This window comes from Arabidopsis lyrata (assembly GCF_000004255.2).
Source record: "Arabidopsis lyrata subsp. lyrata unplaced genomic scaffold ARALYscaffold_4, whole genome shotgun sequence".
Classification (NCBI taxonomy): Eukaryota; Viridiplantae; Streptophyta; class Magnoliopsida; order Brassicales; family Brassicaceae; genus Arabidopsis; species Arabidopsis lyrata.
Window position 1 is genome coordinate 10,908,311 of NW_003302552.1, and position 70,822 is coordinate 10,979,132.

The 70,822-nt window shown below is 34.9% G+C and overlaps 8 protein-coding genes and 1 long non-coding RNA gene across 16 annotated transcripts in view; 7 read left to right on the forward strand and 2 right to left on the reverse strand.

The window, feature by feature from the left end:
* Nucleotides 1-7,767: 7,767 nt before the first annotated feature.
* On the reverse strand, nt 7,768-10,440 carry LOC110229406. 4 transcript variants are annotated; one of them, XM_021029484.1, is made up of 6 exons: nt 10,401-10,440; nt 10,197-10,247; nt 9,250-10,103; nt 9,034-9,168; nt 8,553-8,944; nt 7,768-8,476 (listed from the first exon to the last, which is right to left on the reverse strand). In XM_021029484.1, the coding sequence occupies exons 3-6, from the start codon at nt 9,917-9,919 to the stop codon at nt 8,450-8,452; spliced, it is 1,224 nt and encodes a 407-aa protein (XP_020885143.1). In that variant the 5' UTR covers nt 9,920-10,103; nt 10,197-10,247; nt 10,401-10,440; the 3' UTR covers nt 7,768-8,449. The 4 variants fall into 4 exon arrangements, with proteins under 4 accessions (XP_020885143.1, XP_020885144.1, XP_020885142.1 ...); XM_021029485.1 differs by lacking the exon at nt 10,401-10,440 and having other exon boundaries at nt 9,250-9,879; nt 10,022-10,103; nt 10,197-10,394; XM_021029483.1 differs by lacking the exon at nt 10,401-10,440 and having other exon boundaries at nt 9,250-9,941; nt 10,022-10,103; nt 10,197-10,394.
* A 2,307-nt stretch (nt 10,441-12,747) lies between these two features.
* LOC110229469 lies at nt 12,748-13,797 on the forward strand. 2 transcript variants are annotated; one of them, XR_002332861.1, is made up of 3 exons: nt 12,748-13,063; nt 13,276-13,323; nt 13,487-13,797. It is a non-coding gene; the product is annotated as an uncharacterized LOC110229469 (long non-coding RNA). The 2 variants fall into 2 exon arrangements; XR_002332862.1 differs by lacking the exon at nt 13,276-13,323.
* Nucleotides 13,798-15,122: 1,325 nt separating this feature from the next.
* On the forward strand, nt 15,123-16,109 carry LOC9316944. The gene is made up of 4 exons (XM_021029007.1): nt 15,123-15,470; nt 15,609-15,751; nt 15,836-15,920; nt 16,022-16,109. Exons 1-4 carry the CDS (start codon nt 15,397-15,399, stop codon nt 16,107-16,109), a joined length of 390 nt encoding a protein of 129 aa, XP_020884666.1. The 5' UTR covers nt 15,123-15,396.
* A 7,865-nt stretch (nt 16,110-23,974) lies between these two features.
* LOC9315115 lies at nt 23,975-25,064 on the forward strand. Its single transcript, XM_002879002.2, has 5 exons — nt 23,975-24,118; nt 24,231-24,495; nt 24,575-24,671; nt 24,751-24,875; nt 24,949-25,064. The coding sequence occupies exons 1-5, from the start codon at nt 23,975-23,977 to the stop codon at nt 25,062-25,064; spliced, it is 747 nt and encodes a 248-aa protein (XP_002879048.1).
* An 853-nt stretch (nt 25,065-25,917) lies between these two features.
* On the forward strand, nt 25,918-27,124 carry LOC9315116. The gene is made up of 6 exons (XM_002879003.1): nt 25,918-26,049; nt 26,137-26,404; nt 26,487-26,589; nt 26,670-26,794; nt 26,917-27,001; nt 27,085-27,124. Exons 1-6 carry the CDS (start codon nt 25,918-25,920, stop codon nt 27,122-27,124), a joined length of 753 nt encoding a protein of 250 aa, XP_002879049.1.
* Nucleotides 27,125-32,535: 5,411 nt separating this feature from the next.
* LOC9315119 (replication protein A 70 kDa DNA-binding subunit E) lies at nt 32,536-34,921 on the forward strand. Its single transcript, XM_002879006.2, has 10 exons — nt 32,536-32,694; nt 32,802-33,069; nt 33,161-33,257; nt 33,339-33,460; nt 33,532-33,616; nt 33,702-33,837; nt 33,958-34,142; nt 34,271-34,394; nt 34,494-34,667; nt 34,781-34,921. Exons 1-10 carry the CDS (start codon nt 32,536-32,538, stop codon nt 34,919-34,921), a joined length of 1,491 nt encoding a protein of 496 aa, XP_002879052.1.
* A 21,639-nt stretch (nt 34,922-56,560) lies between these two features.
* Nucleotides 56,561-57,471, forward strand: LOC9315124 (NDR1/HIN1-like protein 13; the record flags this gene model as incomplete). The annotated part of the gene is given in 1 exon segment (XM_021030046.1): nt 56,561-57,471. A coding segment is annotated over 1 exon segment (675 nt), but the record flags the coding sequence as incomplete, so codon positions are not given.
* Nucleotides 57,472-63,537: 6,066 nt separating this feature from the next.
* LOC9315125 (UPF0481 protein At3g47200) lies at nt 63,538-66,071 on the forward strand. Its single transcript, XM_021029008.1, has 3 exons — nt 63,538-64,124; nt 64,764-65,492; nt 65,568-66,071. The coding sequence occupies exons 1-3, from the start codon at nt 63,791-63,793 to the stop codon at nt 65,840-65,842; spliced, it is 1,338 nt and encodes a 445-aa protein (XP_020884667.1). The 5' UTR covers nt 63,538-63,790; the 3' UTR covers nt 65,843-66,071.
* Nucleotides 66,072-67,503: 1,432 nt separating this feature from the next.
* The window catches only part of LOC9315126, a 4,495-nt gene continuing 1,176 nt past the window's right edge, over nt 67,504-70,822 (reverse strand). For 2 of the 4 annotated variants that reach the window (XM_021028600.1, XM_021028602.1), the window contains exons 2-6: nt 69,285-70,340; nt 69,054-69,125; nt 68,759-68,973; nt 68,447-68,670; nt 67,504-68,362 (exon numbers count right to left, since the gene is read on the reverse strand). In XM_021028600.1, the coding sequence (XP_020884259.1) occupies nt 67,687-68,362; nt 68,447-68,670; nt 68,759-68,973; nt 69,054-69,125; nt 69,285-70,332 (2,235 nt within the window). In that variant the 5' untranslated portion in view covers nt 70,333-70,340 and the 3' untranslated portion in view covers nt 67,504-67,686. Of the gene's footprint in view, nt 68,363-68,446; nt 68,671-68,758; nt 68,974-69,053; nt 69,126-69,284; nt 70,385-70,475 lie in introns of all 4 variants that reach the window. The other 2 variants (XM_021028601.1, XM_021028603.1) reach the window with 2 other exon arrangements.

Here is a 70,822-nt window from a genome sequence, read left to right on the forward strand (position 1 = left end):
ACCTTAAACTATTTTACAATAATCAACTCATGTTTTTTTTCATAATCAACTCATTGTTTTTTTTTCCTTGGAACAAAAATCAACTCATTGTTTGGTTTGAAGATTTTAGTACGGGATAGCTAGGAGATAAATATTTTCAATTTTTTCAAATTAGTTATAACCGCAGTGAGGCTTTAAATGACAAAAGGTATCCATATTTTACAAATTTTCATACTTATATATATAAAAAAAAATTGTAACTATTCTATAATATATACATCTGTTTTTCCCTACAAAGCATAATCTTAACGAATTACATATATGATATATGTTTATGGTCTAGTTGAAAGATTTATTATGAAACTAGAAGACCTATGTTCGAATCTCCACGCTACAATTTCAACTATAATTGACTATTATGAATATCATAATAGCAAAATTATTCGATTTTCATAAACTCATCTGTATTTCTTTATATATGTATAAGATTTATTTTATTTTTTAAAACAGTAATAACTATTTTATAATATAGATCTTAATAATCACACAAATCTTTTTTATAAGTAATAAAATGAAACAGTCTGCAAAACTACACCATATCCTATACTAATATTTGGGGAGTACAATTTTAAGTTGTAACATTAAAAGTGTAAGATTTGTATTATTTTTTTGTTACAAAAGTTATAACCATAATATTTAATCCACTAACTAAATTTGCAGGCCCACATATTATATAACGGGTCAGATTATTATTCATTAAGATTTCGTAATCAATGAGATAAACTGATTAGGTAATAGAAAATATTTTTTCATCATCATTTCTATATTCATATAGATGTAAAATACTAATATAAACAATTTAATTAATTTAATTTAATTATAAAAACGAAAATACATAACTATTTTCAAAAAAGGAATAAACAATCAAAATTAACATAAAAGATTTGATATCTAACTTATCATATTAGTTTTGTTATTAATTATCATACTATATCTCTCATCTCTATATGATTCTATTGTGGTGAAACAAATAAATCATCATATCATATACATAATAATAAAAAAATATTTTTCTGCATATGTTGTTGGGTATAATTTTATTCATGTATTTGAATAAGGCCCAGCACGACTTAAATCTAGTTAAGCAGAGAAAATATGAGAACATTCTAGAAAAGTCTTGAAAGGGTCAATAGAGTCTTGCTTGCGGAGCACGACACACAAATAACACGACGAAAATTTAGCAAACCGACTTGGTCCGAATATTTGGGGGATTAATCTTATCCGATATATCGGGGTCGACCTTATCAAGTAAAGATCGAAATATTTAACTCTGATTCCCACGAGGATTAGGAGAGGACGATTTTCTCTATAAAAAGGGGAGACTACCTCAACGTAAAGGACACGAAATCGAAAGCAAACACAAGAGACTACAAAAAACGGCGAGACACACGACTCAACTCTAAAACACGACTAGGGTTTATAAATTAATTCGTTGTGCCTTGATTCTTGTACTTTGCAATCGATACTTTGATCAATAAAGAGATTATATTAGACTATTTTTCTTGTTTTTCGTAGACTCTCACGAATCGATTACTTTTGCCAAAACAATTGGCGCTAGAAGGAGGGGCAAGAGTAAAAACTACGTGAGATGACAGGACTTGAACATACGACAAACACCGAAGCGAATCGTGACGTTGCGGCTCAGCTTGAAGCTTTGAACGCTAAACTACTTGAGACAACACAGAAGCTTGCACAGATCGAGGCAGATAACCACAAGCTGAGGGAGGAGAACGCTTCGCTGGTGACAGCGGGGAGAGTTTTGACAGAGGCTAGTTCCAGGTATCGTGGTGTGCACGTTAATCCAATGCAAGACCTTAACGCGACGCCTAGGTCAGAACACGTGACACCAGGAACGGTGAATGGACGACCACAGACTCTTCGTCACGGGCATGACGTAACAAATCATGACACGAGGGAAACCCATGACGATCTTGGCAGAGAAGACAATTTAACCCTACCGGCGGCCAGGAACACAGCACACTTTGTAGGAGCTGAGTCCGAACCGATCGTTAAGTCAGCAGAAACTGCTTATCTTGAAGCACTGTTCTCAAAACGCCTTGGAGAAGTAGAAGCGATGATTGGACGACTGCCTGGGGTACCAGCACCAATACGCAAGAGTACCCTACATTCGTTCGCTGATACGCCATTCTCTGACGAAATCGCACTCACTGAGATGCCGAGGAAATTCACGTTTCCAGCCATGAAGATGTATGATGGAACATCCGACCCGGATAACCATGTCGCGCAATACAAGCAACGAATGTTTACGACAACTATCCAAAGAGAATGCCAAGAAGCTACCATGTGCAAGGGTTTTGGTTCAAGTCTCACGGGGGCTACCCTTCAATGGTTTATCAACTTACCAAATGGTTCAATAGACTCGTTTGCGTCGCTGACTGACCTTTTTGTTAAGCAATTCGCAAGCAGTAGAAATTTGGAGAAGACAGCTGATGACCTTTACGAAGTACGACAGAAGCGTGATGAATCGTTACGTGCCTATGTGGGACGCTTTAACAAAGAGAAGGTGTCGATCCCTAGTTGTAACATGTCTACCGCTATCTCGGCGTTCAAGAGAGGATTACTCCCTGATGGTGACTTATACAAAGAACTTACGAAGTATCAGTGCAGAACGATGGAAGACGTGCTCTCTCGTGCGTGGGCCCAAATAAAATGGGAAGAAAACTCAGCTCATCGTTGTCGAAATTCACCACAATCTGATTCTCGTGTAGTGAGGAACGAAAGAACGACCAAGGATAATAAACCTTACCAAAGGCCTCGAAGCGAAAACACCAGGAGTGACAGTCGAAACACCCATCGACCGTTGAGCAGAGAAGACGGCGAGAAACGTGTATCATCGACGTGGCCGGACATCGGTAACCTCTCTATCTCTCATGCGCACTTGGTTGGTGTATTGAAAGAGATGGGTGGAACCGTAACATGGCCTCAAAAAATGAAGACACCTGACGATAAAAGAGATACCTCAAAGTGGTGTGAATTCCACAATGATCATGGTCACATGACTGAGGATTGCATCACGCTGAGAATGGAAGTAAACGAGCTGCTAAAAAAAGGTCACTTGAGAGAATACCTATCTGATAGAGCTCGAAATCGAATGGATAATCGAAACGACCAACAAGCGGTCATCAAAACCGCCCCTATGTCACCTCCGAAACATGATCGAGTTATCAATGTTATTTCAGAAGGTTCAGAAGTGAGTGGAATAACCCACTCTGCTGCTAAAAGGAATACCCGAGCTGTCAAGAACCTTCACAGCAAGGAAACAAATATGCAAGACGATATACCAACATGCACCATAAGCTTCTCAACAGGTGGATGCAACATGACAACCCCGCATCATGATGCGTTAGTCATATCTTTGACGGTTGCTAACTGTTTGATGAAAAGAATCCTGGTCGACAATGGAAGCTCTACGAATATCCTCTTTATTCAAGCTTACAAAGAGTTGGGTTTGGATGAAGCCGGATTAACACGCAAATCCACGCCCCTCGTGGGATTCAGCGGTGAGGTAAAGTATACCATAGGCGAAGTCACACTACCAGTATATACAGAGGGAATTAATAAGCACACAAAATTTATGGTAGTAGACTGCGCCTCAGCTTACAACGCGATTATGGGACGTTCTTGGATCCACGACATGGAAGCAATACCGTCAACTCTCCACCAAGTTATCAAATTTCCTACCCCATGGGGAGTGAAAGAGATAGTTGGAGATCAGGAGAACTCACGATCATGTTATCAAACTACCTTGAAAGGTAAAAGCCAACAATTATAGCAACTGCAGAGCCCACCACCGGCCACCCACAATGAAGAACCGGAGGTAGAACAACTTGATGAGGTGCCTTTACTCGAAGATGATCCTGACAAGAGAGTGAACGTGGGTTCAAAGCTTCCCGTTGATATAAGAAGAAGACTTATCGACTTTCTGAGATCAAACGCTGATTGCTTTGCTTGGTCACACGCTGACATGCCCGGAATTAATCCAGACGTTATCATGCATCATCTACAGGTCGACCCAGACTACCAACCTGTCAGACAGAAACGAAGAAAGTTTGCTGTTGAACGTGACGCGATAATCAACAAAGAAGTTCAAAATCTGTTGGATGCTGGATTCATTCGTGAAGTACAGTACCCGGATTGGCTAGCCAATGTGGTAGTGGTTCGGAAAAAGAATGGAAAGTGGAGGGTTTGCATAGATTTTACGGATCTTAATAAGGCATGTCCTAAAGATCCATTCCCATTGCCCCACATTGACAAGCTAGTAGACGCGACAGCTGGTCATCAATTGATGAGTTTCATGGATGCCTTCAGCGGCTACAACAAAATCCTAATGCATCCAGAAGACCAGGAGAAAACGTCGTTCATGACATCACGAGGCATATATTGCTACAAAGTGATGCCGTTCGGTTTAAAAAACGCTGGATCCACCTATCAAAGACTCGTGAACATGATGTTCGCAGAACAAATTGGCCAAACTATGGAAGTCTATATTGACGACATGTTGGTCAAATCACTAGAGGCAGAAGACCACATCTTGCACCTGCATCAAGCTTTTACCATACTTCGAAAGTACAACATGAAGTTAAACCCTTCAAAATGTTCATTTGGTGTCAGTTCGGGCAAGTTTCTTGGGTATATCGTCACATTTCGAGGAATAGAAGCCAATCTAGATCAAATAAGAGCAATCCAAGGCATCGCTCCTCCGAGAAACATAAATGAGGTACAGAAACTTACCGGAAGGATGGCTGCGCTCAGTAGATTCATCTCAAGACTTTCCGACAGATCACACCCGTTTTTTGCAACTTTAAGAAAGCCAAGGCCAGAAGACTTTGTGTGGGACGACATGTGTGAGGAAGCACTAAAACAATTGAAACAGTACCTCACTTCACCTCCAGTTTTGTCAAAGCCTAAGAACGGAGAAGTATTATTGTAGTATCTTGCCGTTTTAGAGCACGCTGTTAGTGGACTCCTTGTACGCGAGGAAGGAAATAAGCAATACCCGGTATACTACGTAAGTAAATCTCTATTGGAAGCAGAAACAAGGTATAGTCACTTGGAGAAGCTGGCGCTTGTGTTGGTAACTGCTGCGAGGAAGCTGCGTCCTTACTTTCAAGCCCATCCAATTGTGTTAGTCACCTCATCCCCAATAAAAGCATTTCTCCATAAGCCAGAAATGTCGGGAAGACTAGCAAAGTGGGCTGTCGAATTGGGAGAATATGACATTATATATAGGCCATCTACAGCCATCAAATCACAAGTGTTAGCTGATTTCGTGGCAGAATTTGCGCCTGGCATGACCGTGGAAGTGGAAGAAGAGGTAAAAACACTTCACGAAGGAGCCAACAATGGTGAATGGAAGTTGTATGTTGATGGTTCTAGCAACATTCGAGGAATCGGTCTTGGTTTAGTTCTCATAAATCCAATAGGCGTGATAGCGTCAAGGGCAATTAGATGCAACTTTCGGGCTACCAATAACGAAGCTGAATACGAGGCACTTATCGCCGGTTTAACGTTGGCACACGAACTCGGGGCTCAAATCTGGAAGTTTATAGCGACTCACAACTAGTCGTGAATCAAACTCAAGGAGATTATCAAGCTAAGGATTCTAGTATGGCGAGATACTTGAATGTTACGAAGGAGCTTCTCAAAACATTCGAGAGTTATAAAATCTGCCAAATTCCGAGGGAAGAAAATAGTCATGCAGATGCACTCGCCAATCTAGGATCAACGCTCAAAACTGAGACGCCGATCGATGTACCACTACTAATTTTGCAATGGCCAGCCACTAACAAAGACATGCACGAATCTTGTGTCACGACAGCAAGCGACACGCCGAACTGGATGACGCCAATCCTCAATTATCTCCGAGATGGAGTGTTACCAATGGATCGTGCCGAATGTAGAAAGATCAAGCAACAAGCTGCACGTTACGCTCTCGACAGAGGACATTTGTATCGCCGATCATTTTCCGGTCCATACTTGAAATGTATCACGGCCGCCGAAGCTAAGACAGTCTTAGTGGAATTACATTCAGGGGAGTGCGGAAACCATTCTGGCGCACGAAACCTAGTGTTAAGAGCCAAGAGGGTTGGGTATTACTGGCCGACAATGCACGATGATGCTGTGAGATTCGTCCGTCATTGCGAAAAATGTCAAAGGTATGCTACTATTTCAAAACTTCCACCAGAAAATCTAAAAACCATTAGCTCGCCGTGGCCATTCATGAAGTGGGGGATGGACATAGTGGGGAAGCTGCCCACGGCACCTGCCCAAAAGGTTTTTCTACTAGTGGTAACCGACTATTTCTCAAAGTGGGTGGAAGCGGAAGCATTCAGCCAAATCAGAGAGAAAGAAGTTAGTAGCTTTATATGGAAAAATGTTATATGCATGTTCGGAGTCCCTCACGAGATTGTCACTGACAACGGACCTCAGTTTGCAAGTAATAACTTCAAAGATTTCTGCAACGATTGGGGGATAAAGTTAAGCTTTGCAACGCCTAGACACCTGCAGTCTAATGGCCAAGCAGAAGCTTCAAACAAGACTATCGTGAAGATGTTGAAAAAACGTCTAGAGAAGTCTAAAGGCAAATGGGTGGAGGAGCTCCCAGGTGTTTTGTGGGCATACCGTACCACGACCAAGTCATCGACCGGTGAAACACCATTCTCTCTAGTATATGGGATGGAAGCAGTCGTACCATGTGAAGTCAATGTAAAATCGGCACGAACCGAGCATCCTAACGTGCAAGGAAACGAAGAGATGATGAATCTCGAACTCGATCTATTGGACGAGAAAAGAGAAGCGGCGAAACTTCGAAATTGGTGTTACCAACAAGAAGTCGCCAGAAGCTACAACAAAAGTGTAAGGACGAGAACATTTCAAGTAGGCGAATGGGTGCTCAGGCGTACTTTTCAGAATACAGTGGAACACGGCGCTGGAAAGCTCGGACCCAATTGGGAAGGCCCTTACAAGATCGTCGAGGTACGAGGATCAGGAGCTTACAAGCTGCAAGACGAAAGAGGAAAAACCCTCTCTAACAGCTGGAACGCCCTGCATCTCAAAAAATATTATTTTTAATCGGCTTTGGTTTTGAGCTTTGGATTTGATATGGATTTTTTCGCGTTTTTCTGATTATGCATGTCCCAAGTTATGGACGACAACTTCAATAAAATTTGTTTTAAGGAACACATTCTATTATGAAGGGCACGACCCAAACAAATACGGGATAAAGCATTTTATACACAGATACGTGAAGTACCTGTGTAGAACATGTTCTCCATTAAAAGTCGGGTAGACAAAATTGCAGCTCGAACACAAAGGTTTACCAGCGAAATACTCGCTACAAACCGCTTATTAGCGAGACATCGCTACAAAACGTGAATGACTTCCGTGTTAACACGAGGATTGAAAACAAAATATGTCAACTTGACAGCAAAAGAATTGCTAACAAGAATCCTATAATAAAAGTCGTGCTCACAATAGAGAAAGTCGAGCACGGTTTCAAAAAAAAAAAAAAAAAAAAAAAAGAAGAAAGTCGTGCTCACAATAGAGAAAGTCGAGCACGGTTTCAAAAAAAAAAAAAAAAAAAAAGTCATGCTCACAATAGTGGAAGTCGAGCACGGTTTCACAAAAAAAAAAAAAAAAAAAAATGGTTGTGTCATGATCAGTGTGTCACGATCAGTGGCAAAATCAACTGCGATAGAGTGGCATGACTTCGAAAACAAATAAAGCTGTACTAAAATGGAAAATTTTGAACAGCACGACTCTAAGTCAAGCACGACGAGAAAAAGTTTTAACATGAAAATCAAGCATTTTCTAATGCTATCTAATTTCGTTAACTAACTTCAAAAGAAGAAAGGGTCTATCGTCCCAAAGACCAGAATAAGGTAATCTAAAATCCATCTGGTTACAACAAAAGATAAGTGTTTTCATGCCAACGTGACACTTGCAACCGCAAGAAGCGCTCCACACTCACATTTAGCAGCTGCAAAAAGAAATAACCTAACCACTAAACGTAAGGGTCAAGACGACTCATGGAACAATGGACGGAGCCTCAGATGTGTCATGCTCTGAAGCAGGTGGCTCTCTAGCCTCAATAGCAACAAGAGACTCTTCGAAAACTGGAGGGGAAATTCCTTCGAACTGTGCTTGAATACGCATAACGTGCTTATACTGTGCGTCCAAGTCATCTAACTTCCACTTCTTGTTATCACCTAGCAAGCATTCTCGCGCAGCCTCCCAACGGGCAATGATAGCCGCTCCACTCAAATACAGGTCGAGCTCATGTTTCATGACATCATTCCGCTTCTTGAGGGCCGCAATCTCCTTCTCAAAGGAGTCTTTTGTTTTCTCAAAGCTTTCGGCCTCAGCTTGTAGTCCAAGGATGGACGAGTCACTACCTAAAAGGAAATGTAGACATTACCTAAAAGGAAAAAGGAGGAAAGCAAGTTAGAGGGTCAGGAGTTACAAAGTAAAATAATAAAAATCGTAGGAAGTACCTTGAGGAGGTCAGCGTAAGCTTCATCACTACTAGTGGAAGCGTCAGTGACTAAAGATGCAAGATTATGAGAAAGAATCTTTGATTTCAATTCCTCGGCGGCTAACGCAGCTTCCGTGCACGTCAAATTCCCGACCTGAGAAGTCGTCGTCACCACAGTTGTGTCACGATGGCTGAATTTAGGACGCCTAGCTGCAGAGGATGTCGCAGTATTTCCGTCGGCTTTGCGTTTGACCACAGAAGGAACCTCTATACACTGCAACTCATCTCCAGAATCGGGTAAGGTGTGAACTGATATTGATGGGTTGGCCTCTAATAGTTTCCCAGATGCTGCAAGGAATTCCGAATAAGCATCAGTAACAGAACGCCAGTGACTGTTTGACATGTCAAACCCTGCAAAAAATGCAAAAAGAATAATGTATTAAGATAACTGCATGTGGTCGTCAACTGAAAAGGAACATGACATTGAATGAGAGCCAAACCCCAAATTGTGCTGCCCTCCAAACCAAATCGACTAGTTAAAAACTCAACGAAACGGTATTGAAGTGGACGCGCTAAAATTTTAGAAGCTCCAGCCCTTCCAACTGTTCCTTCTGTTTTGCTCTTGGCACGCACGTCTGCACATAGGAAAAGAACAGACATGAGGAAAAGAGTTAGTGAAATCTGAAGTTCAAATCTTATTTCAGACATACACCTACCAGCACGACGCCAAGTAGTAGGAAAACCCATACTATGACCAACTGTCATAAACATATACTTTTTTCGCCATTGATCCTTGCTTAGGTCTTTACTATCCATGTGAATATCAATCACTAAAGGACAATTGCGCCGTGGGTGCAAAGAGTATCGGTCAATGTCCCCAGGAAGTTTCATGAAATAGTACCCATACAAAACCTCTTTGACGCCTATGTTGATCCTGTAGAATTCTGCAAAATTCTGAGTAGCCATCAACACTCTCCATACAGTTGGTGATAATTGACCAGGTGAAATAGAAAAGTGTGTCGCCATTGTAGCAATAAGAGTGGGGACACATTCTCGTAATCCTGAAGCAAAAAGTGATTCATAAACGACGATCTCGCCGCAACGAGCATCTGTTGGCCGCTCAGTGGCTAGAGGCGCCCTTAGAACCACTGAAGATAGGTTGTAGGCTCGCTGGATTCTAACGACATCACATTCTTTCAGGACCGATGGTGGGTTTTTCATGAGCTCATTCTCACTAAAAGTGTTATCCAAGCTAGCAGGAGGAAATTCATCTTGTGAAACAGACATCCTCCGAGCACAGTGACGACCCAAGTTGGACTCACGACGCAGCCTTAACCTACTACTCACTGTAGATGTGTCAAGTGGGGATTTTTGAGGGTTTTTCATGGGCTCAGCATCGTTTGGCAAGCTGAGCACGCTCAGGCAGACAATAAGCTCTTATGGGTAAAAATCAACTAATAAGCTAACGAGAAGAGACATGTAAGCTACCTTCAGTCTCGTAGTGGCTAGAACCGAGGAAGAAATGAAATGAGAAAAAGCTCTAACAACGACCGCTAATACTACTACCAATCTGCAACAAAAATGAGGCAAAAAGACTCAAGAAATTAGTAGAAAACTGCAGAGCTAAGTAAGGAATACAATCACAACCTAAATTTCGACTTACTCAAGCTTGATTTACAACCAGAAACTGGGAGAAGGCTGTTCATTTTTGGATCTGTAAAAATGAAAAAAAGGGGAAAGCAAGTGCAAAACAGGTCACCATCTTCATCCCACAATGATAGAAAATAACGGCAAAACAAAGCTATCAAAAATAGTTAATTTTCTGGTAGCTATGAAGAGAAATCTACAGAAGCAGTGGCTTTCTCACCTTGAAGAGAAGCTGTGGCTAGGGTTGCAAACGAGTGAACAAAGAGATAAACGTCTCCTAAATTTGGTGGGCCTATGAAGTTAAAAGCCCATGTGGGCAAAACTATGACCCATATTTTTGGTCAGAGAAAAATAAGATGTTGGGCTTAAAGGGCCCAAAATATCTCAAACGTTGGTTATTAAGGTACGTAGTGTGTTTATATTAATTTGTACAATTGGAAATAGAGTGGAAATATGTATATATACAGCAAAATAGCATTTACGGTCCTCACTACTCTCCATATTCTTACAAAGAAAATAGAGAGTGGGGGGCAAACTGTTGGGTATAATTTTATTCATGTATTTGAATAAGGCCCAGCACGACTTAAATCTAGTTAAGCAGAGAAAATATGAGAACATTCTAGAAAAGTCTTGAAAGGGTCAATAGAGTCTTGCTTGCGGAGCACGACACACAAATAACACGACGAAAATTTAGCAAACCGACTTGGTCCGAATATTTGGGGGATTAATCTTATCCGATATATCGGGGTCGACCTTATCAAGTAAAGATCGAAATATTTAACTCCGATTCCCACGAGGATTAGGAGAGGACGATTTTCTCTATAAAAAGGGGAGACTACCTCAACGTAAAGGACACGAAATCGAAAGCAAACACAAGTGACTACAAAAAACGGCGAGACACACGACTCAACTCTAAAACACGACTAGGGTTTATAAATTGATTCGTTGTGCCTTGATTCTTGTACTTTGCAATCGATACTTTGATCAATAAAGAGATTATATTCGACTATTTTTCTTGTTTTCCGTAGACTCTCACGAATCGATTACTTTTGCCAAAACATATGTCATGATTTGAATTTTTCAAAACAAATACAAACTGTTCAATCTATGAATAAAACAATTGGAATGAGTGAAAAATCTAGACTTGAGTATAGGTAATAGAAAATATACATTAATCATCATCTCTATATTAATTATAAAAACAAAAATATATTACTATTTTCCAAAAAAGGAATAACCAATCAAAATTAACATAAAAGATTTCATATCTAACTTCCCATATCCTAAACTATTATTTGGGAAGTACGTAGCATTGAGAAGTGTAAAAAATTACATTAGCATGTCACTACAAAAATGTAATCAAAGACGAAATTAATACACGTCATTAAAAACATATTTACAAATAACTCAATTATTAATCTCACAAAACCATGAGTCATCAAACGTGTTTTCAAAGATTACATAAACAATAACATCAACTAATTAGGTAAGTGAGTATTTAGGAAGATTTTGTGAACAATAAGATCAAATATACATTTACCTAAAAATTTATTTGTTACCTAAAATAATTTATGCAATTTGATTAATATAATTAAATTATTAAAAACAAAAAATACATTATTAATTTTTTTAAAATGAACAATCAAAATGACATATAATATTTGATATCTAATTTACCATATTAATTTATTATTAATCATTATTTTTGACTTCTCATCTTTATAGGATCATTTTTTAAAAAACAAATAAATCATTATATCATGTATATAATAATAAAAAATAGATTTATTTCAGCATATTTCATGATTTGAGTTTTTTTAAAACAAATATTAATTGTTCAATCTATAAAAAGAAATTTAACGTGTCAACAATTCAAAACTTGAGTAATATATATATATATATATATATATATATTATAAATAAAATAAATTTAACAAAAATTCTTACTAAATAACGGGTCCAAATTTAAATATTTCAATTCAGTTTCATCTTTCTTTTTTATGAAATATATAATTTTATATACTACCATAAACTTTTATAATATTTAGTTTAGAACATCTCTACAATAATTATTTGAGAAGTAGAAACACACCATATTGAAAGTTAGGGCATTGGAGACCTGTGGTTAAAAGTTAGAATGATTTGTCCTAAACACCCTTAATGAATTGTTCTTCTCGAAATTTCTCCTTCTTCGTAATTAGGGGTATATAAGTCTAATCGTGTGTTGATCTCTATTATAATGTCCTAAACACCCTCAATTCGAAAATTTTTGTTCTTAGTTGTTAAGGGTATATAAGTCTAATCGTGTTTTGTGATGATTAGTCTTAATCACCCTTATTTTTTTTTATTTTATAGTATGATCGTTGGGGATATGGAGGTCATAATATCTCGACTTTAATGATTATGGAATCTTAGCTTAAATTTATTTGTTAATTTTTTAGATAATTCTATAACTTGGCAGTTAAAATTCGTTTTTGTTAGTTTTCTGATTTTGTTTCTAATTAAAAAGTTAAATTTCTTAAGATAATGATTGATGTTTGCCCTAATCTTAAAGCTATATATATTGTTGATCGGCTAGAGGATTAGGTATTATTTTTCTGTGGCCATTAGATAGTTTTCACCGTTATGGTTTTTTTATATAGCTACTACGATTCTGATGAATCGAGTTGTTTGTCATGCAAATATTGTTTTCATGGACCTTTAAAGGTCGTGTGCATATTGTTTGTGTTGTTTGTTTTATTTTTTTGCATTATTCGATGATTTATTGTTTTGCTAATTTGGTGTTTTTGGTGTGTGTTTCAGTTTTGTATAACGTGGGAGGTTCCATCGACAAAGCTCTCTGACGAAGGTGGTGTTGACGAGCAAAGAGCGAGGTTTGGGGAGGTACTTCTATAGTTTTAATTTGTATATTTTTATATTTATTTACCCATATACATTTATGTGTTTCTTCCTGTTATCGTATATACTTTTATATGCGATTTTATTGCGTTTTATTTTTTAGTATTGATTTATAATTAAATTGTCAAATAGTTTTGAGTTTATGTGCAAGGTTTGACATGTTATTGTTTGATTTTCATCTTACCGTGATTTTGAAGGTACTCGATGAACTCATATCTCGGTTTGTGTCGGTTTATTGGAAACAGGTATTTCTCTTATTTGTATCTAATATGTTGGTTATTGTGGATCGGTTTTAGTTTGATATTAATTTTCTAACTTTTAAATGATGATTTGGCTTTTGTTTTTTGTATATATATTTCGCGATAATCAAATGTTACGGGTTATTCTTATTTCGTACCGTTGGCTTAGGTAACCGCTGGTGTTTCCTTCTCCCGAAGATGCACGAATGATATGTTTTATTTTAATAAGGTATTTTGTCGAATATTGTGTATTTATTATGTAACGTAATAATCGTTTTATGTTTAATTTATATATTTGTTTCTCTGATGTTTTAGACCACACGGAATTGGCGTAGAAGATTTGTTGCTCCGTCGTGTTTTACGGATCGCGTGGGCTTTTGTAAGCATGTATGTTTATTCTCTTATTGTCTTATGTGTCATGACTTGTATATATAGACATCAGAATATCTTACCATTCTATAAGGTATGATTTTAATTGTTTCGTTTGTTTGTAAAGGTTTTGAGTGGGCTGAAGTATTCATTACGACCAAATATTTTGAAAGAGGTATGTTGTGTGTAGTTTACGTATTTGTTAGATCCTATGTCCTATTATTATAGATGTCTTCGTGTTTTCTAAATTATTTGTTTGTTTTCTATTGTCTACTTATTTTTTGGTTTTTTTTTTTTTTTTTTTTTTTTTATGTAGAGGACTGAGATTGGAAGCAAAGCTAGGAGTTACAGCAGTATCTATTTGTTGTTTAGTTATATTGCTAAGGGTAGTGATGTATCTGTTGATAAATACGGATCATACCCTTTGGTGTTTGGTATTGATCAAACCGTACCAAATTTTGGATCGGGGCCTATATTTGAAGACTCTGATGATGAGTAATTATTTTATTTGAATTTGTTGCTATTTATTTTGGCTTCTATATATTTTATTTAGTTAATGATTAATATTCTGTTTTAAAAATTTATGTCGATCTAACTCATTATATCATATTAGCGATGGTTCGAATTATTCTTATTGGCGTTATCTATCTTAATATGGTGTGAGTTTTGTTTTATGTATAATCTAGAGATTCACATAGTCATTAATATTATTTTGTTGCTATTCTTATGTTTTAAATAGTTATTAGGAAAAAGATATTCTTTAAATTTAAAATTTTGTGGCTATGACTGCTTAGTTCAATTTCCACCGTGTATGTGCACTGTAAACAATTGGTTCATTTATTTCGAGATTTTCTATCTCTCTCTGATTCCTAAAAGAAAACTGAGGGTCTTGGGCGGTGGTTTCGTTCAAAGATGTCCGAGCAAATCTACCTTTCTAATCTTGCTCGAGGTAGGACGGTTAAGTACGTTCGGGTGAAGATTCTGAGTCTTTGGAGGGTTCGCATCTACGGATTTAGGTGTAAAACAGAAATGCTTCTTGCCGACGAGCAGGTGCGTGTGTCTTTGTCGTTTTTTCTTTTGATCGGTTAGTTTGTTGATTTTGGGTGGATCTACTAGATTATTTTTATAGTTTTGCTTATTTTATTATAAATCTTTAAGGATTATTTGTCTTTGGTTTGTGATTTGTTGTTTAGTTGTGTTAAGAAATATTTGATTTTTGTTGTTTTGCATGTACCTAGGGGACAAAAATTGAGGGTACAATCGGTTGTGGTCCTTTCCATAACGTTGATATGAGGGAGTTAAGGGAAGATGCGTGGTATACTATTTCTGACTTTGTTGTTTCTATTCCGATCCGGAGGACCCCGAACACACTTCACCCTTTCCATATCAAGTTCCACAGTGATACAAAGATGACATTGATTTATAATCTATACTCGCCCAATTTTTTTGAGTTTGCAAAATATTCTGTCATTAAGAGGAGGCTTTTGGAGGCAAATCGTCCCTTTGGTGTGTCACATTCTTTTTATTAGCTAATCTCATTTTTGGTTTCTATTATTGTTTGAAGTATCTTTAGTTTTTTATTTGTTAGATGTTCTGTGTTGTTAGAAACCTCTTATGTCTCTATTGGTATGATTTGTAGTGATATGTGTTCTTTTTGTGAGTTTGCTAGATTTATGTGGAGTTGTGGTCTATGTGTCCGAAATTAAAAGGATGACTTATGTTCCCGGAGAGTATGATGCAAGTACTGCATGCAATTATCTATATTTCCGTCTCATGGATCAGAAGTAAGTCTATGAATTTGATTTTGTTTTGGTGCTATATTTAGTCCATGGTTATTCTTGGTTTTTTTTGTGATTATGTAGAGTTTATTTAAAGACTGTCACTGATCTTAAGTGTTTTTGAAACGGTGATTAATAAAACAGAGGTAGGGAGCTGCCATGTTTTGCGCTTGGTCATTATGCTGCTGATTTTATGAATGTGTGGACAAGCCGAGGCTACCAGGCTTCATTCCGTTATCAACCTGTTTTCTGTGTGTTGCGTTTCTGGAAAGTCGATGAGTTCATGGGTATGCATTTGGTGTATTGATGTCGAATCTATTATAGATAATATATATAAAGGGCTTATTCAAATTGTGTTGATGTGGCTATAGGTGAACCTTCTATCTCCACCAGAATTGGTTGTTCTAAGATATATCTTGAGCCAACATTACCGGAGATCAAGGACTTGAGGATGATGTAAATGATTATTGTGATTTTTTAGTGTTTATATATGTAGTTTGATTTTGTTATGGATTCAAATTTATTATTTTGTTTAATTTAATAAATTTAATTCTCAGGTCTGTTTTCATAGCTAGGATAACATGGGCTATTGAAGAAGGTGAGGATTGTGATGACGACGGTGAAGTTGTTGATCAGAATTCTTAATGTTCTTGGTGTAAATCAAGGATTGTATCCCTATTTCCGTAGTGTGCATAAACATGGATACCCTCTTCTGTTGGTTTAATTTCTTTTTGTAAAAATCTCTTCTTCTTGTGTTATGTTATTATGTCATGTTGAGATATTTATTTGGGCTTTGTAACAATTATCTTTTGTGTTCGAGTTTTGAATATGTCTTTATCTTTAGATTCGTTGAGGTTATCTAAACTACTTTGTAGATTTTCTAATTATTTTATATTGTAGATTAGCTTGTGGTAGAGATTATGTCAGATTTTTGATGTATGACTTGTGTTGTCATATCTTGCATGGTTTGTAATAATTACACAGCAACATTTTTTATTTAATTATTGATTATACAGTAATCGATGTTACGTTAGATTGATTTCTATATTAGTTGTAATATACTTCCAATTCCACTCATTAATTCACGCTGCTAGTTCTAAAAAAAAAAAACAGAGAAAAAAAAAACTCTTCGGTTTCTTGGTTCGTCTTTTCGGATTATCGAGATTTCTTATTGAAGTATCTATAACCAGTTATCAATTTTAGTTGTTTCCTTCACCATGGCTTACTTCCATGATGTTTCGATTTTGCGCCCTTGTATTACGGGTTGGCACATACGAGTGAAGGTTCTGCGCATGATTACTGTTTGCATAAATCCTCGGAATGCTCTCCGTTTGGTTCTGGTGGATGATAAGGTACTTTGGTTTTGTTCTGTATAGATTTGATTTTAAAATGCTAATTCGTGTTAGTTACTAAACAGACTATGTCGTGTGTCTAGGGTTTTAAGATCGATTGTTGGATTAATAGTGAATATGCGAAACATTATGCTGAGTTTTTGGAGGAAGATCGATGGTTTTCTTTTACGGAGTTTCGTGTTCTTGAGAACTCTGATAGGGTCAGGCTTACCAATCATAATTTCAGAATGTCTGTCTTTGGAACGACTGTCGTTCTTCCCGCCGATCCACCGTCGACTGAACCCCGTGACTCCTTTACTCCGTTCAGTTCGATAATTGACGGAACGGTTGACGAGAGTGTCTTGATTGGTAAGTTATATATAATGCTCATTTTGTTTGTTGTGTTTGGAAATACCTGTCTGAATTATAGTTGTGTCTGTTTCTTAACTAGATTTGATCGGGGTTTTGTCTGATGTTGGTGAATTGGTGAATGTCGGGACAAATCCATCAGATCTCACTGGCTTCAGACTGAGCTTTCGGATTCGTGGGCCTTGGTTAGTAAATAGATGTTTTCTCCCTTTGTGAATTTTGTCTGGGTATTGTCCTGTTTGGTGTTAAATGTTAATTATATCATTTTTATTTTTGTTGTTTTGTTTGTGTTTTCTTGAATAAATATAAAGCGGGAATGCTATCGATGGTTTGGTGTCGGGACGCTCAGCGATGGAGTTCCGAAAGCACTATGACTTGTGTGTTTCGAAGCCTTTGGTCTGTATTATGCGTCTGTGGAAGGTAGACAGATATTTCGATGGACCAAAGAATGTTAGGATTGTTAACCAGGGGCTGATTTCTAAGGTTTTGCCATATCCTGATGTTCCTGAGGCTGCTGAATTTTGCACTATGTCGGTAGTCATTTCCTATATTCATTATTATTTTATTTTTTATTTTTTTGTTTTTATATCTGATTTTTTGTTTGGCTGCTTTGTCTTAGGTCTTGATGTGTTGGTGAGACAAGTGATTCGAACTACGACATTAACGGTGGATGTGTAGTGTGATTCGTCTGGACGTTGCCCGTGTGACTCTTTTGTGAATATCGGAAATGTTAACTGTTTGTTTTTGGTTTTGTACTCGGATCATCTTGGTTTGTATGAATATGAACTTAGAATAATATTCTCCTTTATGCGGTATTGATATATTATCGTATTGACATATGATAATCTTCTGTTTTTATGAATGATGGTATGTTTTGTAATTAGTTTCAACCATGGTCGCTAGATTTAAACGGTCATATATATAGATAGATTACATATATATATAGATAGATTACATATATATATATATATATATATATTTTTTAAAAATATATATAGATAAAAGGTTGAATTTATTTTCGATAATATTTGATAGTTTTCCGTTTTAGTGAATATTTTATTTATGATAGATTCTGTTTTAGTGGAGATTTATCTTATCATAAGTAAATTGTTTTGATAAAAAAAAAGTAAATTGTTTTATTTAGTATGTTAATATTGTTCAATTTCTATATTTTATATTTGTGAATCTTCCTAAACTAAATACTCGCGTGTATATATTATACTTGATATATATATATATATATGTATAATAAATAATATTCTCGCACTTTTCTTTATTCCGCAAAATTTGTTTCTATTATGGCTCATCTTCTCTCTAATGCCATCAGGAACTCGATTCGTAAAAGAGAATGTTTTTTTAGTGTTTCTGATTTGAATCCCTTTGTTCATGAGTGGAAGATTAAAGTTAAAATACTAAGAAAGTTTTATTTGTATGAGACGTTGGAACTAATATTGGTGGATGAAAAGGTAAACTAATGTATATTGGGCTTTGTCTTGATCTGTATCCAATCTAATGTTTCTTCGTAATTTTCTGGTAATCTATTATTTATCGATTGACATGCCTTTTTTCATTTTTTCGTCTTAGGGTCAAAAGATTCATGCTGTAATAAACAAAGAGTATGAGGATCGGCGCACTTCGAAAATTGTTGAGGACAATTGGATAAGTATAACTAATTTTGATTTGGTTCCTGTTACAGGAGCTTTTAGACCGGTTCCCCATCGTTTTAAGATTGTATGGAACTCAGGCACAACGATTAAGGACATTCGACCGTTGTGTTCCGCTGATTTCTTTTCGTTTGTCGCTTTCGAGGATATCAAAAGTGGTTCTTTGGACCCTACTTTATGTGTTGGTAATATCAAATTTTCTTATTGTTAATGTGTTTAGTGTAATTAATAATATTTTATCATGTGTTGATGTAGGAGATTGTTTTGCTTTTCGTTTTAATATTATCGTGTGCAATTTGATATGTAGATCTAATTGGACGTGTCGTGAGGGTTGGTAATGGAAGAGAGTCCGGCCCACCTGCTTTTGATTGGAACGAGTTATTTTTGGAACTGGAAAACGAAGAGTGAGTTTCTTTGTTGTTAAATGTTTTTTTTTACTGTTATTGTGTGTTTTGTTGTGGATATATTTATTTATATATATTAATATATAAATATTTATATCACTCTGGTCTCAAGGGGAGAGCGTTTGCAGTGTCGTTTACCAAATGAATACTCGAATGCGTTCTTTAACGAATGGAGGAATTGTCTTGATAACATCATCATATGTGTATTGAGGTTCGCGAGGCTAGAAGTTACTCGAGGTAATTCGATTGACATTTCCTGCATGTGATTTTTATTTTTCTGTCGTGTGTTGGATTTAAATATATTATTTATTTGTGTTCAATTTATTTAATGCGTTATTGTTTTTTTGTTTATTCTTTGTTTGGTTATTAGATTTCTGGAGAGCTACCACTGTATACACATGTACCAGGATTTTGCTAAATTATCGATGTGTTGAAGTTACAAGAATGAGGGATGTGTTTTACGATAGAATGGAAGCGGACGATTAGTTTTCAAAATGGATTTTGTATGCTTTTGGCTTCACATTTATTACTAATGATTTCTTATTCTGGCTTTGGCATTTTATTCGAACGATTTGGTTTAAGTTCTTAATGTTAGTAGTTGGTGTATTCTTTTATGCAAACGAATTAATCGTCATACTTTATCATAAAGTTAGTTAGTAAATTGATTTCTCTCTCTCTCTCTCTCTCTTTTCGGCCCGTTATCACGCATGTGGTCCTAATAAAGTGGATTTGGAAGATGCAAATATATATGACTAATTCAAAATTTATATAGTGTTCGTGGTAAGATTTGTATATTTTTTTTTTTTTTGGGTTAGTAATTGTGTACCACCTACTTTTTTTTTGCTTACCTTCTTTTGTTCTTTTTATAGATGTTGTTGGTAAGGTCGAGAACGTGAGTGAATTATATTTTGTTCCTTTAGTCGGCTCCTCCGGAGGATGTTTTGAAATCTTATTTGATCTGCGTAATCCAGAGTATGGTGTATTGTTTCTATTCGCATTTTTTAAAAAATGGGATAGTAACAAATCAACGATTTCGATAAACCTTAACTTTATACGATTGACATTATAGTACAGCAGCAATATTGCCCAGTGATGATATTGGTTTGGAATCTAGCATTCCTACAGTAAGCAATATATTCTGATAACAGAAAAAGATAGAATATCGAATCTATTATATTCTGATTAATCCAATAAAGTAAGATTTTTATATTATAAGATACTGTTATGAGATTTTTAAAATAAAATATAAGATTGTTTAGGCCGATGAAAGTATAAGATTAGGGATATTAACAATATCAATTTATGCGGAAAAATAAGTTGCCTTTTTTAAAATGTGATAGTAACAAATCAACTGTTTCGATAAACCTTAACTTTATATGATTTACATAATGGTAAAAATAGCAGTTTTGTCCAGCGACGATATCGTGTGGCTATCTAGCGTTTCCATGGTGAGCAATATATTCTGATAGCATAAAAGGATATTATATCGAATTTATTGTATTCGTTTGAATCTAATTAGGTAAAATTCCAATGTTATAAGATATTGTTATGGCATTTTTTAAATATAATGTTAATTTGCGTAGATCGTGAGACCAATGAATATTCCTAACATTATTCATTAATTATTAACCTCCTTATTTGGGTATAAATAAAGGTGCGCGTGTCCCCTAAACGATCACCTCTTGATCGATTGGATAGCATTCTCCCTGTTTCTTCAGTCGTAAAATGTCTCAAAATTCCCCACACGATATCACAAGTGACGTAGACCAACCGGATGTTTGTGTTGATTTTGCTGACTTAGGCCCCGGCATGGTTACTACGAGGGTTAAGGTGAGAATTATTAGGAGGTTCGTGTGTCCTGCGTATGGCGCTAGGTTCGTGGAATTCGTACTGGAAGATCCAAAGGTACATAATTATATACTATCATCAAAACGTTTATACTGTATGTATACTAATTAGTCCTTTATTTGTTTCATTAGGGTCAAAAGATACATGCTGTAATTGGTGGGGACGTCGCGCAACGGTTCTCATCTATCCTCATAGAAGGCAATTGCATATCCGACTTTGTTGTACGAATGGCTCTCGGAAGGTTTAGACCGTCTTCGCATAGATTTCGACTTGGTTCAAACGCTCTCACTTCGGTCAATTTAATAAGGCCTTTCTCTCAAAGTGATAATTTCCATTTCGCGAAGTTTAGTGATATCAAAGAAGGACACCTAAATCCTTGCTTCTGTGTTGGTAAGTGTTGTGCGTTACATCGTTTAAAGTATTTTTAATTTGGATTGTTTATCACCCTCTGTATATTGAAACGCACAGATTTGATTGGGCGCCTTCTGGTTACTTTTGATTTCCGACGATCGGAGTCGAATCGTGTTAACCATCGCTTTTTTTTCCAGATGAAAGACCGAAGGTATGAATTAAATTCTTTATAATAATATTAAAACGGAACGGATGTGACTCATTTTCTTTTTTCGTGCTTAAGTGGTGTACGTCTAATTTTTCGATTGCCGGATGTCTTTGTTGATTCGTTTATGAATGAACGGAAGAAATGGATTGGTGATTTCCAAATTCTCATCGTCAGATTCGCTAAATTGGAAGTCGTCGAAGGTCCTACCATTGCATTGTTACAAATAATATTTATATAGATTTCCCTGTTTGTGTTAAACTCGAGTTATTTTATTTTATAGGCAACGTCACTGCTACTACAGCTTGCACGTGCACTCAATTCTTCTTCGATCATGAATGTCCTGAGTTTTTGGTGATGCGGAGGTTCTTTACCCGTAAGTGAGAACCGCTGATAGTATTGGTTACGGAGCTAATGTGCTGGTTTTATTTTTTATGCATTGATACTTGCATGTGTTTTAATTTTTACTTGGTTTTTTATTTTTATACAAGTTTTGTAGGCAGAAATGCCAAGATTTTAAATATTCCAGTGACGCAATTTATATATTTTATGTTGCCATTTTATATCTAAACGTAAGTGATTTATTTTAGTCAACCGTCCCGATGTGGGATTATATCGTACCATCGTTAGATATTTGAACGTCAACCTCATCTATCGTCGTTTTTGTTCACTCATGACAGACATAAATTATACATGATATTGATAAATATATGTGCATGCGTACAAGTATATGCATTAAAAATATTGATATATATACATATCGTAATTAATATAATGCTACTACTGTATACGTATTAAAACGTAAATACACTTGATAAATGAAAGTTATAACCATATAATGACGTCCTTAATATGATATTTATGATCAATATTATTGTTATAAATCTATTCTCAATATAAGTTTGGTATGATTATAGAGATATATGTAATATATTCCTTTTTAATTTGGATTTCGTTAAAATATGTTAAAAGTTGAATATATCTAAAATGTAAGCTTACTTTGTTTTGATCTTTCCAAAAAATAGATTACCATTATAAAGTAGCCCTAATTACTATTTGCTTTCGAACTCAAAATAGTATAAATTGCTGCGTCGATAGAAATTACGCTTCACGGTGTCTATACTATGGCGAGGATAAACTTATTTCATGACATGACGCGTTAAATTCTTGCAAGTATGACTGGACTCTCCACATATAAACAAATACCAAAAAAGAAGTCCGTAATTCATATAAAATGTTTTATATATTATAATAGTAAACTTTATATAGAGATACATAGATTCGTAATAATAATTGTTTCTTCACTCTTCTAATATCCCATGTGCCCGACAAGCTTCTTCGTATGTTGGGTAAACAATACCTCCGTGAGTCCTGACTTCTTCGTCACATGTAGGTCCTCTTAACATTCCTGCGAGCCTTTTCAAGTGACGATTGTTGTTAATCTTACGCGAAACATACATTACTCCACCTCTGGGGGGTCCTCTTTTCCTTGGCCTAAATTGTTTTTTGGTCCTATCCCACGTGAAATGATTTGGTATTTCGTTGAATGTTAATTGTCTAGCCATCGAGTTGATTTTATTTAGATTCAACCATGCCTTGAACACTTGATCTTCGTCGTGATTATCACCCATGATTCGGTGCCTTATGATTTGATGTATAGGTTTTGTTATATATATAAATATGCTATAGGTTTAGGTTAGATGTCACGCCGACGTGGTGTTATATATAGGGCTCCTTAAAATATAAAATCGATAACATTTAAATATAAAATATTTTAGATAATATTAAACTTTATATATATGGTTTCCATTGTGAATATAAATTTTATATTTTTCCATTTGGCAATTATCTATAAAATTAGTTGATCGGAATGTATATATATTCCTTTATGGTATTTTTTGATTAAATAGTTATATGTTAACATGCCTTCATTTTGATAAGTTTATATCTTATTGTATCTTTCCGATTGTCAACTACAAAAAATATAAAATATTCTTAAGGTAAGTTTAAATTTTGATCAAATATACTGTCGTTCTATTGTGGATGTAAATTTTCTGTTTTTCGTTTGGCAATGTTATAGAAAAGTTAATGGAAATATCTATTTTGTTTAATAAAAAAATATTTTATTCTATTGTTAAATGTTAATATTCCTTTACTGTGATAAGTTCATATCTTATTGTATCTTCCCGAACAATATCTACCAAATTTAACGATGGGGATTCGTTTTGAAATTTAACGATGGGGATTCGTTTTGTTTTTATATATATATATATATATATATATATATATATAGTTTTGCGGTTGGTTCTGTTATACTAAAGTGTTTCCTTGCCTTCAGATGGCTCGTCCCCGAAGTTCCATCTGTGTATCTGATCTAATTCCTTCTATGAATGAAAGAATGATGGGAAGATTCATAATAATTAGAAGATTTCGTTGCTCTTCACGTTTGGACACGTTGGAGCTAATACTAGCCGATGAAAAGGTACCTCGAGGCTATATATTAAAAGCATGCAAAATCTATAAACGATTCTGATTCGTTACTACATGTTCTATCTGAGTTTTGATTTTTTAACCGTTCATTCGGTTGTTTCTAGGGTGACAGGATACAAGCTTCAATTGGTTTGGATTGTTTGGCTTATGATTCGAGTAGACTTGTCGAAGGAACGTGGATATTTATAAAAGATTTTGGCTTGGTCGACGCTGTTGGGTCTGTTAGGCCAACTAGGCATGCCTATAAAATTCTTTGGAATCTATCGACTTCTTTTCAGAGAACTGTGGTTACTGCTTCTGTTGACTATTTTAAGTTTGTACGTTTTGAAGATGTTCTTGCTGGTTTAGTCGATCCAAGTGTTTGTGTTGGTAAGTTTAACTCTTTTGTTTGGTATGTTCAGTAAATATTGCATGTGAACGTGATATTGTCGTCGTTTGTTTTGTGTAGATTTGATTGGTCGTCTCATGTGTGTTGGAAATTATGACGAGGATGAGGGAATGAATAGTACGTGGGAGCAGATATATTTGGAGTTAGAGAATGTTAGGTGAGTTCTAAACTTGGTTTATATATCTTGGCTGTGAGGGGATTTTGTGTAGTTGATTATAATGCTTTAAATATACCAGGGGTATTCGTATTCGCTGTCGCTTGCCGAAGGGGTATGCCACGAAATTTTTTTCTGGTCTGAAGACTTGTGCTGATAATACCATCCTGTGTGTGATGCGATTTGCTAGACTAGAGCTTTCTCGAGGTACTTATTTAAACACTAATACATGGTGTACGTTTTTATTCGTTTAGTCATGATTTGTCTATTGATATATTAGGTGATATGAGGGCTACTACTATGTGTACCTGCACAGAACTTTTATTCAATCCTTCGTGTGATGAAGCTTCGAGGATGCGTCTTGCTTTTGCTTCTGTGGAGAGAAAACTATTTTGAACCCTTGATTTCTTATAATACTTAGTTGGTGTTTGGTTTTTTTTTTTTTGTTTTTTTCTGATTCAAAAATATCCGTTATTCGACAGTTGAGTTTTTTTAAAATATCACGGTTTGCATCTTATTCCTTGACTATTTAATCGATTTTATATATATGTGCTTATTGTCTAAATATCCAGTGAGCGTCAAATATACATACCAATTAATTGTTTTATGTTGTGTCTTCGGAAAAATTTTGACATTCAAAATTACATCCGAATATTATCTTCTAGATAACTACAATATATACAAGATGCAATATTCGTGAAACGCGCATAATTTAAAAAATAGTATATTTTTGTTTTGATCGGATTATACGGAATATATATTGACATATTTTTTTACTCATTACTTTGATATGAAATATTAATCTTCAAATCTATGGGATATTGCTATATCTTATTTTATATTATCTCCAATTTCCGACATTATTACACAAGGGAGAGTATTATGGTCTAAATTATTCAAGCGAACAAAACAAAGTGCCCCGTAGTGGTGGAATTGGTCAATGGGAAATTATTGCCTGATTCTTTGCAGGCTAAAAGATGCCCTGTTGGTTTGGATTGATGGTACTCGATCGGTCTTGTATTTCTAAGCATGGTCAAAATCTATGCGTGTCTCGATAATGTTTTTATCAGTTTTTGTGGTTTTTCCGATGCAATGCATTGTAACGATAAATAAACAATGTAATTGTGCTTGCGTTTTAATTTGAAAATATGTATTTAAAAAAAAAAACGTTCTTGTCTTTATATGATTGGGAATTTTTTGGTTCATATTTGCAGCACATGAAAAAAATCTCAGTCACAAAAAAAAAAAAATGGATGAGCATGTCGACGATTTAAAACCGATTAAGCTTTGTTGGTCTATCCAAGTTAAGGTTCTTAACAAATGGCGTGAGAGATCTGAAGCCAGTTATCGAACTTTACGCATGATTTTGTGTGATAAAAGGGTAATAGCATTTGTTTAAGATTATCGATGTTTATCGTATGTTGATGTTATGTTCTTATATACATTTGGCGTTCTGTTTTTATCATAGGGTTCTATGATTGAGGCTAAAATCAATTCCGAACTCATTACTGAGTATGATTCCGAGTTCAAAGATGGTGACTGGATATCTCTTCACCATTTTGAATTAGATTTGGTAACTGGGGATATGAGAACTACACGTCATGCTTATCGGATCAATTTTCTTCCTTCGACAATTTTGAATCTGATACCTGACAAAGACGATCTTCACTATACACTATATCCATCCTCTTTCCTTGACGTTTTGGATGATAAACTCATAAGAACTTACCTGATAAGTAAGTATATATAATATTCTTTGATTTTGTTCATGTATTCTGCTTTTTAATTTTTATGTTTCTTCTCTCTTTTTACCACTAGATTTGATTGGATATGTGGTTGATATCGAAGACATAAAATACTCTGACCCAAGTAAACGAAGCGCTGGTTATGCGATGACGTCTTTCAAAATTAAGGACGCAAAGTGAGACTTATTAATTCCACCTATATTCGTATCATTGCTACGTGTATAGGGGGGCTAATGTTTATATTTGTTTGTTGTAGCAATTATGTACTGCCGTGTGTTGCTATCGGAGATCTTGCTGAGCATTTTCACGATGAGTGGAAAAGGACTAGGAGTTCGCGGGTTGTTTGTGTTTTGCGGTGGTGGGGAGTCTATAAAGTTTCCGGTTTGTATCTAATTTATGTTTTGTTTATTTATAACGGCCGTTTGTCTGTATAGCTCCCGTAAAATGTTTTAAGCTGTACAATTCTGATAATTTAATAAGCTCGATGTAACGTGTTAATTCAGGACATATGGTTATCCAATCGGTTGGTAGATGCAGTCGTTTGGATCTTGATCCTGATATGCCTGAGGTTGCTGATTTCCGAGTAAAGTAAGAAATTTGATGTTAATTTTAGGTAATTCAGCATTTGGAGTTGTTTAGGTATGGTAATTGATTTATTATTTCCGTTGTAGGTCGTCTGCTTCGACAGGCTCTTCGCGGTATAGAGCCTGAGAGGAAGTTCATGTGTTCTGGAGAAGTGCTTGAAGGGGATGAACTTTGGATCTCCTGTTTAACTTAAATGTTTGTTGTTTTTAATTTCTATCTTTGTTGTTTCCAATTTTCTAAAAACGATCGGATTTGGATAATGGAAATATTGTATGAAAATTAGGCTTTATCACTATAGCGTCATTCTTGACTCTGACTTTCTTACTGTTCTGTTGTGTGTAGTGCAAAATTCACAAGCCAGTTTTAAAAAAAAAAAAGGCTGGTTCGGAGAGTGAATATGAGATTGACTGGGGGATACCAATTCAGCGTAATTGGTAGATGTTTATCGAAACATCGTGTCATCCATCTGTGCTATTACTTTCGCTAATATAATTGTAATAATCTATGGAACTGCGAACTGGAAGGAAACTATGTGGTTTCTTTCTGTCTGATTTAGGATTTGAAATCGTACTGTTATCTTCCGTAGTTGGGCTTTGGCCCATGAACGTAAGATTCAGTAAAATGTTAATTTTTCACATGTATAAAATCTATACATTATAATGCTGAGATATCAATTTCACAAATAAACCGGATATTTATCAACAATAAGTACATTAATATGTAGTAATATGGTCGTATTCTTATAGTAAACTAGCTCACATGTTGATTTCTGTACGCACATCCTGATTTCCCTTTTTAGTAACTATAAAATGGTAACTACCTTAACCGGTTTTGTATATTTTCTATAATACTTTCGATTTGTCGTCGACGATATGGCAAATTATCATTCTTATAGTAAACTAGCTCACATGTTGATTTCTGTACGCACATCCTGATTTCCCTTTTTAGTAACTATAAAATGGTAACTACCTTAACAGGTTTTGTATATTTTCTATAATACTTTCGATTTGTCGTCGACGATATGGCAAATTATCATTTCGTTATTGGGCTCCGGCCCATGCATTTAGGGTTCTGTAAAATGTCAACTAATCACATATGTAAAAACAGATCTATATAACACCGTAGAGTTAGATTTCATCTTTCGGGATATTAGTTTATAAAATATTTAATAATCTGTAGCGATAAAGTCGTATTCCTTATTTCGTAAAAATACGAATGTTAATTCCCTTTTTTTTAGAACCCTAATATGATAACTACCTTTAACTTATTATATAGAGATAAAATCGAATAAGTTTTTAATAATATTTGTTAACATTTATTCACGGTTTGTGATATATATATGCATGTATTTCCGGGTGGAGATATCACGGAAAAAGTATATAAATACTGGCATCGTTTTCTTTTCTTTTATCATCCAAGTTATAATATATCTTCGCTCTGCTTTGAATTAGGGATTTTGTATTTTTACGGATGGAGCCGTATCCTCTTTCGAAGCTGAATCCTGATACCAGCGAGTGGCGTATTCGCGCAAAGGTTCTTGCTATTTGGCAAGAGTACTACGATCATTATTCGACGGTTGACGTCGTGTTGGCCGATGATAAGGTATAACTCATGTTCTGTGGATTGTTGTTTTTAGTATAGTTTGCATGTATAAGTCGTAGTGTAATTATGTGTTGTGTATATCGTATCTCAGGGTGGGAAAATCCATGGTATCATACCTATGGAGCTTATGCCACAGTTTTCGTCGAGAATCGTTGAGAAACGATGGATAGTGATAACAGATTTTATTTTGAGACCTGTCGTGGATGCGTTGAAGCCTGTTGCTCATAGATTTGAGCTGGTATTTCATAAAAAAACATTATGCGATACTCTGCAGAAGAGATCGGGTGATGGTTTCTATGATTTCGTGGATTTTGGGAGAATCCTAAATGGGGCGCATGATACGTCCATTTGTGTTGGTATGGTTTTTATCAGTTGATTATTTTTTTTTTATAAATTAGTGTTACGCTTTTTTATTTCGACCGACGCTTTGATTCATGCAGATATCATCGGAAAGGCCATTAACGTTAGTAAAATAACCTCTTTTGGTTGTCACGTGTATGAGGATCAGGTGGAACATATAGTCTTTGATCTCCAGGATACAAGGTACATTATGCCACTTTGATACACAGAAGAAGTTGATCATTTATCGATCTGATTTATTTAAACTATATAACGCAGTGAAAGAGTTTTGAGATGTGTTTTAAGCATTACGGATGCTTTACCTCTTTATCGTTTGTGGATGACTGATCCGTCCGATGTTATCATATGTGTACTGCGATTTGTCCGTGTCGAGTTTAGGGAAGGTACGTAGCATAGAAGAAATAATTTATAAACATTGATTAATAATGGTTAACGTGTGGTTTCAATTTAATATGTAGGCATGTGGATATGCTCAGGGGTGCGCTGTTCGAAACTGCTGTTGAATCCTTCGATACCGGGTGTAAAAAAAATGAAATCAGTGTAAGTTATATATTTGTTTGAGGTTTACTCATTTGCTTAAGATGCTGATGGGCATCGCTTTTTTCCTGCTGATACATGTTTTATTCGATTGTTTGTTTGCTTTTTGTAGCTTCTCGATCAAGCACGGTCCGGTTGCGAAGAAACAGAAGATTAAAGATTGAACGTGACAATAGATCTATATTTTAGTTTATCTCCTTATAGCTGTTGTTACGTTATGTTATCGTCTCGGTCTATCGGTCATACAAATTATTTTATTTTGGATATTTATCTTATACAAATTATTTTATTTTGGATATTTATCTTATACGTTATTAAAATAAAACAGATTTAATTAAAAAAAAAATGTATAGTGTCGCTAAAATTATACTGTGTCTGGTGTTTATTCTTGGGATATTGAGATTAGAATTGCTTTTGCAATGAACAATCTTAATGAGGTATATATATATATATATATATATATATATATATATATATATATATAATCATTAAATTAATAACGATATGCGTTGTTAGCAATATTTATTTAGTTAAATTTATACCTAAATAGAAAATCCCCGGAAACCTTATCGAGTTATTTATAAAATTCATATATAAGTATATATTCGAGTTATTCGTGGATTAGGTATTTTTGGTTTCATTCATAGCATATAAATATATAGTCCCTTACGCGTCTATTCGTGTTATAATCGTCGTCATGTTTACCTCCAAAACATATGATAGTGTTTGGCGATTGAATCCTTCCAAGTACGAGTGGGTTGTCGAAACCAAGGTTCTTTGTTCGTGGACACGGCGTCTAGAAAACAGTGGCAGGCGTTTAGAGTTTGTTCTCGCGGATCGTGAGGTTTGTTTATATTATACTGTTTTATTTTTTTATAAGATAATGCTCTTGGATCTTATTTTTATGGATTTGTTCGTTGTAGGGTAACAAGATACAGTGTTCTCTATGGGGAGAGGTTTACGATAAATTTGTGTCTGTAATAGTTAGCGGTAGTTGGTTTCGGATTAAGGACTTTAAAGTTGTTCATCAGACTGGGGATTGCAGAGCAACCTTGCACCGCTATAAGATGATTCTTTTGAAAAACACTACGATTGTCAAGATACCTGGTATCGATAACAATCAGTTTTTTGATTTTGTTGATTTTGGAAGTATCTTGGACCGAAGATATTCTGACGACTTTTTGGTTGGTAAGATTTGTGGTTCTAATTGTATCTAAACATGTTATCTGTTATAATTGAAACCAATGGAACGAAATTACGTGAGGGTTCCGTTGTTTTTAATGATAAGGGCGTCCCTTTATCTGATGAAGTTATACCAGACTATGATTATTTACTAGATAGGTCGAAGAGATACAACGAGGGTAGATTAGTCGTAGAAAATAAGGAACCTACTCGCTCCTTGAAGCATAGTAACGAGGATGTGTATGGATTTTCATCCACAAAACGTTTTCGTCCTCTTACTGGTGGTTATAAAGAATTACTCGAAGAAGTAGGAGGAATAAACGATCAAGGCCATGGAAGACTAGGATCCGAATTTGGTGAAGATGACGAAGAGGACGATGATGAAGAAGAAGAAGAAGACACCGAAGGAGACGAAGAAGTTGAAGAAGATGTAGATGCCGATGAAGGAGAAGGGGAATACGAAGAGGAAGAGACGTATGGGGAATTTGGTTATGATGGGGATGATAGCATATATCGCACAGTTTCTTTCTATCTACGTGACAGACGGTACATTCATTATGTTTATAATAGTTAGAGGATAAATACTAATTAATATCCTTACACATGTACTTTTTTACGTGTGAAGGAATGCTATGGTGAGATGTCGCCTGTTTGGTAAAGTCGCTTTGACTTTCTACGACACATTTAAAGAGCAAGCTGATGGTGCTGTTATTTGTGTTATAAGATGGGGACTTATTCGTTGTTATGGAGGTTTGTTTTGCCTGCTTAGTATATAAGATGGTCGGGTTTGTTATAGATGTATGCATGTTAAATAGTTAGTTTGATCGAGTGCAGGTGATGTGGCCATACATGCTACAGATTGCACGCGTATTGAGATTAATCCAGATATCCGTGGAGTGGAATGCTTTGATGAATTGTAAGTTTAGTTTTCCGTATAATTAGATTTATGATGTTGGGTGTCTGGACTATAATATTGTTAATTCTTACGCTTCGGTGTTAATGTGAAGGGTCAAGAAAAACATGTAGTTGGGTATCTTGAAGAAGAAGGAAGGATTTATAGTCTCCGGTGGTGGATGTTAAAGTTATTATGTTTCAATTTCCGTTACGTTTTAACAGAGTTGTTTCAGCGATACCTCTATTATGCGGATCACTATTATCCCTTAGTTTTGTTTATTTTTTATTCTATAGTTTCGTTCTTATTATGGATCATATATTTACGGTGATACGTTCGTCAGCGAGAACATTTAAATTTACATCGAATTTGTTATTGCGTTGGGGCTTAAAATAATATTTTATATATATGTTAAATTGACCATTTCGTTGAGGCTGCGGACAATATTGAAGGATTCTTTTCTTTAGTCATAGGCTTCAAAGTGTATGCGTTATATAAAACTGGAAAGTGAAGGAGGACTTACACCTTCGTTAGTTTAAATTAATAACATAATACATAAATATTTTTGTAATTGGATTCCATTGAAAGTTTACTCTTATCGACTTTGTTTACAGAAAATAAAAATATAGATTTGTCACAAAAATGTAAACATGCTTAATCTATGATTTAGCGAGACGATAAAAGTAAATATTGCGGTTTTTATCTATGCATTCGATTCGAAAATATCTATAATAACTATTTGGTAAAGCTATAATATTTTCAGAAAATTTTATATGCTAATATCGAAGATTTACATTTATCTCTTAATTCGATTTTGTTAATATCCATAATTATTAAATTTTATTCTATATTAGTCGAAAAGGTCGGTTAAACCCTAAACATTTTATGGCTATATATAGGATCTACTACTCGCTTTCAACATTAACGAAATCTATTAAGATATTATACTTTTGTGCGTTAAAAAATGTCGTCAAGCAGAAAAAGCAAAAATTCACTAACTTTCATCGATGATATCAATCCTATTCACGATCAGAATAAGATTAAGGTGTTAATCTTGAGGCTGTGGAAGGCGTATCAGAGAGATGCGGGCAATACAATCGAGATGGTTTTGGTGGATGAAAAGGTTATGATTTGATTATTATTTGAGATTATGTCTTCTATATCATGTGTTTGCTTTGTTTTTGTATCGTATAAGTATGCTAAGCATATTCTCTTTTTGGTTTTAAGTAGGGTTCAAGAATCCATGCAACTGTTGAAGACAAAAATATCAAAAAGTTCGACAGTGTCCTGAAAGAAGGTGATGTCGTTACCTTGAATCCTTTCAAGCTCATCAAGTACTCTGGCGATTATAAGAGCAACAGTCTTTCTTTTAAGATTTTGTTTTACCGAACAACCCAGGTCAAACCATGTGATGATTTTCCAAAGGAAGTCCCTGAGAAGTATTTTGTGGAATTTGGTGATGTTTTAAATGGTTCACGAGACACGCGTGTTTTCGTTGGTAGGTCTGGTTTAAACAAAATATCTTAATTAGTTTGATATTTGTTTATCTTTATCGCTGTCAAACTAAATAACGATACGTATTGTTGTAGATGTTATTGGTCAGATTGTCAACGTTGGACCGATAGAGGATATAAAAATCAGAGGAAAGAGTACTCCAAAGCTCGACGTCGAGTTGCGTGATCGTGGGTATGTTAATTATGATTAGTCATTATAAGAGTTTGGTTTTCTGTATGCTTTGTTTTTTTGACGTGTTTATCACGTAAATAGGAACGTATGGTTAATATGTACTCTATGGGCGGATTTTGCTAAGCAAGTTAAGGTTTATACTGAAGCAAATCCAGCGGCTGTTGTTTGTGTGATTAGGTGTGCTCAGGTTAAGGAGTGGAAAGGTATATATGTTGGTCGAATAAACTTCAAATATTCCGATGACTGTTCTAATTTTAATTGTTAACATATTTAGGTAATTGGACTATATCTAATGCTATGGGCGCAACACGTGTATTACTCGATCCTCCAGGCGTTTTTGTTGATGAGTTCAGATCAGGGTAATAGACATAATATTGTTTATTTATTATGTTTTGTGTTATTGTATATGTCTGTATAGATATTAATATAGAATTTTTTTTGTAGGCTACCAAACGATGGTGTGGTCTTGACTAATCTTGATAATAGTGAATTGTTTGCTGGATCAACTGTATCGATACGTGATCAATTCTTGGTGAAGAATCATAAACGAACTGTCCGAGATATAGTCGAGGCGTTAGAGGTAGACACCATAAATTTATGCGTTGTTCTTTATATTCATGCGTTTTAAAGGATAAAAAAAAAAATTTGTTTGTTAATTAGAACTGGTTGGTATTTTAAGTCTGACCTCTAAAATCTATAGGAGGGTATGTGTGTGACCATGGTCACTGTTGGATCCGTCGAGCGAACGTCGAAATGGTATTACGTTTCGTGTAAGATGTGTAATAAGAGTGTCGAGCCTTATCCAGAAAATTCTGGTGATGATGGAAAACCACCTCTTTACTATTGCGGCATTTGTGACAAGGATGTATCTGCGGTAGTGTTCAGGTGATCGTGTCTTTTGAATGCATTGTTTATGCCGTCTTGTGCATGTTAATACCGTCATACTATGTTGGTGTGTGTAGTTTTAGAGCTCGGTTGTTCATTATTTGTTCTGGAATAACTGTTTGTTTTAGGTACCGATTGGTTCTGGAGGTTTCTGATGCAACTAACTACAAGGCAAGGTTTTTGTTGTTTGATGCAATGGGTAGTACCCTCCTCCGTAGAACTGCACAGGAGCTCTATAATGCAGTTTCTGAGGTAATGGATTCGCTTTTGCTATTGTTTGTTATGTTGTTTTTTATATTTTTAACGATTATTTGTTCGTATGTTTAATCTATTTGCATGGTTTAATGATAGAATGACCCCTCTATACTTCCTTCGGAGATTGGGGCATTGGTCGGGAGGCGGTTTCTTTTTAAAGTGAGTATAGGTGGCGATAATCTGAAATCGGATCGGTCGCATTACGTGGTACAATTATTTTCTGATGATGATGAGCTGATTAAAGACTATTCTGATGGTCTAGACTCCGAGGTTCGTGTTTTGTAGCTTGGGTTGTTCTGTTTATATGAAACTGTATATATGTGTTAAGTTTACTAAATATTTGGTGTTTTGCTTTATATATACTTAATATTGGTGTTTCTAAGGTTTTGGTGCCTTTGCCCGTAACGCCTATTACAAAGGAGGCCAGTGTTCGCCGTGGCGGTGTATCCGTCGAGAATCCGAAACCTCCTGCGAAGAAAATCAAAATCGAGGGCAAGAAAGAAGAGAGTTTTGCCACAACTTAAAGAAGAATTTGGTTTTATATATATCTAGATTTAGCGGTTTTATTTATATTTAAATATCATAGCAGACTTTACAATACATTATGCGACTTTATGTTCGTTTTTGTTGCGACTGAATCTGGATGTTATTTGGTGTTTTCGTTATTTGTTTTTTTGTTTTTTTTATACCTTCCCGAATGTCATATTTAGATATTGTTCGTTTTTCGTTTTCTATGATCGGTCTGACGTTGTTTGGCAAACGACAAGCGCGACGTTTCTGCTTATACACGTGCAAGTGTTTTCGCTAGGGCTGAATATATTCTATACGCAACTAATACATGCATTTTTTGTTATACTAATGATATGTGTTAGGTGTTATTGTTTGACGCCAATGTATTCACTTAGAAATATTGTTATAGATTAAGAGTCGCATGTAGGTAACATGTGTTTAGCAAGACGTGGATATTATTATATATGTATTATTATAAAATATTGGATTTCGTTTTATGTCGTATATAACAGTTTCACGTTATTTGTGATATATTTGGTATCTGATTTAGCATGCTGATTTATAATTAGTTAGGGTTATGTGAGCATTCACGAGCTCTATATATTTGCACGTTTCATATTATGCTTATATGGTCTACTAACGTAGGTTGATATCCCGGCCGTTTCTCTGAGCAACGCATAAATTGGTAGTTCTGTTGTATTGAGATATGTAACATTAACAATTCTAAAATATTAAATATTCGACGGAATTAGAATGTTTCTTTTTAAGTTTACTGTTTGTGTAACAATATGTTAGAGTTAACATTTTAGGTATTGATAGATTTGATCATATCTCCTATTAATATAGTGGTATGTTTGTTATTATCCATAATAGAAAATATTATTTTCCTTGGTTTTAAGTCGCTCAATATTTTACGTAAAAATAAAGGTCTTATTGGGTACCCTAATACCTAGCTTATATATACGTCTATAAATAATACATGCATTCTTGTGTTAATCATTGCGAACGCTCGTGTTGAAAAGATGGAGGTAGTCGTTAGTATTTTTACTTGATGTTGGTCTGATATAGTTTATTGGTTCTGCGTTAAGTTGGCTTTCTCTTTCCGAAAATAACAATGATGTTTATTGATTATTAATACGTGAATGTTTTGATCGGACAGGTTAACAAGCAAAACACTAACTCAACCCATATTAGCCAGACGGATGAATGCATCGTAGCTATCCAACAAGCGGCTTCGTGGGTGTTGTCGGTCGATAGATTGCGTGGTTTATTTGTTATGCTGATGGGTGTTTTCTGCGAGGCAGATCCGTTGTCGGTCTGGGATGCTACCTGGGATGTATTGTTTAAAGATGTGTTGTTTCCACAACAAATTATTTTTAACGATCATGGTAAATGTACACCGTTAGTTTTTGCCAATATTTACAAATATCGTCAGATGGATAATGTTTTATTATTTTGTTCTAGAGCCGGAGTATGCCTACAATGAAATCCAAAACTTTGAGACATTTATGCGTAAGGAAAACTCTACGTTCAATGTCTATGCGGAATTACGGAAGAGAGTCGCTTTAGCTGGTGGTCCTACATGTGATCCTTCGTTGGAATATAAGATGCGTGATCAGTTTAACAATCTTAAGATAGATTAGATTGTTTTCATCGTTTTGATTTATTTCTGTTTATTTTAGGGTTTTATAAACTATGTTTCTGCTTGGTTCTCTCTATACTATTAGATTTGTTTCGGCAAAATAATAGAATATTTTTTTATAGACGGTGTTTTGAACTATTAACGCTGCAATGAAGATTTTATTTTATTATTCCTGTATTGCGTTCTCTTAACATTTTTTTTTTTATTGACGGTGTGTCTTTATAATTACGCAATGAGTTTTAAGCACCATAAAACGCGATAGTTAAAACACATGGTTTCTTCTTCGTTGACCGTCAAACAACTTATGCTAGATGAAACAACGTCCTATAATGTGAGATGCATGATAGCTGATGTATGTTGAGTAGCTTCTTTAATTTGCTATATGGTTTCTTATGATTTTATACAGATCTCACGGTTATGTTATCTATTCATTTTATCTCCAAGTGATATTTCATTTTATCTCCAAGTGATATTTTATGACCATAATTATGAGGTTTAACAAGCCATGGAAAATTAACTTTCTGTCATTATAACTTGTATTTATGAGTTGAGATTAATTTAAAAAGTAAAATTCGTTGTGCTCGAATCACATATATGATTAATACTATATAACATATCATTAAAATATAATATTTCCAGTTTTCAGTTTACCTTTTATATTTATTTCCGTGAGATTTTCATCTTCTCTCAAAGTTATGTATGGGTATTACCAAATGCGTTTGCTGTTAAAGTAAATATTTTATAAAATTCCTTCTTTTTTTTGGATACAATCAGAATAAAAAGTAAAATTTGAATATATCTAGAAAATATATTGATTAGTAATATATATCGCAATATTAAAATATAATATTTCCAGTTGTTCTATTAAAGAATACCATAGTAGATTATTGTTATATATAATTTTCCGTTAGTTTCCTCTGTGTTCACGATCTTCTAGGTTTTGGAGACAATGAAACGTGGTAGAGGTCAGAAATAAGATCGCAGAGCTTGCATACGTTATATATTTTATATTGTCGTATAACCATAATCCTTTTTTATAAAACATTCTTGTCTATCACTCTGATTTGTTTTCATTATGCCCGTCCAAAGGTGATCATCGACGTATACATCGCCGTGTTTATAATAACAACTTCGACTATTTGCTCGATGTACCCAAGGATGGTGCGAAAAAGGCAAGAAATTATCGTATGGAAAAACTCAGAGCACGAAGGACTGCCTTCCGTAATAGATTATCGGGTTAAGTCTATTATCTTTAAAAAATTTATTAATTTAATTAATAAAAACGCCCACACACGCGTAATTAAGTTGTAGTGACATATTATATTTTCCGTTGTGATTAATATATATTCATAATTTCTAGGCATGGAGTCGATTAATCGAACACGTGTTATCGCGGCATATGAAAACATGATATCTGATGAATTACGTGCGTTATTGAATTCACGACCTCCTAAGGATGTTTGTTGTCGTGCGAGAGCGCGCCGTGTAGCAATACTTAAATCAAGACGGATAAAAGCGAGGACAAGACCACCAGAAACCGGTACGATAGCCTTTTATATTAAGTTTTTATTCTCGAAATTGTACGTTTGATTAACAAATAAAAAAAATGTTATATATAAGGGTTGGTGTTGCCGATTTACGAAGATGATTACGTGCATTTCCTCGCAACCGATTCGGATTCTGATCATGGTGATAGGGAGGACCAAACAGACGACGATAATGCAATGGATTATGATTTTGTTGAACATCTCGATAACGCCGATGAGTGTATTATGGAACAGGAAGGGTTTGGATCCATACCGATCATAAATGTGAAACCTGGATTAACAGAAAACGGTACTTACTATGGTTGTTTTTTTTATAATCTTTTAAAAAATATAATTGATATTATTGTGTACATGAGTGCTTCTTGTGTCAGGTTATTTTGATGATGGAGATCCGTTTTACACCTGTCAAAATTGCGGTGCTTATATGTGGTTTGGCGAGCGTATTAACAAACGTGGAGCTAAAAATAGGCCTATATTTTCTATGTGTTGCATGAAGGGTAAAGTGGAGCTGCCTAAACTAAAAAATCCTCCACCGGTGCTTATGTCGATGTTGTATGGCAAGGATGAGACAAGCAAAAATTTCCGTGCTTTAATTAGAGCATACAATATGATGTTCTCATTCACGTCGCTTGGTGGTCAAATTGATAATTCCGTGAACCATGGGAATGCACCGTATGTGTTTCGCATGCAGGGTCAAAATTATCATCGCATCGGTGAACTTTTGCCTGGCCCTTCCAAAAGTCTTGCTTTCTCGCAGCTCTATATTCATGATACCGTAAACGAAGTCTCGAATAGGATGGGTGTTATGGGGTGAGTTTTTTATTGTAATATATTTTTTATATTATGTCCACGAATTAATTTCCGTTTTTTGTTGTTTTTAATTGTTTTAGCGAGAAAGGACCGGGTAAGCAAATAAAGAAGAGTATCGTTAAGACTTTGAAGGATATGTTAGATGCTAACAACCCACACGTCATCGCGTTTAGATCAGCTAGAGATAGATTAGCACAATGTGAAGATACCAGCGGCTTTAAGTTGATTTTGAAAAATCATCGAGATAGTGACGGTAGAGTCCAAAATATACCTACGACTGACGAGGTTGCTGGGCTTATCGTGGGAGATATAAACCCTAAACCGCGTGATGTAGTGCTTCAGGCTAATTCTGGAGGGTTTCAGCGTATAAGTGAGCTGCACCCATCCTACCTCCCTCTACAGTATCCTTTGCTTTTTCCTTACGGCGAGGATGGATTTAGGTTAGGTATCGACATTGGATTCATCGATAAAGGCGGTCTAAAAAGAACAAAAGTGACGATGAGAGAATTCTTTGCGTATCGCATTCAATCGAGACGAGGTGAATCTCCTACTATTGTTATGTCCAGGAGATTATATCAGCAGTTCCTGGTTGATGCGTATACGATGATCGAAAGCAACAGGCTTCGTTATTTGTTTTTTAACCAGAAAAATCTCCGCTGTGAAAGCTATTCGCAGATTCTTAAAGTTTCTAAGAAAGGAAATAAAAATCTTTCCAGAGAAGGTAATAAAGTTATGATACCATCTTCTTTCACCGGAGGGCCTAGGTACAAGACGCAGCATTATCTTGATGCGATGGCTACTTGCAAGTATTATGGCTTTCCTGATCTATTTATCACTATAACTTGTAATCCTGCGTGGCCCGAGATTACTAGGTATCTGGAAAAATACAACTTAAAACCCGAGGATAGGCCCGACATCTGTTGTAGGCTTTTTAAGCTGAAACTCGATAATCTCATTCATGATCTTACCCATAATAAGAAGCTGGGAACTGTCTCTTCTGGTAAGATTGACCAAACTTTTATAGCGATATTTGTGTCTCGCATAAATTATGTGTTATTATTATATATATAGAATTTTAGAATCTTAAATTTTTAACCTCTTATTCTGTAATTTCTTGTATATTTTACAGTTTTATACACGATTGAGTTCCAGAAAAGGGGTCTACCACACGCACATATGGTCCTGTTCCTAGCTCCTGGATCAAAACTTCCAACTACTGATGATATTGATAAACACATTAGTGCAGAAATTCCTGATCCAGAGTTAGAGCCGTTTTTGTATGAAGTTGTAGCAGATATGATGGTGCATGGTCCGTGCGGAGTTGTTAATCCCGGCTGTCCGTGTATGCAAAAAGGCAGATGCACCAAATACTACCCTAGGCCTTACAGTGATCAGACTAAGGTTGATGACGAGGGGTATCCTATTTATAGACGGCGAGCGGATGGCAAATTCATCGTGAAGCAAAAATTTAATGTCGATAATAGGTACATCGTTCCATATAACGCTTATTTATCGAAAAGGTATCGTGCTCATATTAATGTCGAGTGGTGCAATCAATTACGATCTATCAAATATCTCTTCAAGTATATCCACAAAGGACCCGATTATATCAGAGAAAAAATACAAAAGGATGGTCAAGAAGAGGAAGTCCATGACGAAATAAAGCAGTATTATACATGCAGGTGCCAAATGAGACTAATTGTTTATAAAATGTTATGTTATCGTCTTAGACTAAATACTGTTGTTGGGAGTTTTGAAATTATTGCCTCATTCTCATTATTTTTTATGTCGTTTCGTTTATAGGTATATATCTGCATGCGAGGCCACTTGGAGAATATTAGCTTTTGCTACACATTACCGGTCTACACCAGTAGAAAAACTTACATTTCATCTTCCTGGTGAAGAGGTCATTGTTTTCGATCCGAATGATCCTGTTGATGAGGTTATAAGTCGTAAATCTATCGGCCGTACAATGTTCTTGGCTTGGATGGAATGTAACAAAGCGTATCCAGAAGCCAGAGAATTGACATATGCGGATTTTCCATCTAAGTTTGTTTGGAAAAGCAGAGAGCGTGTCTGGAAACCCCGAGTAAAAGGATTCTCGATAGGAAGGATTATGTATGTTTCTCCTTCCCTTGGAGCCAAGTATTATCTAAGGCTCCTGTTAAATTCTGTGACAGGTCCTACATCTTACGATGACATCAAAACGGTAAATGGCATTATATATCCTGAGTTTGTTGATGCTTGCAATGCACTGGGGTTGCTCGCAGACGACCGAATATTTATAGATGCTATAAAAGAAGCGAGTTATTTCGTGAAAGGTTTACCCTTGCGAAAATTATTTGTGATGATGATCGTCGCCGGAGATATAGTAAATCCTTTGCGAGTTTGGGAGGAGACTTGTGATATACTGTCGGAAGGTATCTTATTCGAACGTAGAAAAGTGTCGAGGAATCCGGGTAGGTGGATCATTTCTATTGTTTATGAAATATATATAGCTGTCTTATTAATTGAATAGTAATAATAACATGTTTCGTGTGGTTTGCAGCTTTGACGCTTTCTGATAAACAAATAAAAAATTTCACGTTGGCGTCTATTGAACTCTTGCTGCGGGATAACGGGAAGACTCTGTCTACTATCGAAGGATTTCCGCAGCCGGATGATATATCTCTTGATACGAGTACAAATCGGCTGTTGTTGGATGAGCTTGGTTATAACCACGAAAAAGAAGCGAAAGAACACGTGAGACTCCTAGCCACGATAACGGATGAACAAAAAGTAGTTTACGATGAAGTGATGAAGGCAGTTTTAGATAAAAAAGGCGGTGTCTTTTTTCTATATGGATACGGGGGCACAGGCAAAACGTACGTCTGGAGTATTTTATCGGCTGCTTTAAGGTCTATGGGACTTATTGTTCTTAATGTAGCATCGAGCGGGATAGCCTCTTTGCTGATGCCTGGAGGTAGAACTGCACATTCAAGATTTTCGATACCTCTAACGGCTGATGAATTTAGTATGTGTGCGATGAAACCATCATCCCATCTCGGTGAGTTGGTAAAACAGGCTAGCTTAATTGTATGGGATGAGGCTCCTATGATGAGCAGACATTGTTTTGAGACGTTGGATCGTAGTATTCGGGATGTTATGAGATGTAATACTGATCGGCCGTTCGGCGGTAAAACAATTGTCTTTGGAGGAGATTTTAGACAAATATTGCCACTAATCAGTGGTGCAGGTAGAGAGGAAACCGTTTTGGCCACTATTAATTCGTCGTATATCTGGGAAAGTTGCAGGCTGTTGAGGCTAACCAAGAACATGAGACTTTTAGATGGTAATTCGGATGATGCTGCACAGGAACTCAGAGATTTTGCAAAATGGATTCTTGACATAGGAGATGGTACGATCAACGTTACAGACGATGGCGATGCTGATGTGGAGATTCCTGATGATTTGCTGATTTCTAAATGTGGTGATCCTATCAAAGCCATCGTACATAATGTTTATGGGTCAACGTTGGTCAAGGATAAGGAACTTTCTTTTTTCCAAAAAAGGGCTATTCTTACTCCGAGAAATAATGACGTGTGCGTGATCAACGACTATGCGCTATCACACATGGAAGGTAGAAAATTAATGTTAAAACTTTTATATATTGATTTAGAGTATGTTTACTGTTGTTTATTATTTTAGTTTGATAGTGGATTTAATGTTGTTTATTATTTTAATTTTCATTCATGTTGACGCCCCGGGGTTGTTAGGTGAAGAGAGAGTCTATCTTAGTTGCGATAGTATTGAATTATCGGATGCGGACAAAAGAGATAATATGGTTTATACACCCGAGTTTTTAAACAGCATCAAAGTCTCGGGGTTGCCAAATCACAGGCTGGTATTGAAAGTCGGAGTTCCAATCATGGTTCTACGGAATATTGATCCTAAGAATGGACTTTGTAATGGTACAAGATTACAAGTGACTCAGTTAGCGAATCAGGTTATAGAAGCTAGAATTATTACTGGTACGAGAGTTGGAGACATAGTTGTGATTCCTAAAATGTACTTGAGTCCCACCGAGACGAGGTTCCCATTTAGAATGAAACGTTGTCAGTTCCCGATTGCGGTTGCTTTCGCAATGACGATTAATAAAAGTCAAGGTCAGACTTTGACTAATGTAGGTTTGTATCTACCTAACCTGTCTTTTCGCACGGGCAATTGTACGTTGCACTTTCGAGAGTCACATCCAGGAGAGGCCTCAAGATACTGATAACAGATGATAGGGGACAGCCTCAAAAGACTACTAAAAATGTTGTTTATCACGAAGTATTCCAGAACATTCGTTAGTTTGATTCTAGGATTTTTCTCTCCTTTTACTACCTGTTTTGGGCTTTCAGCTTACGACAATTTTTTTGTTTTAATTATATTTTTTATAATACATTTTGGGTTTTAAATAAAAGGAAATTCCATCGGATATTGCCATCTTTAAATAAAAATGCTAAGAAAATAAAATGGAAAATGTCACGCAAAATGTTATTAAACAAAAAAAGGGTTGCGACGGTACGTGTCTTGACAAAGGAAGGAAATCGAACATAAAAACAAAAGGGCTGCGACGTTTCATTGTCTAGGTTAGTTCCCTATATATACTTAGTTGTTAAGCGTTCTTGTGGGCAGACCATTATCTTACGCCGCATAACGAATTTTCGCATAGGAGCAGATATGTCTTCTCGGTTCACATCGTCTTCTATTGAACGTTACAACGATTTCTCTCGGTTGAACCCTGCAATTGTTGGATGGCATGTTCACGTTAAGGTTTTGCGTCGCTTCCACACCGATGACTATATATCAAAGGGTGGGCTAGGGTTACTTCTGGTTGATGATAAGGTATTGGTTCGAAATAAGATTTGGCTTTTCTTTAGATATGTATTAGCCTTTGTTGTTATGGATGTTTGCGGTTTCCCGACTTTTGTGATTTTGGTTTTGTGATGCAGGGTAATCAGATCGAAGCGCTTATTTGTTCGCCGTTGACTTCTCATTATTCAACGTTTATTGAAGAAGATGAATTCTACACTATTATGAATTTCAGAGTTGTGGAGAATTCGGGATTCACTAAACTAACAAGGAGTGACTTTAAGATAATGTTTTATGATGGTACTATCGTTAAAGAAGCGTCTTCGTTTTCTCAAGATGACTATATTGTCGCTACACCTTTTGGTGCTATTTTCAATGGATATCATGATACTTCTTATCTCATAAGTAAGTTTTGTTTGTTATGCTTTACAGAACGTTCAGCGGTTTTAGTTATTTATTTTGCTTATGTAGAAATCTTGATATTTGCTTGTAGCTTTGATTGGGCGGGTCGTCGAGTCGAGTGATCTTACGAACGTGACCGATGAACCATCTGTCATAGGGGGATACAGATACTCATTCACCATTGAAGATCAAGAGTACGATTTCTTTCATCGTTGATTATTTGAAATTACAATATAATATATTTATTGAAATCATGATATAATATGTTTATTGATTCACATACATTTTTATTTTGATTAATAAATAGGAAGAAGACCCTCAAGTGTTGTGCATATGGAGAAGTGGCGATAGAGTGCCATGATCGGTTTAGAAATGTGATTGGTACGGATGTTACGTGTGTTCTTCGCTGGTGGAAAGTTTATCAACTCCTTGATGGATGGAGGCACGTTCGTATCTACAGCCATCCCCCCTACTCGAATATTCTGGTCCAGAGCGATGCCGATAACGTCGAGCACTCTTGATAAATTAGTATTTATCATATTTAATATGTGCTTTATTTGTTTCCTTAGATTATGCAATGTTGCGTTTGGTTTTAAATTATGACATATTACTTATTTTTTTTTATTATTAATAGAAACTATCTTATTATGAAAGATGCACTTTGTTATGTACCGATACAGTGATATATTTGGTAGATATTCACTTCTTATACTTTATGCAAAAAATCCCCCCCAAAAATAGTAAATATGTTAGATTTAGCTAAAATTGAAAAATCTGCAAAATATTTTCGAATCTCTGTTTAAGAATTATTACTTTTTTGATACTTCTGATAATTCCGAATCTAATGTTAAATAATTGGAAAATTCGGATCTATATATATATATATATATATATATATATATCGATTTATACTTGGCTTCGGTGTTTATAACCACCAGGATCGATGGAATCGTTTAGATGTCATGGGTGGCCTTTTGACGTTATGACCTATAACAGAAATATGTTCACTATATCATCTCTGAATCCGTTGATCCATGAATGGAGTACTTGTGTTAAGATTTTGCATGTTTGGCACGAACTTGACGATGTTAGTAATGCACTAAACCTTATTTTGATGGATAATCAGGTTGGTAATTCTTCAAAATAAACTGTAATCAGTATTTGTGTTAAGATTTTGTATTGAGATGTTTTCATGTTTTGTAATTAAATCAGGGTACGAAAATCCGAGCCGTCATTCGCGAAAGTTTGGTAACTAGGTTTTCGCCATTACTGATTGAGGGTCTCTGGATGATATTAAGAAAATTTTCGTTAATCCCTGATGTCGACTTAGTCAGAACTACTCCACATAGATTCAAGATTCAGTTCTCTCCTGATACATGTGTTGAATATCTTAATTACCTCGCATGTGATTATGATTACTTTAACTTTGCGAGATTTCGTGATATTCGTATGGGTATAAGTAACCCGTATATCTGTGTAGGTGAGATTATATTCGTTTCTCTTCTGGTTAGATTTTTCCCATAACTACTCTAATCATTACGTTGCATTGTTTTCTTTAGATTTGGTCGGGAAGGTTGATAATGTGAATGACATACAACTCGTGCAGATGGTGGGCTCTTCGAAAGATATTTTTGTGGTTTATTTTGACCTAATTGATACGGAGTATTGATTCTTAGTCTTATACAGATATATAATTTTGTTTTCTCTCAACGAATTTGTCATAATAATGTCAACTGTGATATAAATTTGTAGGCATACGCGTTTGAGTATCAGACTGACCGGTGAAACCGCCGTTAGATTTCATAGACAGTGGAAAGTTAACACCGACGATGTCGTGATTTGTAACATCAGATTTGCCAAGATAGTGGCTACGTCTAATCGTATGTGGCATTGCACAAACATTGGTTGCTCTAAAATTATGGTGGATGCTCCGCTGCCTGGTGTTGTAGAACTAAAAGAATGGTGGGCTGATTACTGCGGGAGTCCTAGGACGGGGGTCAAAGAAGCTCGATTGGCCTAATTTTGTATGACTCTGTATTTTTCGTCTGGGTGGTTTATTTTCAATTTACGGATTACAGAGTCGGCATTTGTCATCGGTTTTAACATTTCGAAAGATTGTTAGACATTTCGCTTTTAGTGAGTTTTGGTAATTTAATCTAAACTTAATTTATTAATCTTATGGATAAATTCTATATCGTTTAATCAATATTCGTTTTTGTTAATTTTCTGATTTAGTTTTTAATATAAGAATTTTCCATTTTGTAATTCGGACTGTTAGATCGAGCTAAAAAAACCAAATAAAAACTACAACCATCCGATCTTAACTTTGACACTTACCTCTGCCTTCCCTATTATAATAATCAACTTTATTTGCGAGCGTCAAATTAACATCTTATTAGACGCGAGTAATATTGGCCGTCCGATCAACACGTGTCTATAAAAACCTGGGCCAGTCCATTAATCTCTTTGAATTCATGGTCCATTCGTTTATATAGTCGGGCTTTGGGATCAATTAGTTCGGGCTTTGATACATTTGATCCCCGTCGCCGTCCGATTGAGATCTCCTCTCATTCTCTACCGTCTGATTTGGTTACTAACATGGTCAAACCTTATTAAAGAATGTACTACTTTCCAAAATACAAAATAAGATAATAAGTATATTTCTATATTTATATAAAATAGTATGTAGATCCATAGTATAAAATCGTAAATTTTCTTCTTACAAATGTATATATATAGTGTTATTTCGTTTTTGTATTAGCGATTGTCTAGATAATGGCAGATCTCTATATTTTTCTTAAACCATAACAAACTGTACAACATGCTCTTCTTCTATAAATACTGATTGTGTCCTGGTCGAAAATTGTAGACATTCGTTTATAGTTGTTGTAAAAGTTCTACAATGAAATATACGGTTATAATTTATGCTTCTATAAATACTGATTGTGTCCTGGTCGAAAATTGTAGACATTCGTTTATAGTTGTTGTAAAAGTTCTACAATGAAATATACGGTTATAATTTATGCTCTGTTTAATGTGTAGTATTGTTTCTGTGTGATTTGTTTTTTATTGTTCGTATGATTGGTATCTAATATGGTTAATTTAATTACTGGAATAGGGATCCGGATGTGGTGATGGGGTCCTTTCTCAATTTCTGGTACGTATTGATTGTTTAAAACTAACTGTTTCATATGAGTTTATATACTAATTATTATTTCTTATCTAACATTAATTGATAATTGTATTATTATCTTATTTACAAGGATGTTACATCCGATTCTTCGTGTCTCCCTGACGTCGAGGTATATATTCCTTTGATCATGTGTGTTAGTTTTTTCTTTTTGTTTATTAACTTTTAATCTTTTAAATCTAACTTTTATATTTGACGTTTATACACAGGAAAACGTCAAAGAGGTATGCTACAAACATGTTTGTTTCGTCTCCATGTTGATAGTGAATTCGTATTCTCATACAAATAGTTTTAATACATTGTTTCTTTCTTATGTAGTATCTCGATGATGTGTCTGCTGCAGTTGATCTTTCTTCTGTCCTGGTATATATCTGACACGGTCGTTAATTAGTAACGTTTTTATCGTCTCTATATATTGATGTTAACAACACAATGTTGAATTTTATATTTATTTGAATTCCTAGCATGTCGAGGCCAGTGCTGCAGTTCTATCGTTTGATGAGGTAATTATTGAATTACTTGGTTACTATGTAGTTATATATTATTAATATATAATGTATGATTCAACTACTTTATCTTTATCTAACGCTATACTGTTTGTAAATAATAAGTTCAAGGATGTGCTTTCGGATCTAGGTGCATTGTCGGCCGATAAAGACTACGTTTTGGCTGTACTTTACCTGGTATATTATTATTGGGTTCTTACTTATAATATTACGCATTTTATTCCTATTTATACTCTATATATATTGACAAATTATAATCCATAAATATTGACAAATATAATATAGGAATCTCGGACACAGTTGAAGTCTCTATACTTGAGATATCTTTTGTCCAGATATCTACAGGTTGGTATATGTTGTCAATTTTTATATTCGATATGTATGTTTCGAAGCTTAAACAGGAAAATAAAAAGAAAAAAACTTATATCTTCGTTGATTTGTATAGGAGGCAAAATCATTGGACCCTCTGATGCAGACTAAAAAGGTTAATTGGTAACTCTATATAGTGTGCAGTTTGATTTATTATTTGGTAACATTCGTTCCGATTTACGTGTTTGATAAATGTTGGTAATATAAATTATATTGCTTATACTTTATTTTGTATATCTTCCAGAATTATGCTGACTTGCGCATGAAGTATTTTGGTGATGGGGTGAGATAATTTATATCTATCTTACTAATAGTTGATGTACATATATTATATATATAGTCAGTTTGTATTCATGTAATAAGATACTAATGTGTTGTCTATTATTATCTTGAAGCGTTTTGTTGCTGCTGGTATGAAGCCATACCCGTCTGACGGTCTTGAGTGTGATGAGATTTTAATGAATACCAATGAAGATACTCTTGAGTGTATTAATGATATTGTCATCAGTAGTTGGCGTTTATGCCCGGCGTATCTACGCCTTCGTTTTGCTGAATCGTTGATACTCTATAAAAGCATTAATGTTCACACGGTATGGGACGCTTGCTATCGAGTTTTGAGTGGTGATGTGTTGGCTGAACAGAAAATCGCGCGTAATAATCCTGGTATTAATCTATCATCAATACTAAATACTTATAGATGTTGTTTGACTTGATAGTTGTGTCTCAAAAAGGTGTTGCTTTTTATTACACTAGGGTTGGAGTTATCCGATGTGCAATTAGAGTGGTATGGTTTTCGTGTTATGCGTAAGGTGATGGGTGATCTTGGATTCCATCATGCCGGTTTTGAAGGTGTGCGTCTTGGTATAGTTCGCCGACTCTTAACTTACAAATGTGATGACATGTCAATGTGATATTGGCCTAGATTTGTTATCGTTGTCTTGGTTTTGTTTTATCGGTGTTATAGTTTCGGTATTGGTTTACTATTCCACCTAATACTATCAATATAATAGTGTCTTGGTGTTATTTATTTTATCATTTTATCGTTTTGGGAATTATTAACCTTTATGATTTATTATTTATGAATTTGTTATTTTAATTAAGTTTGTTCTTTCTTGTGTATTTAATGTGATTATCGACTATATCATGTTCGTAATGCGAATTATATACGAAGTACCGCGTAATCCATAATTTTTAACTACATGTATTTGTTGCTGTATCACTTTTTCTAAGATATTCATTTATAACATTGTTCAGGGGTAAAAAAATGACATAAAAAGGTGAACTAGAATATTTCTGTTTATGCGTAATTTTCTTTGATAGTTGAACAATAATGCGTCTGTGTTTGCTATCATTATTACAAAGACTTAGAACTTCCGACGCCTGTTATCATGTTTCTCGACACATAGACGATGCGTGTAGGTTATCATCGCTTATCTCTTCTGTAATTTTTTTTATTATGTTCGTATGCGGTAAAAATTGAATGGGATTAACTGTACTGTTTTGTAGTAATAATTAGAAAATAACCAGTTACGATTTGACGTCGTCTGTACCGTATTTTATAGTTCGATATATCTACTTGCTTTTAGATATTCCGTTTCATTTTAATATATACTCTCTCCTCTGTTCTATTATTATTATTCACGCTATTATATATAAGCAAACCAAACAAAAAGAACAAAAAAAAAAAAAAAAAAAACTGCTACTACATCAACACGACCGAAAAGAAAGAAAAAAATATTATTTTATCGCGCTTATGGAAAATCGCGTTTAATAATAAACAAAATCTCTACAATTAGGGATACTGTTATGATATGCATCGATTGTGTTAAATACTAAATTGACATTTTTAATAGTTACAATTTTATTTATATAGTATAGTTTCTGGATATGCGTTATGGTTCTATATATATTTCGCTTTAGTGAGTTTTTGTAATTTAGTCTGAAAGATGTTATATGATATTAGTTAAAAACTCTGTTTGAGGTGACATACATGATACATAGCTTGTCATTGGTTATAGTTTTTTTGTATTACTCATTCAAAAAAGTTGTTTCTCAAAATGCATCGTGTGGTTTTGGTTTCCGTCGTTAGGTAAAATGGAACTTTATTTGCGTCCCTAATAACTTACACCATTTGTATATATTATTATTATTGTATTGATAATAGAGTGATATTTTTTACCCTTAAGTTTCGTTAGTATATATATCAGTTTAACTGTTGAGATTTAGTTTCTTTTTTTAAAACTTAATTTATTAATCTTATGGATAAATTCTATATCGTTTAATCAATATTCGTTTTTGTTAATTTTCTGATTTAGTTTTTAATATATATTTTCCATTTTTATGTTCTTTCCAAATAATCGTTAGGTCTACATATATGTATCGCGCATTTATACCTCATTGGATTATTTAGCCGCGTAATCTTTTGTTATGGGTTCTACAATGATACCTTTTACCTCTGATTCATGTGATGGTGGTTATTTTCGTATTGCGTCTCTTAACCCTAACATGGGTGAGTGGTCTGTCTCGGTGAAGATTTTGAATTGTTGGTCTGTTTCGCGTGGCACGGGTAGAGAGCTCAATATGATTTTGGGTGACGAGCATGTTAGTTTTTTGATAACTTACCTGCTATACATGTTTTCGATATTAAATTGAATTGGGTTTGTCTTTAACGTTTTATTTGCAGTTCACACAAATCCAAGCCGTTGTTCGTGATGAATTAATTGATAATTATCTTTCAAGATTGATAATCGATGAGTGGGTGAGCATTAAAAATTTTGATGTATCACGGGTTAACAGCATATTGAGACCAGTACCGCATAGATTCAAGATTGTGTTTCGTTCGGACACTTTAGTGCAAAGTATTAATATGTGCTCCAGTAGAACCTATTTCAATCTAACTGAGTTTGTGAGTATATTGAGTGGTATTGTTAATCCGAATATTTGCGTTGGTAAGCCTAATTTATAAATTTATTTGTGCTTTTGGAGTTTATTTGCGGTTCATGTTCTGACTGTATTATTCATGTGTGTGTTTCATAGATGTTGTTGGCAAAATTGTCAACGTGAGAGAGTTGGTTTTTGTTCCTTCCGTGGAACATTCTCAAGGAGGATATTTTGAGCTGTACTTTGGTTTACGTGATACTGAGTAAGTCACTATTCTTTTAAAGATTTAAACCAAAATATAATGTCTTAAGACTTCTTCAAATCTTAAAATTAGGTGTATCCATCTAGAGTGTCGTTTAACGGGTGACCTTGCAGTCGAGTTCTATGACTTATGGAAGCATCGTTCACGTAACACAGTGATATGTATTATCAAGTTTGTGAAATTAGAGCTATCACAGGAACATAGGTGGAGATGTACCAATGTTACCGGAAGTACGAGGATTATGTTGAATCCGGATCTCAGTATTACCGACGAGATGCATTGTTGGTAAGTATTTTTTTTTTCTGTTTACAATCAAAACTCTAAAGTTGGCGACTGGACATTCACTGTTTATGGTGTTCTAAATCGGATGTCAGGAATCCTGAAAATGACCAAGTACCGATCATCACACGGAAGGAGAATGCCATGGAGTGATGATGTTCGTTGATTTCTTATTTTGTTGGTGAATGATTTTAAAAGATGATTTATTATTATTTTTAAGCATTTATAATATTATTGAATTTTTTAAATTTCATCATTTTCCATAATTTTACCACACTAAATCCTAAACAATTTACCATTTTTTCTTACACTACCAAGTAACACCTAAACAATCCCTTATTTCACATGATTTTACCATTCATACAGCATTCTTCCCGCGCATGCGCGCGGGCAATCACCTAGTTTAAAAATAGTTTACTTGATATTTTTAGAGTATATCATCAATACTTAATAGATCAAATAGTTAAAAATTATAAATACTCTAAAATTTTTTTATAAACAAATATATTTATAATAAACGGCGCGTTAAATATAACGTATTATATGATGAAATGAGTTATGATCCTTAAATCTATTTTAATATTTATATTCAATTTCATACAATTTTGTTTTTGGAATTCATAATTTTTTATATTTTACAATAAACTTCTTAAACATTTTAATTTGAAACATTGAAAAATAGTTTAATTTAATATTTAAAAAAATAACATAAACATTTAACATATCAAAAAGTTTAAAACTATAATACTCTAACTTGATTTTTTAAAACAAATATACTTAAAATATTTATAGCAAATGGGAGTTAAATATCTATATATACATTTTTAGAGTACACTTAGCAAATAAATCTTGGCGTTCCACCTTATTTATGAGTCCATGCCATTGACATTTATTATTACTTTTACACAATTTAAATAAAAAATATTAACCAAATAATATCTTGCCTAATTTGTTTGTAAAAATCTCTACACAATCTTTCCATATATCTTCAAAAAAATTTTATAGCAAATATTTATATTAACATTTTGCATAGCAATAAAAATACTAATTTATAATAATCAAAATATTCACATAGAAAAATCATATACACATACATGAAAAAGAACTATATCTATCATCATTTAAGCCGTTGCTTTATTTAAATAAATAAAAAACACAAAAACTTGAAATCATATACTTTATATGATAAATTTAAAATATATATTAGTAGTATAAATTTAAAATCGTTCAAAAAACAGTATACCACAGGTGAGATCCTAAAATTATTAGATTTTATAACAATAATAATTTATTTTCTTGGATTTTATAACACTAATAATTTAGCTAACGAGATAATATAGACGGGTTTATATGGGATGACGGGTTTGGGTCGATATTAATAAATAACGGTATATCACGGATGAAATCCTAAAATTAACAATCAAAATACAATTATACAATCTTAAACACAAAACAAAAGAAACAATATTAACAAAACAAATCCAACTTAAATTTAAAATTTTTAGTTATAAAAAAACCGACCCACGGTATACTGCAGAGTAAAATATTCAAAATTTTAAAATCCACCATACATCGTTATTTAAAAAAAATGTATGTTTTCGTATCTATACTTCAAAAATTGATAGATAGATATCTACATTTAAAAATACAAATTACTATGATATATCTTCAGTTAATCTTTTAAAAAATAACATTACATTTTTTAAAAAAATATAGCCCCGCGGTGTACCGCGGGTTAAATTCTAGTAATATATTATATGATAGAAAAAGTTATGACATCCTAAATATATTTAAATGGATGCAATCAACAAGTTTTCATAATAAGAAAGATGATGAATCTGGTACTAAACTTTATAGTCATGTTAATAAAGAGTATGTATTGTCGTCTTCTATTTTATTTTGAGATTGTCCTCCTTAAACTATATTGGCCTCCAAAATAAACTATGAATGAAAAGAAATAAAACATCCAAACTGAACCAAAATAAATATTTATGTCATACTAACAAAGAATCATATACTAATATTTGGGAAGTACATTCTAAGGATCATAACATTGATTTTGTAAGAAATTACAATATATTTCATTATAAATCATAATCATTTTATTCCATGTCACTAATATATATTAACAGGTCAAACGGGTTTAAAGATATTAAAAGATTTTGTTTATATATAATTTAAATTTATAAATAAATGTTATATAATTCGAATTTATAAAGAAAATGTTATTTTGAGTTATAGTAATCATATATTAACATTTTAAGTTATTAATAAATTATTCGAAAATGTTATATACTAATCCATTATTCGAAAATGTTATTGAAAATGATATATCATTGAATTTTTTTTATATAATTCGAATTTATAAAGAAAATATTATTTTGAATTATAGTAATCATATAGTTCGAAAATGTTATTAAAAATGTTATATACTAATCAGTTATTCGAAAATGTTATCGAAAATATTATTGAAAATTGAAAATTTTATTGAAAATTGAAAATGATATATCATTGAAAAAATGTTATACAATTCAAATTTATAAAAAAAATGTTATTATTCACGTATAGAGTTAAGCAAAAGGTATATTATTCGAATTATATCTAAACAAAAGGTATTATTCGAATTGGTGTATTACTTCAATTCGTAATCTTTGAGAATATTTTCAGTTTCCTTAAAATCTTTTATCATCAATTATTGATTTTGTCTGTTATATTCTGTTTCTTACAATTAAAAATTTTGTTTAGCTTAATCACGCATAGATATAATCTGTAATTCAGTTTCCTAAAAATCCTTTAAAAGAAATTTGTAACTCAAGGATATTGGAAAGTTATGGAGAACTTTGGATTGACTCATGAGAATTTGACCAACAGACTCATGAGACTAACGAGTGAAGTTAGAAAACTTTCATGTTTATCAAATATAGTGTATTGATAAAAGGATGAGTTTTAAATTCTTAATGATGTATTGTATAAATAGAGGTAAAGTCAGAATATCCCCTTACACTTTTATGTCTAATGATGGTTTATTTTCTGATATTTTCTGAATGCCCACAACTATTTTTTTAGTTTGTATTTATTTAACCCTTTTCCCCTTTTTCTAAATGACCAAATTGAAATTTATTTTTGCAGAGTATTGTAAAATTCGATACTTAATGGTATGAAAATAGATATTCTGTTTTTTTTTTCAGCTCTCAAGTCATCAAAAAAAATTCACTTTAGACTATTTTATACTTTAGTCTGAAACCGAATCAAATTGCACTTGGTATAAATTCAAATTATGAATATTATACCAAATAAATATGTGTTCAAATATAATCCCGAACCAACGTTTTAAACAATTATAGAATGTTTAAAAATAAAAAAATTTAATAGATTATATTCATTTTGTAAAAATTAAATCTCGAAAGAGAAAGTACGGGAAATATGAGAATTATATCTGAATCTCTTACCCGTTCTCTTATCTGTTGAACTAGATTAAACATTCTCAGATAGGTAATTATTTTGAAGAAAACAATTTTGTGACGGGAAATTTCAAGATAGGCAACGGGACGGGACGAGCTACTTTTCCTCATTGTCTTTTCTACGTAATTATCTGATAACAAAAACAAATCAAATCATTTACACCGAAATGAAACCAAACAAAATACCAAACTAATATGAATTCAAATTATGAATAGTATACCATATAAATATATACAACCATTAATATGTACGTACGTGTGGATCCGAATCTACATATATGACCAAAATAACAAAAGAATCTATATTGAATTAAATTCTATTAAAACACATTTTTAAATATATGAAATCCTGCACTTATGTATAAGATTATTAATCTTACCCTTATATTAGGTTTGAAGATTCTTATAACAGACAAGAAAGGTAAACCACAGAGCAAAACAATGAATGTAGTTTTTAAAGAAGTCTTTCAAAACCTTCACTAAGACAGTCATGAAAAGAATTTAAAAGAGTTCCAATTTGACTAGGTAAATATGTTAACTAATCATCAAGGTTTTCTCCATTCTTATAGACTAGAGTAGAAGTTATTTTTATAACTGATGACATTATGTGGGTTTTCTATTTTAATTTTCTACAGGTTTTGATCATCAAAAGTTAAAACTAGGAATTGAAATGATGAAGGATAGTCTATAAGGAAAATAGATAAAAAAAAATTAAACAAATATGATAAGGAAAATAGATCTAAAATTAATTATATAGTATTATTCACTTCTACAAACAAAATATACAATTATCGTCAAATAAATAATACACAACATAATATTCAAATAGTAATAAACATAAAATAATATGATATATTCCCTTTTATATTATACTATTCCACTATATTATTTCTTACATAATTCAAATAAAATGAACAATTTAATTCATAAAAAAATATAAAATCTCGTGTTGTATAGCACGGGTCCTTATCTAGTTCAATATTAATACAACTCAAACTATCATATATACAACACAATCTTATCCCTTTCTTTATTAAGAAAATATGTTTTAAAACAAAGTAAATATATAACAATATTTAATCCAACTAAAAAAATGAACATGATATGACATACAAATCTCAAAATTTATACTATAACATTGTTTATTTCAAAAAAAAAAAATTTTAAAGCAAAATTTAGAATTTTGTTGAATGAAAAAATTTCAACCTGTGTTGTAACACGGGTTATGATCTAGTAAATTCTGTAAACACATAACTATCTGAAATATATTATTCCATATTAATATTACCCAATTTAGAGATTATTCTCTTCATTGGTTCATATAAACATTAAAAATAAGTCATAATTTATTAATTTTATATAGAAAATGTGGGGTCAAAGAAGGCCTTATTCTTGGCTTTAGACATATTCAACACTTAATCACGTCTTTGATTTATTGCCAACTGTTAAGCATTTGAATAACAACAACATAAGTAATCCAAGTCCCAAAAGATCAAATCTACCGTATCCCACCGCCGGAAAACGCACACCGCTTTGAACAACTCTCTCGTAAAAAAACCAACCGCAGTAACTGTAGATGCTGTTTCTGCTCATTCCTGGCAACGATTTTCATCTTAATCGTCCTCGCCGGAATATCCTTGGCGATTCTCTACCTAATCTACCGTCCCGAAGCTCCAAAATACTCTATCGAAGGATTCACAGTTTCCGGTATCAATCTGAATTCAACATCTCCGATTTCGCCGAATTTTAACGTTACCGTTAGATCGCGTAACGGTAACGGTAAAATCGGGGTTTATTACGAGAAAGAAAGCTCTGTGGATGTTTATTACAACGACGTTGATCTATGTAACGGTGTTATGCCGGTGTTTTATCAGCCGGCGAAGAATGTAACGGTCGTTAGGTTGGCGTTAAGTGGGTCTAAAATACAGTTGACTAGTGGTATGAGGAAGGAGATGCGTAATGAGGTGAGTAAGAAAACGTTGCCGTTTAAGTTAAAGATTAAAGCTCCGGTGAAGATTAAGGTTGGTTCTGTTAAGACGTGGACTATGATCGTTAATGTTGAGTGTGATGTAACGGTGGATAAATTGACGGCGCCGTCGAGGATTGTGTCGAGAAAATGCAGTCATGACGTGGATCTTTGGTGATGAATTTGCTCTGTTTTTTTTTTTTTTTTTTTTTTTGAAGAAGAAGAAAATAAGAAAAGAAATGAGTACAGAGGATGTTTTGGATTTGTAGGACTTATTTTCTTTTTTAATGTTTTTTTTGGTTCTTTGACTTGCGTTTTTTTTTTTTGGAGAACATATAATGTTGTGAATTTGTTGTGATTGGACGGCAGATATTTTCAAATGAGGAAAATTTCCAATTTGAACCTTATTTTATGAAGTTGAAAACTTCTTTTTTGTACGGTTCAAGATTTCAAAGGAGTAGTTCATTTTTGAGGAAAATAATGAAAAGGAAAGAGAGTTTACATAAAGAGTGCATAGCACACGGGAAAACGGCCATTTTCAACCCCAACTATTTGGGGGCGGGTTTTTCCAACCCAAACTAAGGCCCCCCGTCAATTTCTACCCAAACTCAAAACTAATTCAAATTCAAAACCTAAACTAATGAAATTTAGCCGATTTCAACACGACAGAAGACGGTGTTAGTTCGGGATTTAACGGCTGCTGAGTCAGCGATATCGTGGCATTGACGTGGCGGAAAAGCGGCCATTTTCAACCCCAACTATTTGGGGGTGGGTTTTTCCAACCCAAACTATTTGGGGGCGGGAAAAAATAAAACGTCGTCGTTTTCACTGACGTGGCTTCTGGTCAATGAAAACGACGACGTTTTATTTTTTTCCCCTTCAAACAACGAAACGACGTCGTTTTAATTTTGGGGAAAAATTAAAATTAGGGTTCTTCATTTTCTCTCGAAACAGAAAAATGTTCGTCGATTTTATGAATTCACAGGCACTGTAAACGGAATCTGAAAGAAATGTAGCAATAGCAAGAAAAAGCAAAATTTGTTCCTGAATAGTTTGGTCTAGCAATTGTGTTCTGTTGGTGTCGGATCCCGCACCAATAGTCCGGGATGAACCAAAGATTGCCATGTAATCAAGGTAACGGCCCACGAAGGATAAAGCCCATTAGACCCGTGAGTCGGAGGAACAGTCGAAGTGGTTATCACCACGAGGAGAGTCCGAAGTGACTGCACCTCGACATAAGTCCGGAGTCGAAGTCACAGTTAAAGATTTTGTCTTTCTTCCTGCAGTGGAATCATTGTACAGACATTCTATCTGGAAACTTGTCTGAAATCAATTGTGTTTATAGTCTCGTGACCTGAATCATCATCACTACAATTCACAAAAATTTCAATCCGCATAACAATTCATGAACTCTAAAGCTATGGTACCACACTGCCATTCATTAAAATTTCAACTCGACACAAATGGAGACAATACCATATTGTTTTAGAAATCATACAACCCCAAGATCCATCACATGGTAAGTAATACACAGTCGGACTATCGAATGATAGATCACCTTCGATATATAAATAGTTTTTCTCTCACGACCCAACTACGTACAAGATTACATGAATATAGCAGCGGCTTGGGTTTTGAATTTAAATTAGTTTTGAGTTTGGGTAGAAATTGACGGGGGGTCTTAGTTTGGGTTGGAAAAACCCGCCCCCAAATAGTTGGGGTTGAAAATGGCCGTTTTTCCGCCACGTCAATGCCACGATATCGCTGACTCAGCAGCCGTTAAATCTCGAGCTAACACCGTCTTCTGTCGTGTTGAAATCGGCTAATTTTCATTAGTTTAGGTTTTGAATTTGAATTAGTTTTGAGTTTGGGTAGAAATTGACAGAGGGTCTTAGTTTGGGTTGGAAAAACCCGCCCCCAAATAGTTGGGGTTGAAAATGGCCGTTTTCCCGCATAGCACACCAACATATTCTTTTTATTTTGACTGTCATTTGAACTGATGAAACCCGACCTTATAGCCCCCTAACTAGACGTTACAACGCAAACTAATGCAAGTATCTGAAAAAAAAAAGGCAGATGTTGAAATTTAACCGCTTAGTTAAAAACATTTTCTTAAGAAAAAAATTCCAGACTTCAGCTGGCTGAGCCCAACAAAACAAAAAATGAGCTTAAGGCCCCAAATTTCACTTTTTTTTTTCCTATATAAGAAATAGAGTATATTACACTCTAGCACACTTTATTAAGGGTTTGATTGCGGTTGTTAGCTGTTGGTTACAGTTGTTAGCGGTTGCTACCAATTGTAGAAACCGCTCCATACAAAATCCCAACCCCTCCCGTCCTGCCATAACTCTCGTGCCATCACAACCTCATAATTAGTTGGGATTGCGCCTGATTCCGAATCCAAAAGAGGTTTGCCCGACAACCATGAATCAACCCAAAATCTTATCTGTTTCCCATCACCCATCACCCATCACTCAGCTCAAACCCCTCATAACCACTTCTCGGAGCCCAACACCAATACTCCTCCACGTCGACGACCAACTACTCTTCGCAACCAGCCACCGTGTGTCGTGAATTTTGTTAAAGCCTCATCATCTTCAAGTACAGCCCATGTCAAAGAAGCCCAAGAAGAGCCCAAGTTACAGTCAAAAACCTCAACGGTAACTTTGACCAAGAACAAGACAAGCTCACAAGGAAAGCGTGAGAGGAGTACGGCTGAGACACCTCACCAAATCCAGCTTTCAAATAGATTCGCATCCTTATCGGATATAGGGTAGAGAGAGCTGTTACATGACAGGTCATTGTGTTCTAGATTGCTCTCTTTGTTTCTATATAAGGCTAGTGCTTGTATTAGGGTTTTTAACCATTGAATATGAAAGTTTGAGTTTTTATCTTCTTCTCTGAGTAAAAGTAATGGCTTGTATAAGTTGGAGAATCCTCAATTCTTGGCTTTCTATTCATCACGACAACAGATCACAAGTGATGTTATTTGGCACAAGAGATTGGGACATCCTCATCATCAAGTCATGGAGCATCTTTCTACTATTAGTGCAATAAAGTTCAATAAGACTACTAAGTCAATGTGTGAAGCCTGTCAGATGGGGAAGACAAGCAGGCTACCGTTTTCAAGATCAGAGTTTCAAGCTAGCAGTGTTCTTGAGAGAGTACACAGTGATGTTTGGGGACCTTCACTTGTACCTTCAGTTCAGGGTTTCAGATATTACGTTGTATTTATAGACAATTACTCGAGATTCTGTTGGTTATATCCTATTAAAATGAAATCTGAAGTTTTTCTCACTTTTAAAAGCTTTCAATCCTTGGTGGAAAATCAGTTCAACAAGAGAATCAAGATCTTCCAGAGTGATGGAGGAGGATAATTTGTCAATAAATCGATGCAAAATCATTTTTCAGAGTGTGGCATTCAACATTACATTGCTTGTCCACATACACCACAACAAAATGGTATTGCAGAAAGAAAACATAGACACCTAATGGAACTAGGTATGTCAATGCTTTTCCACAGTCATTTACCACAAAGCCTTTGGGTTGATGCTATATTTACTGCAAACTTCTTGAGCAATCTGCTTCCTACATCTATTCATGACAAGATGCATAGTCCTTTTGAAGTTCTGAATGGTATTCAACCAGTGTATACTGCCCTAAGAGTGTTTGGCAGTGCTTGCTACCCATATCTGAAACCTTACAGTCATAACAAGTTTGATCCCAAGTCATTGCTATGTGTGTTTCTTGGGTATACTGAAAGGTATAAAGGGTATAGGTGTCTTCACCCTCCTACTGGTCGGGTATACATCAGTAGGCATGTTCTATTTGATGAAAACAGTTTCCCATATGAGGAGACTTACAGACATTTTATCTCCAAAGCTGAGACACCTCTGTTGCAGGCTTGGTTTCAGGGACAGTCGCAACAGCGATTAGATATTGAGCAGGAAGCACCAGTTATGGAGGAATTGCTGACAAGTAAAAGTCAACAAGAAGAAGTCTCCACAAGCTCTGCAGTATCAAACCAGGAAGTCTCAGATTCTCAAGACTTTTCTCTGCAACAGTCAGAAAATGTTACTCAAGAGAATTCACAAGCTGATTCTTCTCAGACTGAAGAAGATCAAGTAGTCAACACTCACAATATGGTGACTAGAGGCAAAGATGGCATAAGAAAACCTAATCTAAGGTATGTCTTATATGTTGCCAAGGGCTTACCAGAAGAACCTAAAACAGTTCAAGAAGCGTTGAATCATCCAGGGTGGACAGCAGCATGTGAGGAAGAAATTGAAACATGTCATAGAACCAACACCTGGAGCCTAGTTCCCAAGCCTACTGGTGTCAATTTACTGGGTTGCAGGTGGATATTTAAAACAAAAATTAATGCTGATGGAACTTTGGATAAGTTAAGATCAAGACTGGTTGCAAAAGGTTATGAACAAGAAGAAGGAATTGATTTTTTGGAGACTTACAGTCCAGTGGTGAGAACAGCAACAGTGAGAATGGTTTTACATACTGCAGTTATAGAAAGATGGGACATTAAACAGTTGGATGTCAAGAATGCCTTCTTGCATGGTGATTTACAAGAAACAGTGTATATGAGACAGCCTCCTGGTTTTGAAGACAAGGAGAAACCAGATCATGTTTGCTTGCTCCACAAAGCTATTTATGGCCTACAGCAGGCTCCAAGAGCTTGGTTCGACAAGTTCAGCTCCTACTTGATAGAATTTGGGTTTATGTGCAGCAAAAGAGACCCTTCTCTTTTTATCTATCAACAAGAAAGAAGTGTTATGCTATTGCTACTCTATGTTGATGATATGGTTTTAACAGGGAATGACTCAAGTCTGATAAAAAGGCTCCTAGACAAGCTCAATGAGAAGTTTATGATGAAAGATATGGGACCTCTCAAGTACTTTCTGGGGATTCAAGCAGAATTCACTCCAAAGGGACTTTTTCTAAACCAAGAGAAGTATGCTCTGGATCTTCTGCAAAATGCAGGAATGATGGATTGTGCTCCTATGCCTACTCCTCTGCCAGTCCAAATTGATAGAATGCCTCACCAAAGAGAAGTGTTTCAGAATCCTACTTACTTTAGAAGTCTTGCAGGTAAACTACAGTACCTGACTTTAACTAGACCAGATATACAATATGCTGTGAATCTCATATGTCAAAAGATGCATCAACCATCAGTGTCAGATTTTAACCTCTTGAAGAGAGTGTTAAGATACTTGAAAGGAACTGTGAAGATGGGACTCTCCTTTACTTCAGAAACAGATTCAACTCTCAGATCATACTGTGATAGTGATCATGCTGGTTGTAAAGAGACTAGAAGGTCAACTGGAGGATTTTGCACGTTTCTGGGTTCAAATATCATCTCATGGTCTGCTAAACGTCAGCCTACAGTTGCCAGATCCTCAACTGAAGCAGAGTACAGAACACTTTCAGATACGGCTGCAGAATTATCTTGGATCACTGAACTTCTGAAAGAGATAGGCCTGCCTCAAGAGAAACCACCAGAAATATACTGTGACAACCTCTCTGCAGTGTATTTGTCAGCTAATCCGGTTCTTCATATAAGAAGCAAGCACTTTGCAACACATTTTCATTTTGCCAGAGAGATGGTTGCTATGGGAACTTTGGTCATTGAACATATACCAGCTCATCTTCAGATTGCAGACATTTCCACGAAGCCTCTGCCTCAATCAAGTTTTATATCCTTAAGATTCAAACTCGGTGTGGATTATTCACCCACCTCGAGTTTGCGGGGGAATGTTAAAGCCTCATCATCTTCAAGTACAACCCATGTCAAAGAAGCCCAAGAAGAGCCCAAGTTACAGTCAAAAACCTCAACGGTAACTTTGACCAAGAACAAGACAAGCTCACAAGGAAAGCGTGAGAGGAGTACGGCTGAGACACCTCACCAAATCCAGCTTTCAAATAGATTCGCATCCTTATCGGATCTAGGGTAGAGAGAGCTGTCACATGACAGGTCATTGTGTTCTAGATTGTTCTCTTTGTTTCTATATAAGGCTAGTGCTTGTATTAGGGTTTTTAACCATTGAATATGAAAGTTTGAGTTTTTATCTTCTTCTCCGAGTAAAACTACAAATTTCACCAATTCTGTATTTACTTCGTAACACTCTACTCCACAGGCTAACCCGATCATTTAATAATCGCCACCCCACCTTAGCTATGAGAGCTTTGTTCATATCCTATGCACGTCGGATACCCAAACCACATTCTTTTTTTGGTAAACTCACACTCTTCCACGCTACTACGTGTTGCTTTTTTTTGCAGCTGAACTTCCCCATAAAAAAGATCTTGAGAGATTTTATCCAGTCTCTTGAGAGTAGACTTTGGCAAAATAATGGTACTCATCGAATATACCGAAATGGCTGTTAAGACTGCTTTCGTGAGTATCAATCTCCCTACAAAAGTCAAAAGTTTTTTCCCTCCAGCCCGACAGTCTAGCATTCTATTCAGCCTTTTATATATATTAAATTTCGATCAGACTTTAAATAAATAGAAAAAGACAGTAAGAGTTTGTAGAAGCTCATGGTTCCCACGTTTTTGACTCGGCCATACATCTCTTTCTTCTCTCCATACTGAATTTTGAACGAAAGTTTGTAATCCTTCTTTCTTCTTCCTTCTAGACTCCTAGGTGATATGCTTGTTAATCCAGTGGAATTCTCATTTCTTTCACTGAATTTGTTGTAAAAAACCCAGGTTCTAGAATATGAATTTAAAGAGGCCGTTTCCAGGAATGTGGCGGTTTCCTACAAATCCCGAGATTTGTTGCATCTACAGAGTCCCAGACTGTCCGCGTAGCGTAAATCCAGAAGCATATACACCTCAATTACTCCTCATTGGACCTCTTAATCATTCTTTAAAATCTCAAGCTTTCAAATCTCCTGGAGATGTCACATATACAATGTCAACGGGATACTTAAACATGGAAGAGTGTAAGAAGATTTACTTAGCGGAATTCACACGAAGGGTTGTTGGAGGGGAAAATACCATTAAAGTATTTATGAGAATGATCGAAGAAGACGAAGATAGAATCAGGGAAAGCTAGGGATGTAAACGGAGCGGATATCCGGTTTTTTTAAGATATCCGTATCCGTATCTGTATCCGCATTATTCGTCAATTTAGTATCCGTATCCGGATCCGGAATTCCGGATATCCGGTATCCGGATATTCGTTAAAAATCCGGATATCCGCGAATATCCGGAAATAGTGTTGTTTTTTTTGGACAAACCGGAAATAGTATTTTAAAATCTTAAATTCAATAATATCATACATAAAAAGTTTAAAAAAATTCACAAAATAGCTAGAAGTTGATTATATATACAAAACATTATAAAAACAAAGAATTTATTAAAGTAGCAAAAAGTTTAAAAGATTTAAGTGATGTTCTTAAAAAAAAAAGACATTAATCAACTTCTTAAATCCTTCTTAAAAATTTCTTTTTATTTTTTTGTCATATGATTTATTTATTAACATTAAAAATTAAATAAAAACAATTAAAAAGTTGGCTTCCAAACTTTTTTGGGCTTTAACACTTGAAAAATGGACTCATAAGGCTTTTTTTTTTTTTTTTTTTTTTTTTTTTTTTTGCCGGATATCCGTTATCCGGCCCAAATTTTTGGATTATCCGTATCTGGAATATCCGTCATTTTACTATCTGTATCCGTATCCGTTTTGCCAGATATCCGTTTTTTTGGAGCAAAAACCGGATACGGATACGGATATCCGCGGATAACGGATATAAATCTCAGGCCTAGGGAAAGCTATTCGGAATCAAGTGCTTGGATTGAATCTCAAGAGTTCGTCAAAATGATCCTACACGATTGTGTTTTTATACTAGAGCTCATTTTGAGGACTTTAGAAAGAGGACGGGAAAAAACAGGGGATCCTATCATGGACATGCCTTGTCTTGAAGTCATAGTCAAGTCAGATCTCATGTTGCTCGAGAACCAACTTCCGTATTTTATCCTCGAGAAACTCTTCGATCCAGTCGTCCCAAAATTCCAGAAATTAATCATCAATTACTTCAACTTCGGAGGTAAAATCGGAAACAAATCCAAATTTAGACATTTCACTGATCTGTTCAGGTGTGTGCGCGTTGAAACACTTCAAGGGCTTCCTCCAAGGAAATTCAAGCTGATAGAACATATGTATAACGCGGTTAAGCTACATAGCGGGGGAGTGAAATTTGAAGCTGTAGAAAACGAGTACTCGTTGTATGTGAGATTCGAGAATGGTTGTTTGAAGATGCCTTGTTTCGTGGTTCATGATCATGAAGAGAGGATATTGAGAAACATAATGGCGCTTGAAAATTGCCATTATCCTTACGAAGCACATGTTTGTACCTACATGATCTTCCTAGATTACCTCATTGACACGGAGAAAGACGTGGACATGCTTGTCGAGAAAGGTAACCCTTTTATCGTATAGGTCCATATCCATATGTGTATATTGATTTGTTTACGTTTTCGATTGTTTTTGCAAGGGATAATAAGAAACTGGATTGGGCAACACAGTTTGGTAGCAGAGATGGTGAACAAGCTTTGTGTGGGCATCATGGATAATGGCTCTTACTGTTCTGATACATCAGTCGAAGTCAACGCTTACTATTCAAGCCCATTCAATAGGTCACGCGCTGTCCTGAAGCGTGTTTATTTTGGTAACATGTGGATAGGGACAGCTACAGTCGCCGCCATGCTTCTATTGTTGATGACTCTTGTCCAAACGGTGGCTTCAATCATTCAGGTGAAGCAGAAATGATTTTTATACACGCCGCAACATTTTTCTCCAGTTTGTTTACGATTTTTTTTTTTTTCTTTTCGTGCAAATTGTTTCCGATTTTTAACTAATCCTGCAGATAAAATTTGACTTTTTGTCTTGTCTTATCTTTTCTGATTTCCCAAAATAAAATAAATATATTTTTGTCCTGAAAACATTGTGATTTTGAAGTTGTATTAATTTTTATTCTGTTAGTTGATTATATCTTGGGGCTATTTGTGGATAAGACTCGTTATGATAAGATTTAGATGATTTAAAGAGTTGTGATTTTCAGATATGATCGAACGAAAAGTTTGTACGTTGTGTAAAATCTTTGAATTTTGAAGGAAAACTAACATATTAAAAAAAGCTCAAACTTACATCTATATATATATTTTTGGAGTACACTTAGCAAATAAATCCTAGAATTGCTAAGTATTTACAAAAAATGCCATTATCATAAATGTTTATCTATTTATTAATATTACAAAATATTTTTGAAAAAATCTTTTAAAAACTATGGCTTCCAAATATAGTAACAAATTGATTTTGTTTCTAAATTTTCCTAAAACATCTCTACCTAATTTAAACATTATTGTATGATTCCTCTTTCACTTTTATATGATCTTATAGTAATTTATTTTGAATTTATATAAAATACATATAATTAATAAAATAATAAAAAATTTATGCATATAATGTGATTAAAGTTTTTTAAAACGGACATATATTACTCAATTGATGAAGAAAAAATATGTGTACAATGTCCCACATTGCTTAAAAAACTGGGCAATAGTTTAGAGTCATACTATAAAAAAGACCAAAATAATTATGAATACAAAACGGGGTATACCACGGGTGAAACCTAGAATTAAAGTAAAGATATAATTATATAATCTTAAATGCTAAACAAACCAAACAAATATAATTTAAAATTTAAAAATTTTAGTTTAAAAAAATCGACCCAGAATATATCGCGGGGTAATTTTTTTTTTGATACAAAATAATATCAAATTATTATAATAGTCCATGATTATAAATGTATGCCAATATTAATATTATATCATTTCTACACCTACAACTCTTCTAAGTACACATATTTCGACGATATTAATTATAATATAAAATAATTAAACGAATTTTTTTTATTTAATATCAATTTAAAAATCCAATAAATTATAAATTATTATATAAAATAAATAAAATACAATTTTGCCCCGCGGGTTAAATTCTAGTTGAAACATAAAAGTCCCTACAGTTTTTAAAGTCTAAACACTAATCGGCTCGCACATCAGTTAATTTACGAGTTATGACTGATTCTCCCTAAAAAAAGCTAATGAAATTTCAGACAAGAATCGTTTGCGGCATGGAAGAAAATCCTTGGCACAATGAACGAATCTTGACTTTAGATATGTCAAGAAAAGGGTTACATACTGTGTTTGCTTTATTGCCTCTTCGCTGTAACATGTAACCCATCACTAATCACACCAAACATTTTATTCTTTATCTTACTCGTGTGCACGTAATTTTATTTTATTATTGTATATAATTATTTAATTGTTTATTGCTTCTATTTGATAACTTCCATATAAACGGGTCTGATGCATCAACATTTGGAAATACTCTTATCTTGTTGACTAGGTATTATATGTTTTCAGTGACTGGACAAGCTAAACCCTCCCAATTTATTTTGATATGCTGACAAACTCTTATCACAATTTTCCATATTCATACTTGAAGCAATCTTTTTATGTAATCCCTTTTGCATTTACAAATGCCTAAACCCAATTTTCCCTCCAAAATTTTAACCTGACAAAACTCCATTTTTCTAAGAAACCAAAAAAAAATCATTTTCCTTGTGAAGAGTAAGCCTTCTTCAACTGCTCGTAGTTGTTTTTAGCTCCGTGGATTCCTTCTTTAAGTTCCTCGTACATTTTCACTGATGATTCTGCAAACTGGTTGAGTTGTCCAACAAATCCTTCCAAGCTTGTCCTAAACCGATCAAATCCCGGACCACAATCCTCCAATGTCTCATCTTGCAGCATTTGAGCTGTCAAATCGTTTTTGTTCTCACCAGACCGATGTTTCTTGGTGCGACTCTTCTCCTGACGTGGCAAGAACCTGGCAACATCAGAAGCAAGTGCTTTAATGGAGCCTGAAACCTCTTTGGTACGTAAAACTTCGAGCTTTTCTAGCCAGATTCCACAGGTTGCATAAATGGGAGGACCGTAGTTTCTCAAAGATGGTTGTGGCGCACGCCTTTTTCGTTTGGAGGATCGTTGTGGTAAGGCGACACATTTCACCAGCCACTCGTTTATCGCTTGAATATATGATTTCTGGCCTGTGATCCATTTTGTGAAGCTTGAGGCCAACGCGTTGAGTTCATCTTCAAGGTGAGATGTTACTTGTCTGTGCAACTCTGATTGCATGTTGAGTTTAATGTTTCCGCCTCTGTAACAGGCTTTGATTAACTGAAACTGAACCTTGTGGCATTCCAACATGACTTCCCACATACGACTCAACCTAATTCACATCCAAGAATAAATATAATGGTTCAGGTCAAATTTGAAATCATGAGTATACTGGAGCGAGTGACTTAACACATACCCTTCAATGAGTTCCTCAAGTTGAGGCTGGAGCTCGTTGTCGCGGAGTTCTTCAATCCGTCTTGATATTGAGTCAATCCTATGAATCGCCACTCTGATTCTGGAGTGAAGGTCTTTCACAACTGCACGTGTCTTGTCTATTCTTTTTGAACTTTTACCTTCTGATTCAAGTTCTCTCAAAATTCTGCACTTTTCGTCATACTCTCTCCGCACAGTCTGACTCCCCTGAAACCAATAAAAGTGAGAAAACAAATCACATACTTTCACTGCAATTTCTTGATTTTTTAAAATCTATTTACAGCACTATAAGTACCTTAACTTCATCATAGAGCTTCCGCTCCCATGCATACAGTCTGTCTAGCGTTGAGGCATGGCTTCCAGCAATCATGCAAATGTTTTCAAAGAGATTACTATTGAGTTCTTCCACATCATCAGAATTCATTGCTCCGAGAGGATTACGAGAAGATGAGGATCGTGAAGATTCAGTCCTATGCCAGGTCAAGTATTTCACTGAGTTCTGAGCAGGCTCTGCACAAACTCTTAGACTATAAACACTCCATACAATCAATCTAAAAAAGTTGACCCAAAATAGAAATAAGTTTAATTACCTTCTGGTACATCTTTGGGATCTTCCCCACAAGAGAGACATGTTTTGAACAGTGATGATGCACCGGAGCCACCTGCAAAAAGCAGAGATGTGTGATTCAACAAGTGTTTTTCCTTCAAATATGAATCACAACCAGTAATCAATCTAGATGCAGAGACACATTAGATTAACTAAGGTGGAATTTCCACATACATACGTGCAAGTAAAACCTTTAAGAGATAAAAATTATTACTTTCTTTTGATGGAACTATTGGACGGAAATGCAATTTATTGGCTTCAAGCATCCTAGGAACCTCTTTTCCAGTCTCTGATGCTTTAACAAAGAGCAACTCTATCTCTTTCATGCTTGACAAGAAGTCCCTGGGAGGAAGCTTGTTCTCTGTGTGATCTCCCTTGTTTGGTGTTTTGTTCACTGGAGTGGCTGCTAAAGGTGTCACTGGTGGTGATAACTCAGGAGTTTTACTTTTCTCAGCGTCTGAGAACTCCCTCTCAACTCCCTCTCGTTGAGGCAAAGCACTGTGATCACGGCGCACTCTATTGAAGTTTTCAAAGCTTCTAACAAGTGTATCACTTGTGGGCTCATCAAACTCATCATCATCCGAATCTCTGGACTCTTCCCTTTCTTGAAAAGAAAAGTCCTCACCATCATCTTCCACCTCTGGAGTTTCATCTTCCCCCTTCACAGATCTCGACACATGACCATTTCCAACATGAGAAGAAGAAAACTGGTTGTCAATTGGATGAGAAAGACCAAAATAATCCCAAGGTGCTTCAGGTGGCATGGAAGAAGATTCCTCAAATGGGGTTGATTCCATCTTTTCTATAGACCTGCTTCGTGGTATACTGGATGACGTTACAGTGGCAACAATAGAAACTGGTGGTTTCTCCTCCACTTTTTTTGAAGAAAACCCTCTGAATTTCATATGATTGACCTGGAACGGACTGGTACTAGGAGGCGAGGGAGGAGGAGAATACGTATCATGGTGGGAATGTGAAGCAGGTGGAGGAGAGTATGACAAATGAGAAACCGATTTCTCGATTAAAGCAAGAGGTTGTTCTGGTGTTGCACTAGTGGACGTGTACAAGGAAGATTCAACTGGAACTTCAGTCTCAGCAAATTTTCTGAGGGCAGTTCCGGTACTTTTAAGAGACTGAACGTATGAAACGTGAGCAGCTGCTAACAAACATCTTCCATCGAGTGCTTGTTGGACGAATTTTTTTCTTTCCCTACATAACTGTAAGGCTTTATCTTCATCTATTCTGGATGTTGATGCACCCATTGTCCAAGCTTACATGCACCAAAAAAACAAGTTACAGAATTAGATTTACAACCTGCAGAAACGCAATCGTACATAAATTAGACCAAGAAATAACACAAAACGGACAGAAATACTTGAATAGTTCCAAATCTAGAAAAGGAAACCTTCAAATTGAGAGGAATAATCATAAGGGCAATAATATGTTCCTTAGGACTCTAATTTAGAGTTCTTCTATTATGTGGTTTGGGAGATTCTTATAGATAGGAAGGAGGACCCATTTGCAAGATCCATCCTGCGAAATAGGCTTTGTGAGGGTTTATCAGTTTATAGCGAGGGAACTGTTTTCTGCATTTGGTTTGGTGATCTTTTTTTGTTATCTTGTTCTGGGTTATATTCTTATTAGTGATCCTTAACTCTAACAAAAACTACCACAAGAAACACAAAACCGATAAAATAGAACCTTAGATACTTTAAAGATTATCAAGTGGAGTAGATTTAGTGAAAGAGGTCT

Coding starts and splice junctions, on each gene's coding strand:
- LOC110229406 (XM_021029484.1), bottom strand. CDS start 9,919: ATGAAAAACCCTCAAAAATCCCCACTTGACACATCTACAGTGAGTAGT. Junction 8,945..9,033: donor GGAGGGCAGCACAATTTGGG/GTTTGGCTCTCA, acceptor CATTTTTTGCAG/GGTTTGACATGTCAAACAGT. Junction 8,477..8,552: donor CTTACGCTGACCTCCTCAAG/GTACTTCCTACG, acceptor TTTTCCTTTTAG/GTAATGTCTACATTTCCTTT.
- LOC9316944 (XM_021029007.1), top strand. CDS start 15,397: ATGACTTATGTTCCCGGAGAGTATGATGCAAGTACTGCATGCAATTAT. Junction 15,471..15,608: donor TTCCGTCTCATGGATCAGAA/GTAAGTCTATGA, acceptor TTAATAAAACAG/AGGTAGGGAGCTGCCATGTT. Junction 15,752..15,835: donor GAAAGTCGATGAGTTCATGG/GTATGCATTTGG, acceptor ATGTGGCTATAG/GTGAACCTTCTATCTCCACC.
- LOC9315115 (XM_002879002.2), top strand. CDS start 23,975: ATGGCTCGTCCCCGAAGTTCCATCTGTGTATCTGATCTAATTCCTTCT. Junction 24,119..24,230: donor TAATACTAGCCGATGAAAAG/GTACCTCGAGGC, acceptor GGTTGTTTCTAG/GGTGACAGGATACAAGCTTC. Junction 24,876..24,948: donor TAGACTAGAGCTTTCTCGAG/GTACTTATTTAA, acceptor TTGATATATTAG/GTGATATGAGGGCTACTACT.
- LOC9315116 (XM_002879003.1), top strand. CDS start 25,918: ATGGATGAGCATGTCGACGATTTAAAACCGATTAAGCTTTGTTGGTCT. Junction 26,050..26,136: donor TGATTTTGTGTGATAAAAGG/GTAATAGCATTT, acceptor TTTTTATCATAG/GGTTCTATGATTGAGGCTAA. Junction 26,795..26,916: donor GGGAGTCTATAAAGTTTCCG/GTTTGTATCTAA, acceptor GTGTTAATTCAG/GACATATGGTTATCCAATCG.
- LOC9315119 (XM_002879006.2), top strand. CDS start 32,536: ATGTCGTCAAGCAGAAAAAGCAAAAATTCACTAACTTTCATCGATGAT. Junction 34,143..34,270: donor GTATCTGCGGTAGTGTTCAG/GTGATCGTGTCT, acceptor TGTTTGTTTTAG/GTACCGATTGGTTCTGGAGG. Junction 34,668..34,780: donor CTGATGGTCTAGACTCCGAG/GTTCGTGTTTTG, acceptor GGTGTTTCTAAG/GTTTTGGTGCCTTTGCCCGT.
- LOC9315125 (XM_021029008.1), top strand. CDS start 63,791: ATGAATTTAAAGAGGCCGTTTCCAGGAATGTGGCGGTTTCCTACAAAT. Junction 64,125..64,763: donor CGAAGATAGAATCAGGGAAA/GCTAGGGATGTA, acceptor CCGTTTTGCCAG/ATATCCGTTTTTTTGGAGCA. Junction 65,493..65,567: donor GGACATGCTTGTCGAGAAAG/GTAACCCTTTTA, acceptor TGTTTTTGCAAG/GGATAATAAGAAACTGGATT.